The following is a 72,089-nucleotide window of genomic DNA, read 5'->3' on the forward strand; positions in this document are numbered from 1 at the left end:
CTCACTTCTCGTAAGATACACACATACACCTTTCACGAACAGAGCCACAACACACGCACAAACATCTACACTTACTTTTTCTTCGACTAAAATTCGCTTCCTTTCTAACTTTCTCTTCTACTACATCTTCTCATTTCAGTTTACCTCCCACTAAAGATTTTTCCGTTTTTCCACCTTTCTCTACTACTACGCCTCCTACCATTTTCTAAACTTTAGTTGGTGATCCTAACCCCGTTGGTAATCCTAACCTCCGGCGTCAAGCGCTGCCCTCCAAGTTCCCAGTCCAGTCCTCCTAAGCCACGACAACAAATAAGCCCCTAATCGCTCGCAATTCGCCCGGTGGCAATAGCCCTCTTTTATACACTACTATCTTTTCATTTTCTAACAGACATTCTTCCCCTCCCACAAAACCCGATCCCGCGCAAGCGAGGTGGTCTTTCCTTGGAATCCAGAATCCAGAATAGTAGTAGCCACGGCAGCAGCAACAACATCTCGTCCAGTCTTGTAGCAGTCCCATCGAGCCTCGCCGTCATCAGCCGCCACCGCCTCTGACGTTAGGCTCACCGTCCAGCTACGACTGATCAGATCCACTAAGCAGTGGCTATTACTTGTGGTTGTTTTACCAAAGAGATTAGAATAAGAGACCAAAGTGAATTTCATTTTCCCTGGCTTGTTCGAACCAAACCACTACAAATTGGTGACCCCGGTGAAGGACAACCAGGATTATGGAAAACTCACAAGTGAAACTTCCCAGTTTCTCCCGTGACTTGGAGAGCTGGCTACTTCACACAGAAGCCTATTTAGCCACTCAAGGTGACGTTCCGGACCACCAAGCCTTCGGCGCGTACATCGCCGCTCTACCAACGGACGTCATCGCCCTTGTCCGTAACGCCGTCTCTTCTCCTCCGGAAGAAGGCAAGTGTGCCGCCCTCAAGACTGCCTTACGGAAGCTATGCGCCAGGCCTGACGACCAGCTCTACCGAGATATCCAGCAGAGCGAACTCGGCGACACCACCCCCTCACAGCTATACACCCGTATGGCCAACCTCAACACCCGGGCAAAGGTGTCATTGCCCAAGGAACTCCTCCGCTCCATTCACCTCTCCAAGATGCCGGACGCCCTCCACTTACACCTGGAAGCTCTAGCCGGCGATAAGGACGACGAACAATACTGCGAAATAGCAGATAGGTTGTTCCAGCGACATACCTCGGTACACAAACCAGTGCATAGTGTTCGTGCAAAGTGTAGTGACAACCCAGGTGTTACTGACCATAGTGCTGTGAGTGAAAACATTCCCATGTCATATAGTGCCAGTGACCAAAGTATGCAGCAGCTACGGCAGGAAGTCGCCGACATGAAGACCTTGCTCAACCAGTTGCTTGCCGAGAAGGGAACCCCCCCTCAACCACCACCTAGCCCCGCTCCACGACAGGATACTGCCTCATGTTGGTACCATACCCGCTTCGGAGCCAAGGCGCTCAGATGCACACAACCATGCAGCTGGTCGCAGGGAAACGCCAAACGCGCGGGTCGGTAAGCACTCCTACCCCGCTAACCATACTCACACCCTCCTCTCAGTGCGTGATCGCCACTCTGGCCTCTCTTTCCTGGTAGACACGGGCTCAGCCGTCAGCATCATACCCCCGACGGAAGAACCCAACCACGGTACACGGTGGCCATCCTACGACCTGCTTGCAGCCAACGGTACGCCCATTGCAACGTACGGCAGCCACCACAGCGTCCTGGACCTCCACGATGTCAAGTTCCCTTGGACATTCGTCATAGCAGCGGTCCAGCACCCCATTCTTGGCTACGACTTCCTCCAGCATTACAATATGGTAGTTAGCGCCAAGGATAACTGCTTGTACCACGGCACGACAAGCATACCGGGAACCACCACTAACGCCAAATCCCACCAGATATCGTCCCTCCAGTCCGCTGGCGATTATGTACGCATCCTGCAGGAGTTTCCCCAGCTAACATCGCCAGACAAGACCAACACCACCACCACCCCTCACAACATCATGCACCACATCCAGACATCTGGACCGCCAGTATACAGCAAGCCTCGACGACTTTCCCCAGAGAAGTTGGCCGCTGCCAAACAGGAGTTCCAAGAACTCCTAGACCAGGACATCATCCAACCATCGGAGAGTGCTTGGGCATCACCACTCCACATGGTTCCCAAGCCACCCCCACCGCCCAACCAATGGCGGGCTTGCGGTGACTACCGTCAACTTAACTGCATCACGAAGCCCGACCGCTACCCCATCCCTCACGCTCAAGACTTCCACTTTAAGCTTCACGGGAAGCAGGTCTTCTCCAAAATTGACCTGGTCAGGGCGTTTCATCAAATCCCTGTAGCGCCGGAAGACGTCCAGAAGACAGCCATAGCCACTCCGTTCGGCCTCTTTGAGTGGAAGATGATGGCCTTTGGCCTCCGGAATGCCGCCCAGACGTTCCAGAGGTTCATAGACCATGCCCTCAGAGACTTCGACTTCATCACCGTTTACATCGACGACATCCTCGTAGCCTCCGATACCCACGACCAACACCGCCAACACCTCCGCCTCCTCTTCCGCCGCCTCCAAGATTATGGCCTCCGGGTACATCCGTCCAAGTGTCTCCTCGGAGTTTCATCTCTCGACTTCCTCGGACACCGCATCTCAACAGCAGGTCTGTATCCTCTCCCTCAGAAAGTAGACACAATCCAAGATTTCCCACAGCCAACAACCATCAAGATGCTCCGACGATTCCTAGGAATCATCAATTATTACCACAGATTAATCCCCAACGCAGCTGCAAAACTCGCTCCCTTGAACGACCTCACCAAGAACCATTCCAAGCGGTCGCTCAAACCTGTGAGATGGTCTTCCGAAGCGACCCAGGCATTCGGGCAAGCCAAGGCGGCAATCGCTGAAGCCGCCCGCTTGTCCTACCCAGTAGCTCACGCACCCACATTCCTTACCACTGATGCCTCCTCCACAGCAATTGGCGCCGTCCTCCAACAGAAGATCAACGGCCAGCTCCAGCCTATCGCCTTTTTCTCCAAACGTCTGGACCCTCCTCAAATTCGCTACAGCGCCTTTGACAGGGAACTGCTAGCCATAGTCTCGGCTGTCAAGCACTTCCTTTACTTCCTGGAAGGCCGGCCTTTCGTTATCCTTACAGACCACAAGCCACTCGCCCATGCCCTAGACAGAGTCTCCGACCATCACTCCCCAAGAGTCTCCCGGCAGCTGTCCTTCCTCTCCCAATTTGATACTCGCATTGAATACATCAAGGGAGAGGATAACCAGGTAGCCGACGCCTTGTCTAGAATCACCTCCAGCATCCTCCCTAACCACAACATAGACTACGCACGCATCGCCGCATCTCAGAACAACGACGGTGAACTCCGCCTCCTACGTATGCACGACACCTCATCCCTACAGCTAAGACAGCTTCCCAACAACCCCGTACCATTGTGGTGTGACATCTCCACAGGCAAACCCCGTCCGTACATCCCCGCCTGTCACCGTAAGGACGTCTTCTCCTCCTTCCATGACCACAGTCATCCGGGCATCCGCGCGACACAACGCCTCATCACGGATCGAGTCGTCTGGCCAGGCATCAACAAGGATGTCAGACAATGGACCCAGACCTGCCTCCCCTGCCAGACGGCCAAGGTTACGCGCCACGTCCACGCACCACTCCAGCGTTTTCCTGCACCAACGGCACGTTTCCAGTCAGTTCATGTGGACATTGTGGGCCCCTTCCGCGGCATGGGCCCCTTCCGCGGCATGGGCCCCTTCTCGCGGCATGCGTTACCTCCTTACGTGTATCGACAGATACACCAGGTGGCCAGAAGCGATCCCCCTTCCGGATATATCCGCCGAGACGACCGCCCGTGCTTTCCTCTCTGGATGGGTATCCAGATTCGGCGCACCTCACATCATTGTCACCGATAGGGGCCCCCAGTTCGAATCTGACCTATGGTCCAGCCTCCTCAAGTTCCTTGGTACCAAACGTAACCGGACCACCGCTTACCACCCCCAAGCCAATGGACTCGTGGAACGGTTCCACCGCCAACTGAAGGAGTCGCTGAAGGCACAACCCTCATGCGACTGGGTCGACACCCTTCCCCTGGTGCTTCTCACGATCCGCGTCACACCTAAGGTCGACAATGACATTTCCCCATCGCAGCTACTTTACGCTGAGAACCTTCGCCTCCCTGGGGAAATTGCCACGCCTGCCGTCGGCGATCCGGATCGTCACGCCCTCCTCCAACTCATCAAGGACACATTCGCCAACACCTCCTCGTCCACCACAACCACAGCCGGAGCACCTTCCCCCGGCCCTGTCTACAAGTGACTACGTCTTCGTCAGGAAAGACTCCACACGAGCTCCTCTTCAGCGCCCATACGACGGCCCCTTCCGAGTCCTCAGCAGATCACCAAAGTACTTCGTGATCAACCGAGATGCCAAACCGGATAGCGTCTCCATCGACAGGCTCAAGCCGGCCCATCTCCCCATCAATCCCCCTACCAAACCTCCAGGGCCACTACAATACATCTTACAACATGGTCCTAACCCCATCCTCACCACCGAACCAAGTCATTCCTCACCCCCCGAAACACTCTCCCTTCCAAACCAACACTCCCCTCCTGCCCCTGACTCTTCACCATACACAGATCACACGCACACGACAGCGAACCCTTCTCCTTCTCCCACCCCGCAACCACATCTTTCTACAACTGTTCCCGGCACCCCGCAAGATCCTCCCCACCCTACGCCCCCACTCTACTATGCAATGCAACAATTCGCACCCAACCTTATGTCTCCACAGCTCCATACTCAACCGACCCCACCTCGCCAGGCATCTGACTTCGACCACACCACCCTGCATTCGAGCCCCCCTCCATCAAGGCCCTCCTCGCCAGACATGCCCCCTGATGGAATGACCACACGTTTTGGGCGAGTGATACGAAGGCCACACCGATTCAACCACGTCGCGCGCGTCGCTCCCTATCTTCCTCGACGCCCGCTCTCGAAGAGAGGGGGAGTGGTGTAGTGACGCAGCCACAGGCGGTCACACACTTCCCATAGTTGGCAAGAGGTGAATATGAGCTAGCCAATCAGGAGCCAGCAAATGGTTCTCGAGCGGCTAGCGACCTCTCTTGCCAACTACGCTGAGCCGCGAGCGACCCTTAAATAGGGCAGCGGCGGCCAGTCAGGGCAGAATAGTAGTAGCCACGGCAGCAGCAACATCATCTCGTCCAGTCTTGTAGCAGTCCCATCGAGCCTCGCCGTCATCAGCCGCCACCGCCTCTGACGTTAGGCTCACCGTCCAGCTACGACTGATCAGATCCACTAAGCAGTGGCTATTACTTGTGGTTGTTTTACCAAAGAGATTAGAATAAGAGACCAAAGTGAATTTCATTTTCCCTGGCTTGTTCGAACCAAACCACTACAATGATGTACATGAATGATATAAATTGATCTTGGTCATATCATGTGACATTGTTTTATATTGGCTAGTCAACAGTAGAAAAATATTTTATATTGTAATTGTAGTTATACACATTATCTTTAACTACTTGATCTTGGTTATATTATGTGGTATTGTATTATATTGGCTAGTCAACCGTAAAAACTATTTTTTATATTGTAATTGTAGTTATATACATTATTTTTAACTACACATGTAAAACCAAAATACAAAAAAAATCTTAGAAAATGTAATGGTTGGCATTATTGGGGCATGTTTTAAAAACATTTTGGCAGCATTTTGGCAGAATTTGGCATTTTTCCTGGTAGAAAACCTGGCAACCCTGCTGAGCGTGGTTGATGAAGTTGGCCAAAAACATAATACTTGTAGAATTTCTTGTGAGGTTCGAACATGTGGGGCATATTTGCATGCTAACTTGAATAAAGGTAGAGTGAACATTTTTATCTTAAAAACTGTTGTTGTTTATTTCTTTACAATACAAAGATTACATAAATATTGCATACAATTAAATACAACATTTTCATTAAAGTTTATTTAAAATACGCTATACAAAATTTATAAGCTATGAAATATGATATTGCGTACATTGTATTACGCAAAGTAGACTACTTGAAAAAAGAAACTAACGAAGCAGAGCGCTTTCGTATATTACATATTCAATGCAAAAAGTACATAGTTGAATAGAAATACATATTTTATATATACATACAAAAGGAATACAAAAACTCCATTAAATATTGACGTCAACTTCGCCGTGTTCCATCATGCCAACCAAGAAGACCACAGAGTGGACTGGGATAACGCACCAATTATATTCAAATCCCATTGTAGCTTTCAAAGTGGTACCATCGCAAATGCCAAGATATTCCGCAAACTACGTTCCAAGAACTCGGTGAGATGTCCCCACTGATCTAGATATAACTGGATCACGGATCGCTGTCGAGATTATGAGGTCGGCGGCAGCCATGATGTTAGTACCAAAACAAAGTCGCGCCACGCGATCACTGATCTGATACAATTACAGTTCTCGGCAGCTTTCGCTCCCATATACATATTCAACGATCATTTTACAATGCCAACTTGTGCTGCATTCAACTGCACCAACCGGAGAAAAGGTGGATGTGAGCAGTCCTTCCACTCGTAAGTAAATTAAAGTTTTATTACCCAAAACATCCCGATACCCATCAACAAATGATGCGGCCATCAGGAGCCATAAAATCTTGCCCACCAACTGTTTTGTTAAGTGTTGTCATGTTAATGCTTTGTATTCATTATCGTAAGAAATAGAGATCTAGCAGCAACCCATTTGTCACGAATGTAATCGTGGCAATAGCAGGATAGATATTTATCATTTAAAAATATCTGTGTAGGTGTATAGAACCAGTTGTTCTTCCTGATTATATGTGTAGGCTTTTTCTATATTGTGAAGTGTGAGGAATTCATATTAGATGGGCTGAATTACTATTCGGGGCCCGTTCAAAAATTATGTAACGTTTTTTCTGGTGAAATTCGACACCCCCACCTCATGTAACATTGCGTAACACTGGGTGTTACATCTCCCTGTATTACATAACACTGATTGCAACTAATTACAACTCGGCACCCCCATCAAGTGTAGGCCAGATCCGCCAAACACCCCTCCCCCTTGACTTCTCACCAAAACATACTCATTTTTATTTGTCCTGTGTGAAATTGTTTCCGATTGCATCAAAGAATGAAACATGGTATGATGTTTTTAGATTTTTTTGCTCGATATTTATTGCTCGATCTGTTAAGGATATGCTATTTCAGTGCATAATTTATGACATAAATTAATAAATGAATATAAATAACCATTATTAGCGTTGCGTAGCGCTGTTGAAAACACCCCCACATCCTCGTAACGCATCGCATCTACCATGCACCCCCCCCCCAGCGTTACATACTCTTTGAATGGCCCCTTACATGTTCACCACTTTAAATGCGATATTTTACTATTTGAAACAATTTAGATCATAGATATGACAATTTCTCTATCTTTCCACATGTTCGACACAACCCCGGATTCTAACCACATCGTCAATTTGATCAAGTGTATCGTCACGTGCTTCTGCAAAATCAGGCTCCATCATATCTCCAAATTATATTCTCAAAAAGTAACCGGTGTCAAAGTGAGGAAGGAGTTATCAAAACTTGTTTTATTCAAGCACCAATAACGATAAGCAGTACAGTAATCAAATGTTATAGGGATATTTATTCCGTTAAATGCTAGTATAGATCTATTATTATCCCTATAATATTTTGACTATATATCATTATCCCATTTGTTGTCTGTGTAACATTCCCTTGAAGTTATAATATATACTGGAATTATAATTTGTCAGTGCCAACTCATCCATATACATGCACAAGTTTATGTATATAAATGGTTATTTCTGCTAGAGGTAATAAATATCAATATATTGTTTTATTGTGATGATACTATTTTGATATACACCTTGTATATGTATGTACGTACGTATGTATGTATGTATGTATATGGAGGGCCCAGCAGCGACGAATTGTGTGGCCATTATATACCCAATCATGCTTGGATCACAGGCCACGAGAGTAACACGACAGCTCCCATGACACTGATCTAAAAATGGTGTTATAATGACCGGCGGAACGGTTCAGACTAGCTGTTTTGGTACTTCCATTATGGCGGCCATGTCCCGCCTGCCGGCCTCACTCCTGGGGCAGCCCACGGCCCGTATACGCTATCCAGGTGTTATATAGATCAGTGGATGTCCCTAAGGTACTGGTGCAACTCTTGCGTAACGAACGGGTGCTTCGAGGATAAACTGTTGCTTTTTTGTATAACCATAGTAGTTTGTTGCAGGAAGAGCAAAAATTGAACAAATATTTTTGCGTAATACACCAAGTACATCAACACCTATAACCTTAGGCAAGTTTGAAGCTCATCTGGAACCTGATACGAATGCCGTTGCGGTCCTTGACATGTGTGGTGGTGTGAAGAACCGAACGATTCATGTAACCGGGGATGGAATTGCCAGTTCAACTCTTTTTCGGTAGCACTGTGCGGGAATTAGCACCTAGCCACGAATTTACGAGTGCGGACAACAATCTATAAAGGCAAGAACAACGACTCTACGTGGGATGTTCTGTGCCCTCTGTTCCCGAACGCGACGCTCCTTCTGTGCACCCGCCACTTGGAGGAAAATGCAAAACGTCATCTAAATGCTGAGTCCACGGAACAATCAAGGAAAAATGAAACTGTGAATGAGAGGTCTCATATGATGCGCCTAAAATTCGATAAGGATTTACCGAAGTTCACAGAATACTTTAGTGAGAAACTGGTTCCCTCGTTGCGTTCTCATGTGTTTCAACCTCAACGAAATTATAATCTTCCATTCAAATGGACCAATAACAACTGTGAAAGTATGAACCACGCTCTCACCTTCCACCCACTAGGGCACGACAACTCTCCCACTGGGGTGCTGGGGTGTAGGACAGATGCTCATCGGATAATTGCTCACCGGGCAGTTGTTCACCAGAAAAGTGAGAATAGGACATTTGCTCACCAAAGGATGATCTTTTACTTCTCTTGAACTGATTCCTTTGATTAACAATTTCTATATAGAATTGATCATTCCTTTGATCTACCATACTACCATAATCCTGAATGAAAAAGTCCTCTGATGATACTTTCTATGGGATTCTATACTATACATATTGTTTTTGTTTTGTTATCATTTGTCTGTTTGATTTTCATTTATTATTAGTTATATCAATTTATTATTATTTATTATCTACCTGTTTGCTTATTATCTAACTATACCTATGCATTTCAAAAGTCCATCACTTAACAAGCTATATAAATCGTTAGTTCGTCCACATATAGAATATGCTGTTTCTGTATGGAGGTATTACGGGTGGTTTAGGAGGTATTTTGGGTGGAGGTATTTTGTCATGGATCCGTGGACAAGTGGATGTACTTTACAGCCCGCGCCGCCCACCTGAGGGAAAGGGCCCACGCTCTCACCTTCCACCCACTAGGGCACGATAACTCCCCCACTGGCGTGCTGTTACCCGCATTGTATATTAATGTATATATCCGTGTACATAATTTATACAATAAACCTTTATTAATTGATTAACCATTGTCACATTTAGTCTTCGGACATTTAATCTTCGGACATTTAGTCTTCGGACATTTAGTCTTCGGACATTTAGTCTTCGGACATTTAGTCTTCGGACATTTAGTCTTCGGACATTTAGTCTTCGGACATTTAGTCTTCGGACATTTAGTCTTCGGACAATTGGTCTTCCTTTGCAAAATAACTGGTCTTCGGGCATTTAGTCTTCTGGACAATTAGTCCTCATCTTCAAGTTATAATAGGATAATCAGCTTAAAATATCTGTATTAAGAAAAAAAGATAGATTGAAATTCATGTATATACAATTCTTTATTATTTATAGACACATATGATATGCATTATTTTCAATACAATGTAATACAATCATTCAAGAACGATTGAAATTTATGTATAGATAATTCTTTACTATGTATAGACACATATGATATACATTTTTCAATACAATGTAATATAATCATTCACTTTAATAAGTTTACAATTATGTAAGACGAGTAGAATTACCGGTATTTGTCAACGTTCTAGCACAGATATCATCATGAGAAACACAGTTTATTGAAACTTTTAGTTCATGATCGCAGACTTCTTCCAACACGACGAAGGAAATCATTGACATCTGATATGCCATCGCGATGCTGCTCGCAAAGTATTTAGTTTATTCTGAAGCTGGACATGTTTACACTTAACTCGTTTCTTTGTTTACTTAAAATTTAGAACACCAAAATGCCATTATTGTTTTTTGAGCACCAACATAACTACTTTGGTCATTCTTTATTTATACTTTATTTACTTTTATTTATTTATTTATGGATGAATGGATGAATGAACAACATAAAAAAATCCTTTTGGTGCCAAATAAGTCGCTTAACGCACGAAACCTATTTATTATCTAACTATACCTTTGCATTTATTTATGTATTCTATTTGTTATCTACATTATTATAGTTTTTATTTTTATTTTTTTTTATTATTATGATTTTTTCTCGCATCCGACCTAGATATGGGCCAAAAGGTCTCCTGTCGGCATGCTCCGCCTTTGTAATCCTTTGTAATCTCGCAACAATTATCGAACACGAGGCCCGAGTGCGCCTAAACGCGTGAGACCGGGACATAATCCTGCCAGAGCGAGATTCCTCAAGAAGGGGGAAGTCTCGGGTAGCAGTACTTTCGGTAATTGCGGTGTGGTTAGCACGTCAATCAGAGATAGGGACTAGGGTAAATGACAGGGCGTAATCGATGTGATGAGCAATCGAGCGTGAATGTTCTCCATTCAGAATCTATCATATCTCTGCGGATAAAAACGTAACTTCTCTTTGATCATATTATATGGAAATTACACCTTTTAAAGAAAATAATTCAACTGTATGCAGTCTATTACACTAAAAACACAATAGTGTTTCTAAATAGAGTGAAGTTTGATCCATACCACCCAGGCACGGATCCAGGATTGTTATTGGGGGGGGGGGGGGGCGATAAGCGATACTTGAAACACGCCGAGAAACACCCCCAAGAATATAACAAATCTTAAATTCAAACTTGCCCAAGGTTATAGGTGTTGATGTACTTGGTGTATTGTGCAAAAATATTTGTTCCCTTTTTGTGCTTCCTGCAACAAACTACTATGGTTATACAAAAAAGCAACAGTTTATCCTCGAAGCACCCGTTCGTTACGCAAGAGTTGCACCAGTACCCAAGGGACATCTCACCGAGTTCTTGGAACGTAGTTTGCGGAATATCTTGGCATTTGCGATGGTACCACTTTGAAAGCTACAATGGGATTTGAATATAATTGGTGCGTTATCCCAGTCCATTCTGTGGTCTTCTTGGTTGGCATGATGGAACACGGCGAAGTTGACGTCAATATTTAATGGAGTTTTTGTATTCCCTTTTCATGTATATACAAAATATGTATTTCTATTCAACTATGTACTTTTTGCATTGAATATGTAATATACGAAAGCGCTCTGCTTCGTTAGTTTCTTTTTTCAAGTGGTCTACTTTGCATAATACCATGTATGCAATGTCATATTTCATAGCCTATAAATTTTGTATAGCGCATTTCAAATAAAATTTAATGATTTTTTTTATTTAATTGTATGCAATATTTATGCAATCTTTGTATTATAAAGAAATAAACAACAATAGTTAAAAAAAAAATCACTCTACATTTATTCAAGTTAGTATGCAAATATGCCCCACATGTTCGAACGGTCAGGTCTAGATTCCATACTCGCTAGTTGTTGTTGTTGTTCCCTAGACTGTCTGTCCGAGCAGTCCCGTCTCCCCAAGGAAGGCCACAGCCGAAACTGGGTTTTCCCACAAATCCTTTATAGAGTGTATGTTGTGTTGTTTGCGTGCATGATTGTGTACAATGCAGTCTTCCATTATGTGTTGTATGGTATGGGGTGAAGTGTTACATCCTGGGCAGCTGTTCACAACACGGTCGTCCAGCCTCTTCTGGTAGCTTAGAAGTGCTGGGTGGTGACCGCATCGCAGTCTGGCCAAGTGGACTCTGTCCTTTCGTGGGAGAGAGGATTCAGAAGGGTGGATATCAGGGGGTCTGGCATGCAGCAGTGTGTTGTCTTTCAGTGTGTTAATGGAGCGGTGAGTGATATGATTATGAATATGTTTCCGGAGGCTGGTATTTGGTGGTTGTGGAGGAAGAGAAGAGAGTATCTGTGCGTAATAAAGGTCTTTGGGTGTAGTTTTAATGTTTCTTGGTGTGTGTGGGTGTTCTGCTATGTAGTGTAGCGGGTGTGATGTGTTTGTGGTGGCTGCGGCAAGTGTTTGTGTGCCTCTCATGTCGAGGTGGTCCTTGACTTTGAGGACTTTTGTTTCATGGTGTAAATGGTCTGTAGGTGTTGTATTTGTGCAGCCTGTAATTGTTTTTAGGGCTTTGTTTTGTATGATTTGAAGGGTGTTGTGGTGTGTCTCACTGAGATTAGGAGCCCATGCAGGACTCGCATAATTCATCACTGAGCGTATGCATTGTTTGTATATTGTTATATTAGTTTCTTTGTTTTGTCCAAATGTTGTTCCAGTGATTGACTTAAGTGCGTTAAGTCTAGGTGTGCATTTGTTTTTTTATGTTTGTGAGGTGTTGTTTGAAAGACATGGATGTATCGTATGTTACACCAAGAATTTTCGGTGTGTTTGTGTGTGGTATTAGAGTGTTGTTGATGTAGAGATGAGGTATGTATTTGTGTTCTTTTGTCCAGTTGGTGAGAAGTGTTGCTGTAGATTTGGTTGGAGCTATTTTGAGTCTGTTTGTGATGAACCATGTGTTGAGTGTGTCAAGGTAAGGCTGGATTATTTCTGCAGCTTTGTCTGTGTTACGATGTGTGCATGTGATTGTTATGTCATCTGCGTAGGAAGAGATTTGTATTTCTGAGGTGTCTGGTGTGGGTAAGTCATGCATGTATAGATTAAATAATGTGGGGGATTGAACTGAGCCCTGTGGTACTCCGTTCTTAATGTTTCTGATGTGCGATGATTGGCCATTATATGACACATGGGCATTCCTGCCTGCCAGATAATTGGCCAGCCATCTTTTGGTGTTATTGTGCATGTCTGTGTTATATATTTTATTTGTTAGGTTGTGGCGGGGGATAGCATCAAAAGCTTTACTAATGTCCAATGTTATAAGAAGTGTTCTGTGGTGGGGCCTATCTGAATTGATGCCATCTAAAATTCTTTGTGTGAGGTTTGTCAGAAGAGTGTTTGTGGAGTGTAGTGGCCTAAAACCGTGTTGTGAGTCAGCAAGGGGAATATATGGTGTGACAAGTTTAAGTATTAGGCGTTCAATGACTTTAGAGGGGGTGCAGAGAAGTGTGATTGGGCGGTGCGATGTTGGGATTGTTGGGTCTTTATTCGGTTTTGGAATGGTGATTATTTTACCATGCTTCCAGATGTCGGGTATAGTGTTGTGTGAATAGCTGTAGTTTGCAATGTTTGTGAGTGCGTGTATACCTTGTGGTCCAATGTGTTTTAGGTGGATGTTGCTTATGTTATCAGGGCCACAGGCAGATGAGTGCTTGAGATTATGCATTATGAGTTTTGTCTGACTGTCTATGAAGGGTGTATAGTCTGAGTCTGTGGGGAAGTCTTTCTTACGTCGAATGGTGCGTCGGTCGTCAGGGTGAGAAGTAAGATGGCTCGTCTGTGCAAAATGACGTATGAGTGCGTTTGCTTGTTGTCTGTTTGAGGGTAGATTATCTGTTGTTGTGATTATTGCTGCGTGAGAGCGTGTAGTGTTAGTGTTGGATAGTGTGATGCTGTTGAGTGTTTTGTACAATTTGCTGGTGTTTGTTTTGTGATCAAGTGTATTGATAAAGTTTTGGCAATTTTGTGTTTTTTGTTCATGTATTTTATTGGCAATCACAGTGTTTAGTGTTTGTATTTGGTCTGCTATGTTTTGAGGGATAGGTGTGGGGGTATCGTGTTTAAGTGTGTCACGTTGTCTGATGAGGCCTTGGATTTCTGGTGGGAAGTTGGGGTTGTGTGATTTTCTGTTGCCTCTAGGGATGTATCTCTTGTCTGCGTTTTGTATGATTGTATTAAAAGCGTGCACAGCATTGTTTATGTTTGTGATTGGTGTACTGTTAAGTGTTTCAAAATGTTGTTCTGTCTCTTCAGTAAAAGCTTCCCAGTTAGCTCTCTTGTAGTTGGTGTAAGTGTGTCTGTGGCCAGCTGGGGTGCATCTTGTTTTGGTGGTGATGATGATTGGAAGGTGGTCAGAGCCAAGGGCTCCGACCACTCTCCATGATGTTGTTGGGGTTAGGCAGGGGGAGCAAAATGTGATATCAGGAGAGGAGGGAGTGTAGAGGGCTTGGTATGGGATATGTGTATGATTATGCGTGTTGTTCATGATAGTCAATGAGTCGAACTGAGTCTGTATATCAAGCCCTCTGTCTGTGTCAGGGTTGTCGACATACCAGGCAGACGACTTGGCGTTGAAGTCACCACCCATGATCAGGTTGGGGATTGAGGTTAGTTGGCTAAGTTGAGGTCTGAAGGTGTTTGGAACTGTGGGGGATGATTGGGGGGGAATGTATATGTTAACTATTGTCAGTGTTGAATTGTTGCCTGTGCGGATTCGAATGGATTGGGTTTCTGTTGTGTTATCTGTGGTAGGGAGGAGAATTTCGGTTGTGGCACTTATGTCCACAAAACAGATGGAGTGGTGGATCAGGGTGATGAGTCCACCGCCATTGCCGTCAGTCCGGTCTTGTCTGATGGTGGTGTAATTATGAAATGATGGTGTTTTGTGTGAGTGTCTTAGTTTTGTTTCTTGTAAAATCGCAATGTGTATGTTGTGTTGTTTAAGAAAGTGTTCAAGTTCATGTTTTTTAGTGTTAATACCGTCAATGTTGTGTTGTAATATGTTGATGTTGTGTGTTTTGTATGTGTTGTATGTTGCCGTTTGGGGTTGAGGTTGGGGTGGTAGTGGGGAAGGTGTAGGATCTGGGTCAGAGGGGGGGAAAGGAGAGATCGGGGACAAAGGAAGGGGAGTACTAATCGGGGGTAAGGGCAAAGGGAAATTGGGAGTGGGTAAGGGTGTTGGCTGTGGTTGGGGAGGTGGGAGTGGGGTTACTGGAGGGCAGGTAGAACATGTCCAAGTGTTTGTGTATTGGTTTGTGTCAGCAAGTGTTGTACAAGTGAGGTGGGCCCAGTTTTTGCACATATTGCACTGAACTGAGCCCTTTGTCTGTCTGCTCGAAGTAATGGGTTTAGAGCATGTTGGGCATGTGTATTTTGTGGTGGGCCCAGGATTGCTCTCTACATCTCCGGCTAAAAGTAGAAGAAGAGGGGTGATCGCCGGAAAATCACCCCTCAGTGCAGAAAAAACGTAACATTGTATGTTGGAAAAAAGGATTGTGGTACTCCCCCAGGTAGGCGTAGCTCCTCTTTGGGGATCGGTGCCATCTGCGTAGAGCTGATGGCCAGGGGTGGTTGCTGCTGATTGGCCCCCAACTCTTGGGGTTGGGGGTGGTCCCACGACGTAGACGTTGCAGCTCCAGGACCATACTCGCTAGTAGATGACGTCACATACTCGCTAGTAGATGACGTCACGTTTTTGTGTTATCACTTCGGGCAATGTCGGGTATTTTCGGAAGTTTCCGAAGTCCGATGTGACGGAAGACATTCAGAGGCCCAAATAAAACGCAATATTAGACTTCAAGCTTCTTTTATGGAAGAAAATTAAAATATCAAAACTTTATAAAAAAAAATTCACGTGGAATGATGAATTATATAATATATAAATATATTACTATTACTGGGTGGACGTTTTTTACATTAAAAAAGTTTGAACTGCTAGGAAAAGACAAGAGACTTGATTTTTTTTTATATAAAAATTGTCTTATTTTTATTTACAGCAGAACAATATTAAAATACATGTATGTGGAAAATCTCAATATTAAATTACATGTATGTGGAAAATCACTTATTCTTATTTACAGCAGCACAGTTAATGTCACAATTTTTGAAATTGTGACACCCGGCTCGCTGTCTCCCCTTCCCATTTTCTCGTCTGATTTCTCACCGTTACGGCCCTTCATTCCCTATACTCGGGGGAATTACCAGAGTCCTTAAGACTTCTAGTAGCTACATCCTGTCCTTTCTCCTCCTCTTTATCCTCTTCAACTGTCGTGCCATTTTTGACAATCAATTTCAGTGCCTTAACGAAGGGAGAGACTTCTAATTATCTAGACACAACCCCCCTTTTGATTTGTGTTCTCAGAGCCAAGCTCAACGGTTTTCGCGCCCAAACACCCCCCCTCCCCCCCCTGCGCGGTGCCACATATTTGTTTTAAGCTAGGCAATTAGAATAATTAGGATTGTGTCTAACACGCTCGTGAACAGTGTCTACCTCAAGGAACAATTGCAACTGTGTTACCTCCCACATGAACATTATTCGTAGTACCCTTCACAACTAGGGACGGAGACATAGAACTATTGGCACCGTCGGAAGCCGGTTAGCGGGCATCACGACCTCACATGCCGCGAGACATAGGTCAGTCTATCCATTAAGGTCAATCAGGGAGGTTCGGGCCGCTCACGTTCTTGAGAGCCCAATCGCGCCCTATCCTCCCTCATGTGGTTATTAAGGATTTACATCCTTAAGTGAGCGCTTACGCACTGTAGACATTCGAAGAGTAATTGCGGGACAAATCCCCCTCCGAAACTTATCAGGTGGAGTGCTGTGTGTGACATCCCGACCATCATGGGGATGTGAATAGTGACTAGAGGCATCCAGCCTCCAGTGAACAAATCATTCGTGTATCAAGGGGTCACGTACGTAACTGTACCCCTTTCCTCGGGACACTGACCTGCAAGGAACTGGATAGCGAATACAAGAAGCCCCCCTACGTGTTCAAACCCGCTCCCCCTCCACGAGGCTAATCACAAAGGATGACCCGGGTTCCCGCCGTGATCGACAACAACGATATCCTTCAATAGCAAAAGCATCCTGCCAGAACGAGGAACAGTACCCCATGGAAGTCATCCCCTCACCCAGCAGAGACCCTCTAAGGATAATAGCAAGTAACAAAGAGTATTTACTAGATAGGACCCCTAGATAGGCGCGCAGGGAGATAGGATAGATAGGATGTATGTGTGAATCCAACTGTTAAAACCCTTATTTAATGTCAAGTAGCATATTTCTAGTGTTTAATTATTCAATTCATTAAAACTCATAATAGGAATTCTGGGTTTCATTAGCCTAGGACGGTTCACTTAATGAGTTATCCCATCATACCCCTCCCCCTCTTTGATCTACTCTCACGCTTGCCTTGGAGGAAGGCGAGTGGTCCCGAGATGTGATACAAATCGCCTGGACTTCGGTTCCCCAACTGCAGCTATCTTCCCCCTCCCTTCATCAATCACTTAAGGTACGTGTTACCCACACCACCTCATCTACCACCTTCTTCCACTGTCCAGGAATTTGCATCAGTTAAAATACATGTAGGCCTATACATGTAGGTGGAAAATCTCTACTGGTAAAAACACTTTATTCTTATTTGCAGCACAATTCTCAATCATCCTTGCATATGATCCCGTGACGTCATCTATTAGCGAGTATGGAATCTAGACCTGACCATGTTCGAACCTCACAAGAAATTCTAAAAGTATTATGTTTTTGGCCAACTCCATCAACCACGCTCAGCAGGGTTGCCAGGTTTTCTACCAGGAAAAATGCCAACTTCTGACAAAATGCTGCCAAAAACTGCCAAATTGTTTTTAAAACATGTCCCAAAAATGCCAACCATTACATTTTCTAAGATTTTTTTTTGCATTTTGATTTTACATGTGTAGTTAAAAATAATGTGTATAACTACAATTACAACATGAAAACTATTTTTTACGGTTGACTAGCCAATATAAAACAATACCACATGATATAACCAAGATCAAGTAGTTAAAAATAATGTGTATAACTACAATTACAATATAAAAAAAAAATTCTACTGTTGACTAGCCAATATAAAACAATGTCACATGATATGACCAAGATCAATTTATATCACTCATGTACACCATAATTTAATTCTAGTGGTACTGTAATATACCACCATCCTCTGAAATAAATCTACTTTCAAGACTGTGTGTGAAAAGGAAAGAAAGATATGAACTTCCAAAATAAAATATATTATACTCTGTATTATGTGAGAAAGAAAAAAATACTAATAACTAAAATATAATGTATTACTCCATACATTACGTTTAAGTTCCTAAGTAAACTTTTTAGTACCCTCTACAATAAATTAAACCAGTTTATTAAACAACCTCCTAGAGACTCTGACATACATGAATAACAAATACATGTGACTTTTCTATTGTGTCTAAATATAATCAAAAGCATCATCAGATTTAGAAATGTTTGATGCACTACTCCGTTCTTACATATTTTCACTAAAGAAGAGCTGAAACATCCTTTGGCTAGGCACAAAATCTTTGCAACATTTCCCGCATGATATAACCAAGATAAATTTATATCATTCATATACATCATCATTTAATTCTTGATATAAGTAAAAGAATGATCTCTAATCACGACCGGGTATAAAACGCCCCCCAAAAATGCCACCCAACAAATTTTCCTGCCAAACACAGTAAAAACATTCCAAAAATACAAAATTTGGCATTAAAAACGCCAATCTGGCAACTCTGACGCTCAGTGATGATCTGCATTCGCAGAACATAGATGGCAGGCTAGCGGTAACCACGAATCGTAGCTGGGGTCGGTAATTTTGCAGAGTTACGTTACGTTACGTTACGTTACTTCTCTTTGATCAAATTACATGAAAATCACACCTTTTAAAGAAAATAGTTCAAATAATGCAACCATATGCTAATTTGTTACGGTATATGTAGCTGTGGTCGGTCATACTGCAGAGACTAAAATAACTCTTTGGTCAAATTACATGAAAATCACACATTAGAAAAAAGTTTAAATAATTCAACTATATGCAACCATACATGTATAGAAATGTGCATTTGAGCAAAACCCGCCCTTGTTTGGGTTTTGTTGTATTGTTCGGCTTTTCTCTGTTTTCTCGGCAATTAGTGAGACCGCCCAAAACATGTATCATAGATCGATATGCCTTTAAATATAAATGTATCACATGGAATAAATTCCTAACTTATTTGATTCTAATGAACATCAGAAGACTAAATGTCTAATTTTAGAAGACATTGTCAGAAGATGGGTGTATCAGAAGACTATAACATTTTCATTATTTTCTTTTATCACAGTAACCATTCACTATCACATTGTTAATTCATATTTTGTAACCAATTCTTAGAATATATTTTCTTCCACTTGTGATTGTGTCTCTCTCCGTTCTCGACGCCATGTAAACAAACCGAAAATAACGTAGTGGAAAGGAAGTACGTGTAATATGAAACCTTTATAATCGTGAATTTTGTACGAGACGCTTGTTGTTTGTTATATATGTTGCTTACTAGGTTCCATTATTGAGCAGGTTTTTAACTCTAGTTGGAATAAGGACAAGGGATACCCTCTTTTGTAGGTGAACGTGTATAATAGAAAATGTAGTATTCTATCATCGTGGGAATGATGTACACAACAGTTTCATGAGAGACCTAAAGCTACTTACTCTCTCATTTAACACCTTGTACTACCCAGTGGGTGCCATGGAGGCTGAATAGTCTGGTGGTAAGGATAATGGAAATAATAGTACCACTCAGTACAGAAGGGGTTGGAGTGCGAAATTCTATTAAAAAAAAAAAAAAAAAAAGTCCACATCTGTCAATCAGATGATGCAGTTTATGTTGGTTACTAATCTCACTGAATGGTAGTCAGTAGATAGATAGATAGATAGACTTTATTTGGCAATGAATCAATGTACATGAAGTGCAAATAATGACAAGAACACATAGTTCGGAATAATATATGCAAATTGCCAAGGATAACTCAAAAAGCATGTACGCTTATTTCCATTGTGGTCCTCATCAGATTGTTATTCTACACTAAGTCACACAGACAACATACGTAGGGGGTTAAGGGGACCAGTGACAATCATGAGTAAAACCAGTCAGTACATATATGACACATAAACATTGTTATAGTTTTGCTAATATTACTAAAATGTTTGTACACATAGGAATATTGAGACCAAAAATTTGAGCACCAACACAAAAAGGAACATTGCATTAAGCAAAGGAACAGCAAAATAATGTTAAGCTGTAACAAAATAGTATGAGTGAGTACTATATCAGAGTAGTACCATTAATGATATACTGCATAATTCTACAGCTGTATCAACATGTATGAGTGAGTACTATATCAGAGTAGTACCATTAATGATATACTACAATATTCTACATCTGTAACAACATGTAGTTATAGTGAATGCTACACTGCAGCTAGGGTCACCTATTAATTAAATCTAACATTTAACCTGAATCTCAGGACGGATTGGGCAATTAGTATGAGCACTAGGTCTAGGGAGTAGTACATTATAATCTGAAGCACCAGAGGTAGGGTACAGGGGACCAGTACTCGAATGAGTAAAACAACAAGGAGAATGAGGAAAAAAGGTCAGATCATAACTGTTCTCGGACCCTACCTGAGACATATTCCATATTATGACTGGCAAAACAAAGGTGGAAGCCAATTTGTAAACATCAATCATTATTATACTAAACTAAACTTCTGAAGAACAAAAAAAAAGGGGGGGGTCAGAACAGTTATGAGTGAACGCAGATTTGGATGGTATTACTCATGGAATCAGGTATCCTTCACTAAGCTAGTAGTACACAAAATCAAGGCTGTTCTCTGTCCATAGCTGAGACATATAGTAACCCTTGACTTTTTTCTTGAAGGTAACCTTGCTATTTGACTCCTTAATGGACACAGGTAGTGAGTTCCATAGTATGACATACTGTTTTCACTGTATGACTAAATTCTTGGTGTAAAAAAAGGCTAGGTGATGTTTCATTGGTTATAGTAATTTAGTCAAGATATACTGCTAACAATTGGCTGGGATTAAATTGATTTATTTAGTTATTAATTTTATAGTGATATTGGTGTCAGTCCAACATGTCATTAACAATATGGTTAAGGCAGAAAAAAGTTGTTTCTTGCAGATTTTCCACAAGAAATCATAATGATAGGCTATTTTTTTTTAGAAGTGCACACCTACACTATATATATAGTATAAAAAGTATTAGAAAAATAGAAGGAACGTTCCTGGGACAATTTACAGTTTCACCCAAGCATAGAATTTGATATGTGGCTTATGTGTTGCTGGTGAGAAATGTTGTGATATGAACGATGGTGTACATCATTTCCGTCGCAAATGCATACTTTTGAAGTAATTAAATATTGAAATTATGCACTTATGCCTACTGTACATCTCCCGAATGATGTGTGGGAAATCGGGGTTTTTGGGTGGGGAAGACTAATAAATTGAGTAATGTGCATTGCAAAGCAGGTATAAAATGAACAAAAACACTTTAAATATAAAAAAAAAAAAAAAATCACATTTTACGGCCAGAGTCCAGCGGTAGCCATCTTTGTTTTTACCAATGATTCCAAAAAGGTCTCGCTAGCTCTGTTACACTTAGCAAAGTTCACTCCAGCCATGCTAGACTTCCTAACCGTAAACTAATATTACCTCGGTTAGGTTAGTTTAGTTTACGGTCACCAAGTCTTGCGAGAGCATCTTCCCTAAATCTAGCGCTTCTACTCACAAATACTTACAATCGTTAGTAAACAAACATGGCGCCACGTGCGGTATCCGCCAATATATATATATATATATATTTTTTTTTTTCGTTTCTTTAGTCTTCTTCATTTTACACCTGTTTGGCAAAGCGCATGACTCCATTGATTAATCTTCCCCACCCAAAAACCCCCATTTCCCACACGTCCCCCCACATCGTTTGGGAGATGTAGTTTTAAGTGCATAACTTCAATACTTAATTACTTCCAAAGTACGCATTTGTGACGGAAATGATGTACACCATCGTTCATATCACATTTCTCACCAGAAACACATAAGCCACATATCAAATTCTATGGTTGGGTGAAACTATAAATTGACATACTCTCTAAACTGGCTTCATCACATTATCTATGGTTATCAAAATTCACGGGTGAAAGAGAGAACGATCGATATAAGCGGTGACTATTTTTTATGATGTGAGTATTATTTTGCAACATCGTACGTCTGGCAGCTAATGCTGCCCGCGAGATTTTGGCCCGGAGTGAAGTGGTTAAGGGCATGACTTTACCTCCGTGCACCAATAACTTCTCTCCTCCTCCACCCTTTTCTCCAATCAGAAAGGCTGTTATACTGTCTCAAGCAATACTACTTATGCAAGCAATCTTGTTATGAAGCGAAGTGGCATTTTGTTAACAATTTGCAACATCACCTCTATCGATACCCCAGCTTGTGTTTACAAACATTGGGCGGTGAGCAAGAATATGCAACTCTGCAACATCTAAAGTCATAAAATGAATTTCTCAGCACCTACCCCTACCTACTTGTCTACGTCAATCTACCAGCCTCTTACAGGGCTTGGCAGCTACCCTTGGTTGTCCCAACCAATTATTTCAACTACCCTCTTACAGGGCTCGCTAATATATACTTGGAAATTATCACATACACTCAACCCTTGATTTTAGTGGACCTTAAATTTGCGGACTTTAGATTTAGCGGACGAAAAAGTGTGTGCTGTAGTAACAGTGAAATTTTAGACAAAGTCCATAAAATGAAAATTTGTCCGATAGGTGCCCGGTAGTAACAGTCAAATACTGGACAAAGTCCGTAAAATGAAAATTTGCCCGATAGGTGTCTGGTAGTAATGGTCAAATAGTACCAGACAAAGTCCGTAAAATGAAAATTTGTCCGATAGGGGTCCGGTAGGAACGGTCAAATAGTACCGAACAAAATCTGTAAAATGAACATTTGTCCGATACCACTAATCCAATGGAGATCCTGTACTGTACATATGTAAATAACAGTAACTAGATTTAAGGTAAGAAATGGTTCAATTTATACTTTATATGTAATGTATATCATTATACATATGTACTGTAGCTTTTTATTACATATCTAATACGTATGTGAACGCCGAAACCTAATGGACAATTCTCTACGTAACAGACTTATATCCGGTATCCAGTATTGGTAATGGACAGACCTGATTTTCAAATAACGGACTTTTACAAATAACGGACAAGGGTCTGCATGCATTTGTCCATTAAATCAAAGGTTAAGGGTACAAGAAGCTAAATATTTAAACTACCCTTGCATAAACTGGTTAAATGGTATCAGTAAAACATGTCAAACATATATATTTCAAAGAAACAAGCAACCCCTGCAAAGTGCATGTCATTAACCACTTCCATACGGTGACACCTATGTAGGCAGCATGAGGAGCATGTGGGTACTAGATGATGCCGACATCGGCATCTTGATTATATTTATTGCAGTCATACCTACATAATTTCCATTCTCTCTAAACTGGCTTCATCAATTTTCTATGGTTATCAAAATACACGGGTGAAAGAGAACGAACGATTGAGCACTGACTTGATTTTTTATAATGCGATTATTATGACGCAACATCGCACGTCGGGCAGCTAATGCTGCCAGACATGCGATGTGCCCCGGAGTGAAGAGGTTAACAATTCAAGCAGAAAAATTGTGAATAACATACTTGTCAGAAACAACAAAGCATAAACCAAATAATTTGCAACACATATAATGTAATGTTAGATAAAGAAAAGAGAAGAAAAGAAGAAAAGGTAAAAGGTGCAGATGGAGAGATGGTAATGGAAGAGAAGGCAGTAAAGGGAAGATGGGCAGAATATTTTAGGGAGTTGCTAAATGTGAAGGAGGATAGGGAGAGTAAGATAGCTGCAGTGGGAAATGCTAAGAAAATGACTGTGATGAGTGAGGAAAAGGGAGGGGAAATAAGGAAGGATGAAGTGAAGGCAGTTGTTAAGATGATGAAAGCAGGTAAGGCACCTGGTCTGGATGAATGCCATGCAGAATGTCTAGAAAAAAGATTCAGTGATGGTGGACTGGCTGGTGAGGTTATTTAATGTTTGCTGGAGAGAGGGTAGAGTGCCGGAGGACTGGAGAAGTGCCTGTATAGTTCCACTTTACAAGGGAAAAGGGGACAAGTGTGAATGTACCGTATTTTCCGGCGTATAGTGCGCGACTTTTTTCCGTTGGAAGGGCCTAAAAATTGGGGGTGCGCGTTATCCGGTGGTGCGCATTATCTACGGCCTACGATGAAAATTCTGCGGCTGTGTGTGTACCGGTGATTTTTTTCACAACAATGTGACGATGTTGGCCATCACAAAGTCGGGACGGCACACTTCTCCATGACGTTCCGTGAGAACAAGAAGAACAGCCATGGTGACATGAAAGAATATGCCAGCATGGGCTTTATAAATATTTGGTATAGGCAGGTATCTATCAAATCTTATTTTTCATGTTTAGGCCTAAACACCACGAAACATGATCAATATTCGTGATATTTGCCCATGTTCACAGCATCCTAGTTTGAATCTTTATGTTGGCTTTGTTGCTTCACTTTAGGTATGGTAGAAATTCCGTTGCGCCTGTTCATAAACTCATGTCAAACACCTGACTACAACACTCTCTTCCGGGAGTTATATTAACTAAACGTCACCTCGATGAGAGACTGTCCTATTTCACCACTGTCATTGCAGGTTCAAAGCTAAAATGAAACAGTCTGTAGTTTGTTTCAGTATTAAATAAAAAATGGTAAAGACGAATTATTTCCTCAAGATATAAAATGAAAATTTTCTGTAAAAATCCCGAAATTTTTCTGTATATTTTACTTTCAATAAACTTTTTTTAGATCATATTTCCTACAAACTATTTAAGCTACAAGGTAATAAAGGACCAACGCACAACATGAGTCATATACCGGTACATGTAGTTCCGACTTTTTCTTACGATCGGGCATGCGCGTTATACGTCGGTGCGCGCTATATGTGTACTGAGATAACGAAGTGCATGGGTGCGCATTATAACCCGATGCTCATTTTAAGCCGGAAAATACGGTAGTAGTTTCAGAAGGATTAGCTTGTTAATTGTAGTTGGGAAGGCTTATGGGAGGATATTTATTGAGAGGATTAGGAGAGGAACAGAGGGAGTAATTGGTGAGGAACAGTGTGGATTTAGGATGGGTAGAGGTTGTGTAGATCAGATCTTTGTGGTAAGACAAATATGTGAGAAAGCTATAGGAAAGGGGAAGGATGTATTTTGGGCTTTTATTGATCTGGAAAAGGCTTATGATAGGGTAGACAGAAAGGCACTGTGGGAGGTTTTGCGGATTTAAGGGATAGGAGGAAAGCTTCTAGGAGCTGTCAAGAGTTTTTATGAGAGTAGTAGAGCTTGTGTCAGGATTAGAAATGGAGAGAGTGAGTGGTTCGAGGTAAAGGTGGGACTTCATCAAGGATGCGTTATGTCGCCCTGGCTGTTCAACTTATACATGGATGGGGTAGTGTGAGAGGTAAATGCAAGGGTAGTGGGCCAGGGATTGGAGATGGTTAAAGAAAATGGAGAAAAGTGAGATGTGGGCCAGCTGTTGTTTGTGGACGACACTGCACTTGTGGCAGGGTCGGAGGAGGGATTGAGGAAGTTGGTGACAGAGTTTGGGAGAGTGTGTGATAGAAGAAAGCTGAAGATAAATGTGGATAAAAGTAAGGTGATGAGATGTACAAGAGGTGAAAGTGGCAGTAGACTGGAAGTGAGCATTAAGGGAGAGCGACTGGAGGAAGTGGATAGTTTTAGATACTTGGGTGCAAATGTGGCAGGAAAAGGTGGAGTGAAGGTGGAGGTAGAATGTAGATTGAGAGAAGCGAGTAAATGCCTTGGTGGATTAAAAAGTGTAATGAGGAATAGACATCTGGGAATGGATGCTAAGAGGAGACTGTATGAAGGAGTGACTGTGCCAACAGCACTGTATGGGGCAGAAACATGGAACATAAGAGAGGAAGAGAGAAGGAGTTTGAATGTGTTTGAGATGAGGTGTCTGAGAAGTATGATGGGGGTTACTAGGCTAGATAGAGTGAGAAATGAGGAGGTGAGGAGGAGAAGAGGGGTGGTAAGGGAGTTGGGAGATAGGGTTGATGAAAAAGTATTAGGATGGTGTGGACACACGGAAAGAATGAGTGAAGAAAGACTAGTAAAAGAGGTATGGAAGGCAGATGTGGAGGTAGAATGTAGATTGAGAGAAGCGAGTAAATGCCTTGGTGGATTCAAAAGTGTAATGAGGAATAGACATTTGGGAATGGATGCTAAGAGGAGATAGTATGAAGGAGTGATTGTGCCATCAGCACTATATGGGGCAGAAACATGGAGCATAAGATGAGGTGTCTGAGAAGTATGATAGGGGTTACTAGGCTGGATAGAGTGAGAAATGAGGAGGTGAGGGGGAGAAGAGGGGTGGTAAGGAAGTTGGGAGATAGGGTGGATGAAAAAGTATTGGGATGGTTTGGACACATGGAAAGCATGAGTGAAGAAAGACTAGTAAAAGAGGTATGGAAGGCAGATGTGGAGGGAGTGAACATGAGGGGGCAACCTAGGATGAGATGGATGGATGGCGTGAAAGGGGCTTTGGGGGAAGAGGGGAATGTCAGTTGAGGAAGGACGAGTGAGGACAGAAGACGGGTGAATGGAGAATGGTTGTATATGGATGATGTTGTGATGCATGAGGTGGAATGGGTGGGGGGATGGGGGGTGAGGTAGTATGTGTGAGAAAAATTTGACGGAGCCTGAAGGGATTTCTCCCCGTCTTCTCCTTTTCTGCATGAGGGGACGGAGAGGAGACGTCGCCGATTTAATGAAGCGGCCTTGCTGTGAATGTGCTGTGTCTTGCAACTGCCTCTGACCCAAGGAAGTGGACAAGATGCAGGGATGACCCGTCATCCGGGAGGTGCCAAGATAAGAGGGAGGGTGGAGGGGAGTGGAATGTATTCAGGGATGGAATGGGTGGGAATGGTTTTTATGCCTTTTTCTTTTTGGCTACCTCCCTTGTGAGGGGGAAAAAGCTTTGGTATATGTATGTGCTATTTTGTTTTGTTGCTTTTTCCTCCCATGTGAATACTTCTGCATATGTTTTCTAACTCTTTGATGAATACTTTGAAAAGTATTTATCCTATTTGAGATATAATCATCTATATTATACACAGGTTTCTGCTCTGCTATCAAGATTTTATATGGAAGAGTTTTGTCTTCCCCAAAAATAAAATGAGGTGTTTCATCTGTTGTTATGTTAATTTGATATTTCAGAGTACATTTAACACAAGGAATCCAAGTATCCCAAGTTGTACTATGAGGACTTATCATACTTCTAAGACATGTAATAATTTTCTTACTTAACCTCTCTACAACTCCATTACTTTGTGGATGATTCACTAAAATATTTACTTTCTTGATCTTAGATAAACTACATAAATTTTCCAAGAATTTGTTATTAAATTCAGTTCCATTATCTGAAACTAAGATCTTAGGTGAAGTGAAATTACTTTTTATCTGTTCATAGAGTACTGAAGCAATAGTTTCAGCATTCTTATTTCGAATGGGTTGTAAAATGCAAAATCTTGAAAAATAATCAATGGCAACAAATACATATATCCACTCTCAGACATAGGTAACTCCAATGTATCTATGTGAACTCTTTCCCAAGGTTTCTGTGGAATGGGATATGTTAACATAGGAGCAGGTTTTGGTGTATTTCCTTTCACCTTAACACATTTCAAACAATTTTCTATATAATCATATATATCTTTCTTCATACCTGGCCAAAAGTATTTAAGTTGTGCTTGTCTATAAGTTTTATCCTTCCCTGGATGTGAACTACAATCACTATCATGAAGTAACTTCAATATCTCTTTTACAAGAGTTTGTGGTATTACCAACTGATTTACTGGGCCTCTAGAAATATCTTTCCCACTTACAACTGTTTTTCTATACAAAAGTCCATTAGTCAAATGAAATTCCTCTATCTTATACCCTTTTGGTAGTTTTGGAGGATTTCCTCTTGGGCTCATCAAATACTTGGCTAATGAGTCTCATTGTCTTATCATCCCTCTGTTCTCTTATTAGCATTTCCTCATCTAAAGTTACTAATTCATCTATACTATAAACAAAATTAATCAACCCTGTCGTTGGTTGGCTAATGTTTCTAGAAAGTGCATCTGCTGCAACATTCTTTCTACCCGGAATATATTCAAACTTAACTTCATAGCACTGAAGTACTGCAAACCATCTAGCTAGTCTGCCCCTAAGATTCTTATGTTTAAATAAATTATGAATAGCTGTATGATCAGTCCACACTCTGACTGGATATCCCAATATCATATCTCTAAGATTTTCTAATGAATATATCACTGTTAACGTTTCTCTTTCTGTTATAGAGTAGTTTCTCTGTGCTATTTCAAAGTCTAGATGTGTAAGCTATTGGTTTCAAAGTTCCATTTCTCTCTTGCATAAGTATGCCTCCTAACCCTATGTCAGATGCATCAGTACAAAGAATGAATTCTTTATCATAGTCTGGAAATATTAAAACTGGAGAACTCATAAGTTTATCCTTCAACTTGTCAAAAGCTTGCTGTTGTGCAGGTCCCCACATGAACTTTGAGTCCTTCCTCAACAAAAAACTTTATTGATTAGCAATGTCAGCATATTGCTGAATAAATTTTCTATAATATCCTGTCAATCCCAAGAAACTTCTTTTTCTACATTGTTTGGAACTGGAAAATTCTTTATTGCTTCAACCTTTGAATTCACTGTACCAAGTCCATGCCTGTCTATCTTATGTCCCAAATAAATAACACTATCCTTCAAGAATTTACATTTTTCAAGTTTCACTTTCAATCCTACTTCAACTAGTCTTGAGAATACCAAATCTAATTTCTTAAAGTGCTCAGCCGCTATCTGGGAAACCATTAAAATATCTAGAAATACACGACAGTGTTTCCTAACAAACCATCTAGAATTGTATGCATTAAATTTATGTAAGTTAATGGACTATAACATAACTCAAATGTCATTCTTTTGAACTTATAATGTCCCGTTGGAGTAGAAAATGCTGTGAACTCTTGTGAGTCTTCATGCAACTCTATTTGACAAAAAGTAGATTTGATATCTATAGTGCTATCTATTCTCATTTCCCAAACTTCTAAAAATGTCCCCTATAACTGATAATGGTAACCGGTCACGTATGGTATGCTTATTCAATTTCCTATAATCAATAACTGGGCACATAGTACCATCTAATTTTGGCACCAGAATCAAAGGGAAGTTCCACTCACTTTCAGTGATCAGTTTATCTACAATGGCTAGTTTAGAATGAGGAACTCTGTAGGCAGGAATATAAATGGGTTGAGTCCCTGGTTTAATCTAATCTGATGTTTTAAAGCAATTGTTTTGCCTGAGGCGTCCCCTGGCAAAGCAATTGTTTTATTGTGCTTCACGAGTAAAGCAACTAAACTTATATCCAACTCAGGGTAACTAGTAGGTTCTAGTTGATTCTTGTATTTCTTTCCCAACTCTGTTTCTTCCTGAACTGAACAGATTGATGAAATTGGTAATTCCACCTCAGTACAAATGATTAAAGGCGGAGCATGCCGACAGGAGACCTTTTGGTCCATATCTAGGTCAGATGCGAAAAAATCATAATAATAATAAAATAATAAATAAAAACTATAATAATGTGAATAACAAAGATAAATAATAAACAAACAGGTAAATAGTAATAAATTGACATATAACTAATAATAAATGAAAATCAAACAGACAAATGATAAAACAAAAACAAATAATATAAAATAAATTATAATCATTACAGCATCTTGCTTAGGTGTTTATCTAAATGATTCTTAAAGCTTCGAGCTGAACTACATTGTACTACCTGTGCAGGAAGTTTATTCCATTCATTAACTACACGGTTGGCAAAGTTGTTTCTACCTACTTCCAAATTGAATCTATTTCTGGACAGTTTGAGACCATTGTTTCTTGTCGGATTCTCATTCAGGGTGAAAATTTTGTCACTTTTGATGTCAATTCCCTTTAGAATCTTAAAAACCTGTATCAAGTCACCTCTGAGTCTACGCTTTTTTAGGGAAAACAGATTCATATGTTTTAGTCGATTTTCGTATGATTTATTTTTTATATTTTGAATCAGTTGTGTGGCTCGCCGTTGTACTTTTTCCAGTCTGTCAATGTCTTTAATGAGATTCGGTGACCATACAGAAACAGCATATTCCAAATGTGGACGAACTAACAATTTATATAGCTTATTAATGAGTGATGGACCTTTGAAATCAAAAGATCGTGCAATCAGTCCTAGAATCTTATTTGCTTTCTCAGAGGCTGAAATACACTGCTTGGATGATTTGAGGTCATTACTGTTAATTATGCCGAGATCTTTTTCACTATCCACTTTTGTTAATGAATTTCCAAATAACTTGTAATCGTACTTACTGTTATTTTTACCTATGTGCATTACCTTGCATTTACTTGTGTTAAATTTCATTAGCCACTTTTCAGACCATTGCTGTAATTTATCTAAATCTTCTTGAATAATTGGTTTAAGTGATCATTTGCCATTCCGCACAGTTTTGTATCATCAGCAAATTTGGAAACAGTAGATTTTAGTCCATGGTCTATATCATTTATATATACTATGAATAGAAGTGGCCCAAGAATGGAACCCTGAGGAACTCCACTTGTAACATTTTTCCATCTAGAAGTTTTTCCATTTAAAACAACTCTCTGTTTTTGACCATTCAACCAATTACTAGTCCAACCTAATAGGCTACCACTTATTCCATGTAAAGCTGATTTAGTAAGTAGTCTTTCATGTAGGACGGTATCAAAAGCTTTTGCAAAGTCTAGATGTATTAAATCTATATTGTTTCTTTTGTCATAATTCGAGATAACTGTGTTGTAGAATTCGAGTAAGTCACGCAAGAACGTTTCCGTCTGAAACCATGCTGGCTATCATTTATCAAATGGTTACTTTCTAAATGATGTTTGATAGCATCTCTGATGATAGTTTCCATTATTTTTCCTACGATGTTTTGTACACACCTGAAAACATCTTATTTGTGTACCTTTCCTTAAGACTATATCTTTATTCAAAGTATTAATCATTAATATTTCTACCATGTTCTTATTTGACTTATAAACATCTGAGTCCAATTTCAAACCTTTTAATCTAATTGATTCTGGGATGGTTAAAATTTCAGTCTACAGTGACTCCTTTCAACTGCACTGCTACCCTGTTAATTGCTCTGGAGTGTAATAATGTCTACTTTATTATGCCACCATCCACAATTTGCAAGGCTTCATTTGTAGTTGATGAATTAATAATTTCTTGGATTTGTTGAACATCTGAGTTGGGTTTACTATATGTGGCTTTACTTTCTGTTGGTCTGGACTGCTCAGCCTCATTATCTAAAATAAAAATGTTATCTTTCCTATCTATTTCTAGGGATTCTTTGATTCCTGTCACTGGTCTTAAGTCTGGTTGATTTAAAAATGGGATTAACTGTGATTTCACTAAGATCCCTAAATCAGCAGGACATATGACCATGTTCTCTTTTCTCATAGTTGCAAATCCTATCAATAAATCTAGAAAAACAGATTCTTCTACAACTATCACTGGAATGTGCAAATGTTCATTTGTATATAAGATGACTTCTAGTTCAACCTTACCTAATGTTTTTAACTGATTTCCAGTTACTCCTTGCAATGAATAATGGATTGGTTCCAAGATTTTCACTCCTGGTTTCAACTGGTTTAAAACTCTACTAGTTATAACATTAACTACAGATCCTGTATCAATAAATATTTGAATAGGTTTATTGAACACTCTACCAATAATGAGATATCCTACAGAAGTCCTTCCAATTGTAATTGTCAGTTTATAACTATCTTTGATGTTGGGAGTTTTCTTTCACCCTTCTATCACTCTTATTCTTAACACAATACTGTCTATTTGTATATATATGGGAAATTCTGTAGTATTGGTTTATTCTGTGTCTTGGGGTTTTCCTCTTGTTTCGAGATGCATACGGAAATTTCTCCATTCATGTGTTCTGTGTCCTATCATTTGATGATACAGAAAAGTGGGTTTCTACAACTGTTTTCATTATGACCCTCATATATTTGCAATTCCTACATATAGTTCCATAATAACAGTCTTGTGCTTTATGCCTCCAAGTATCACAATTGTAACATACAATTCTAGTATCCTTTGATGGGCTTCTAACTCTGTTCAAATTCTTTTTTCATCTGTTATATTTTTGCTTACAATTAAGGTATCTATCATGTTAAGAAACTTATTAACTCCTAAGGTGTTTTCATCACTGGTGAATTTGAGTATGTTTATATTTGAGGCATGAACCTCATGACACAAGACAGTGTTATTCATACCTTCAGTTTTCCTTACATATGTCAACCTCGTCGTTCCTCGTCAGTCGTTGTTCACTGCTGCTTTGTAGTGACTCATTCCCTGCTTTGTAGATTGTCTTGTAGATGATCCCCTTGTAGATTGCCTTGAAGATCACCTCATTCCACTCTTAGTATGAAGACTCCTTGTCCTTGAATTTAAAATATGCATGGTTGTAGTTGTACACTGCGGGGTTGTGGTGCAAGCACTGTTTTGAAAGTCAATTGGTGTACCCATTCACTTTTACCTCAGTCTTGTATAATCACTTTGGAGGAGGTTCCCCTCGCACCACCACTGTTAACTCTTTTGTTACTAACACCTTCAGTTCCCTTCTGTCCTTAATTACTGGATTTAATTCTGTTAACTGTTCCTTCTGTGGTATATATCTTCATTCACTCTACTTTCTTTTTATCATTTTATGATTGTAAGTCGCTCATCTGTAGGCCCCATACCTCTTTCGTCCTATTTAGTCAAGTACTTAGTATCAGTATGGGGTGAATTAAACGTAATTTTCTTCTTCCAAATTATATTACACTTCTACAACTTATTTGTATTAATTACAGCAGAGGAATCCCACCTGGGATCCTTTTACACCCACCAAGCCAAGTCTGCTTTGACAGCACTATTTAATTCATCCAATAATTTTGAATGTTACAAATAGGTGCCACCCTGGGCATGACTTTACCTCCGTGCACCAACAATTTCTCTCCTCCTCCATCCTTTTCTCCAATCAGAAAGGCAGTTATACTGTCTCAAGCAATACTGCTTACGCAAGCAATCTTGTTACCGAGCAAAGTGGCATAGCGTTAACAATTCACAACATCAGCACCTCTATCGATACCCTAGCTTGTGTTTACAAACATTGGGTGGTGAGCGACAATATGCAACTCTGCAACTCCGTAGTGGCCATTGTTTTCAAAACATCTTGTGTCGTAAAATGAATTTCTCGCCACCTACCCCTCTATCTACCTACTTGTCTACCTCAATCTACCAGCCTCTTACAAAGCCCCTCAACTTGTAATCACCTCAGTGTGTGTGTGTGTGGGGGGGGGGGTCCATGCTGTTTCTATGGAGAGAATATTGGCTTTTGAGTGAAGAGGTTTTATAGGGGTTATTCATCCATTTATTCTTAAAATTTTATTTTGGATTGTTCTTTGGTAGTGTGATGGAAGTGTACTGGTCTTGCACCACTTGATTGTGGGTTTCAATCCTGCACTCCTTTCCGATTTCCAGCAATGTTACTTGCCCCAATAGTCTAAGTACATAGGGCAAAGGCAAAAGGTTCAGCTGCAGTAACAATGTACTTTCTGATGCAAGCTCTTATAAGTTATTTTTATATTGCTCTGTTATTAGTGTTTCCTTCTTCTTGCCAAAACCGATGATTGCTACTGTTTTTAATATATCTAGTTTCTTGTTTATTTTCACTGTCAAATAATTTATGCTTGGGATGAAGGATATAGGTGTATCCGAAGTGAGGTCTAGTGTTTTAAGGTTTTTGTCTATTCACAAATGACCTCTTACCATCCATCGATATTGGACAAGGACTATATAATTACTGGATGAAAAACAGGGACAAGAAACAGGGAGGAGGAGTCATGTTCTTGGCCAAGAAAGACTTAAACGTGACAAAAATTGTGGAGGGCAAAGGTAATGTTGAACTGATCATGATAAAAGTTGAAGGCAAGAATATGAAAAGTAGAAAGTTTGTGGTGACCTATGTGCCCCCAAAAACGAACGCTTGGAAAGAGAACGAACATACAAAAATGCTAGAAGAAAATTACTAAATGAGATACTAATGGGCATTGGTAATCTGGTAATTATGGGGGACTTCATTTGCAAAGAAATTTGTTGGCATAACATGACAGTGCAAGGAGGAGACGACTTGTGGGGTAATGTACTGCTGGACATGACCATGGAATACACAATGACCCAATGGGTCAGCGAAAACACCAGATACAGAAGCAATGAAGAACCGTCGAAACTAGATATAATATTTACAACAGAACCTGAAATTGTGGACAAAATCCATTACAAGATACCAATTGGAAAGAGTGACCATATACTCATCGAAACTGTACTTAAGGAAGAAATAGACATGGAGAGAAATGAAAAGCATAGGAAAGGAAGATTGATGTACAACAAAACGGACTTTGTAAAACTAAAGATATTCTTCCGGAATGCAAACTGGGAAAAATTCTATATGGAAGAGACAAAAGTGGATGAGAAATGGAATTTCTTGATGGAAAATTACAATGACAAAAGCGAGAGAGTACATCAAATGTTGGTTCAACAAAAGATGCAGTGAGGCAAAAGACAGAAGGGACAAAGCTTGGAAAAGGTGGAGAAAAGATAAAAAATCTAGGAAATGGCAAATTTATATAAACTATAGAAATGAGTATGTTAATGTGAGAAGAGAGGAGAAAAGGAACCATGAAAAGGGTATTATAGATAAATGCAAAGATCAACCCAAACTATTCTATCGATATGTGAATGGTAAACTTAAAAACAAACAGGAAATGGTGAAACTATGCCAAGGAAATACAGAATACACAGAAGAATTAGAAATGGCCGAAGTCATGAACAATCACTTTAAATCTGTCTTCACCAGAGAGAAAACACAAAATTGGGACGAAGATAATAACAAGCAATCTCCCCACATGAGTGAGTTTACAACACAAAAAGAAATATCAAAACACCTATCAAAACTTGACGTCAGAAAATCACGTGGCCTGGATGGTATTGGAAATTGGATTCTAAAGGAATGCAAAGAAGAACTAACGGACAAAATACACAACATGATAAATAGCTCACTCAAAGAAGGAAAGATACCTAAAGACTGGAAAAATGCTAACATTGTAACAATATATAAAGGTTCCTCCTTTATATATTGGTACAATGTTAGCATTTTTCCAGTAAGGAAGAACCCACCAACTATAGGCCAGTATCACTAACAAGCACTATAGCCAAAATTTGTGAGAAAATCATCAAGAATAGATGGGTAAAACATCTGGAAGACAACAACATAATAAACCCAAGACAATTTGGGTGCAGACAAGGAAGATCATGCACCACAAACTTAATATGCTTCTACACAAGACTAATAGACATAGTGCAAGAAAGAAATGGATGGGCTGATTGTGCCTTCCTAGACTTGCAAAAAGCTTTTGACAAAGTACCACACAGAAAATTACTAAAAAAAACTGGAATACATAGGAATACAAGGGAACCTACTAAAATGGATGGAGGACTTCCTGACAGGTAGAAAGAGGAGAGTAGTGCTCAGAGAAAAATATTCAGATTGGAAAGAAGTGATCAGTGGAGTACTGCAAAGATCTGTATTGGCACCAATAATGTATGCTATTTATGTGAATAACATGGACGAGGATGTGAAATGTTACATGAGCTTCTTTGCCGATGACGCCAAACTGTTAAGGAAAGTAGAAACTGATAAGGACTGTGAAGCCTGCAGGAAGACCTGAATAAGGTATGGAACTGGAGTCAGAAATGGGAAGTGGACTTTAATACTAAGAAGTGTAGCATAATGGAGTTTGGAAAAAGCAAAAACAGAATATCAGGAAAATATACAATTGGAACCAATGAGATAAAGAAGGCAGGATCCAAAAATGATTTGGGGGTAATTATCACAAACGACTTGTCCTATGATAAACAGATTAACAAAATTGTTGGGGAGGCTTACAACTTGCTAAGATCAATAAAAGTGGTATTTGCATACTTGGACGAAGACATGATAAAAAAAAATATTGGTTACACTGTTAAGGCCTAGACTAGAGTATGCGGCAACATTGTGGTCACACAGTACCAAAAAGAATATAAAGAAAATAGAAAGAATCCAGAGAGCAGCAACAAAAATGGCACCTTCACTTGCAAACCTATCATATGAGGAGAGATTGGCTAAACTGGAGTTACCGACGGTGGAGCAAAGAAGAGAGAGAGGTGACCTACTGACCATCTACAGAATCATGAAAGGCACAGAGATACTCGATAGAGAGGACTTACGAAACTGGGACAAGAGAACCACTAGAGGACATGGAAAGAAAATAAAAAAACATAGCTACAGAAGAGAACTGAAGAAAAACAGTTTTCCACATAGAGTAGTGGACACTTGGAACAAACTGGATAATGAAATAGTATGTGCAAAAACCATTCATGAGTTTAAAAGCAAACTAGACACTACGAGATACAAAGGCGGGACACCACGAGCATAGCTCCCCTTCCCGCAAAATACAACTAGGTAAATACATCATACCCAAACATAATGTCTGAGCTCACACGTACGTGGATGACCCAACAATTGTAGTCTAGTACAGCAACTACAAAATAGCTACCAAAACCAAACAAATGTACCTTGATATATGAACTATGGCAGACAATTCAATTCAGAAATATTGACATTACATCCCTGACAGCCATGAATCAGAGAAATTAAAATTGAATGGCTAACCTCTACTATTGGGCAAAAACACCCAAATTTTATTTTAAAATCATTAAGGGGAGGTCAGTTAGTATATATGTCCAACCATATTTGTGTCATGTTGCCAAATAGATGCACCATATTTTATGTTGATCACAGTACATTTTTTTTGGGGATATTGCATTCGTTTGTGGATCTACACTGAGAGATACCTATGTTATAATTCTTTTTGTATCTTTTCAGGCATTGATAAAGTATAACAATTAAAGAGCCATGTCTGAGGGTGAGCACACAGCAGCAGCCACAGATAACTCACATGGATCTGGTGGTGGTGGTGAAAGTGAGACTGAAATAGGTCATGAAGAGGAACGCCTTAGTGATTTTGGTTCTCCAAAACGAGGACCAACACTTTCAACCAGTACTAGCAGCTTTGAAGCTCTTGATCCTCATGACCCAAATTTAAGTCATTTAGCTACTCTTATGTTTTCTCATACATCAAATTACTTGCAGGTATGATATAATACGTGGGTACTTACTGATGGAATGATTTCATTATAACATAGTCTATATATCTATATACCAAGAGCTTTTTCCCCCTTAACAGGGAGGTAGCCAACTCAAATTCATGCACCCACTTCTATCCATTGCACTCTCCTCCAACACGGCCTTCTCCCTCTCATCTTAGCTCCTCATGGATGACAGGTCATCTCTGTACCCTCCCCACTGCCCTGGGTCAGAAGCAATGTAGCAAGACACAGTACAATCACAGCAAGGCCACTTTACATTGGCAACCCCCCCCCTCCCTCTCCCCTCATGCAGAACAAGAGAAGACAGTGAGAAATCCCTTCAGGTTGTATCAGAATATCATTCATGCATGACTACTCCAAACTCCTCCATCCCCCCACCCCTCCCTTCCTTGCATAAAGGTATCATCTATACACAGCCACTCTCCACTCATCCCTGTCTCCTGCCTTCTTCCTTCCTTGCTTAACATTTCCCTCTTTCTCACTGCTCCCTTTACCCCATCCATCCATCTCATCCTCAGTCATCACCTCAGATTCATTCCCCCAACCCCTGCCTTCCACACCTCTTTCAGTAATCTTTCTTCACTCACTCTTTCCATGTGTCCAAACCATCCTAATACTCTTTCATCAGCCCCATCTGTCATCTCTTTTTCCACTCCCACTCTCTTCACCACCTTGTTTCTCACTCTATCCAACTTAGTAACCCCTACGTTACTTCTTAGACATTTCATCTCAAACACGTTAAAACTTTTCCTCTCTGCCTCTCTTAAATTCCAAGCCTCTGCCCTATACAAAGCTGTGGGCACAATCACCCCTTCATACAATCTCCACTTTGCATCCATTCCCAAATGCCTATTTCTCTTGACACTAATCCCTCAAGGTTACTTGCATCTCTCATTCTATAATTTACCTCTACCTCCACTCCTCCCTTTTCTGCCATATGTGACTCCAAATACCTAAAGTTATCCACTTCCTCCAAGGTCTCTCCTTTAAGACTTCCATCTTACTCCCATCCTCTCTCCTTGTACATCTCATCACTTTACTTTTACTTACATTTACCTTCAACTTTCTCCAAATGTATACCTTCCCAAATTCCATCACCAACTCCCTAAACCCCTCTGACCCTGCCACAAGTGCCATGTCATCAGCAAACAACTGGCTTATCTCCCACTTTCCTCCATTTTCTTTAACCATCTCCAGTCCCCTACCCATTACCTTTGCATTTACCTCCCACACCACTCCATCCATGTACAGATTGAACAGTTATGGCAATATGTCCCATCCCTGATGCAGTCCCACCTTTACCTTAAACTGCTCAGTCTCTCCATTTCCTAGTCTAACACAGGCTCTACTCTCATATAAATTCATGACTACCCTTAACAGCTTTTCCCCAATCTCTTATATCTGCAAAACCTTCCACAGTACCTTCCTGTCTACCCTATCATAAACCTTTCCCAAATCCAGAAAGCCCCCCCCCAAAAATCCTTACATTTTCCTAAAGCTTTCTTACATATCTGCCTTACCACAAAAATCTGATCCATGCAACCTCTGCCTTTTTATACCCACACTGTTCCTCACCAATAAAAACCTTCCCATAAGCCTTCCCAACTACACTCAACAAATTGATCCCTCTGAAACTACTACATTCACATTTGTCCCTTTTTCCTTTATAAATCAGAACTATACAGGCACTCCTCCAGCACTCTGCCCTTTCTGAGACACACACTAAACAACCTCACTAGCCAGTCCTCTATTATGGTACCTCCCTTCTTCAGACACTCTGCATGACACCCATCTAACCCAAGTGTTGTACCTGCTCTCATAATTTTCAGAGCTATATGCACCTCATCTTTTGTTTCTTCTCCATTTTCCTCTCCCATCAACTTTGTTTTCTTTGCATCTTCCAGTGCTACCACCAATCCCTCCCTATCCTCCACACTCAATAGCTTTCTAAAATATTCTGTGCCTTTTACCTTTTCTTCTCTACTTGACTCACCTTTCCTGTCTTAATTTCCTTCCAAAACATCTTTTTATTGCTTTCAAAAATTTATGTCATACTCCTCCCCATTTTATATCTGTTCTACTATTTGCCTCTGTTATCTTTTTTGCTTCTCTTCTTTTTTCTTTATACCTCTCATATTTTTCTCTTGTCTTTGCAACCAGTCCATGAATGTTCACTTCTTCTCTACTTCCTTCACTTCATCATCCCACCACTTCCTACTCTTCCTTCTATTCCCTACCATCGTTCTTGTTCCACATACCATCTTTGCACACCATGTCACTTCCTCTTTGAAACACCCCCATTCCTCTTCCACTCAGACTTCTAATTTATCTTTCACCACCTCCTACACTTCTCTAAGTTTCTCCTTTTACTCCTGCTCCTTTTCCTTCTCATTTAAACAATTTGTTCTAAGCATCTCTCAACCTTCCTTTTCCTCTTTCTCCACTCTCAGCTTACCTTCCATCAAAAAAATTATCCGATATTCTCCCACTCTCTCCCCTAAGAACGTGGACATCCAGAACTCTTCCTACTCTTTTCCTGGATACCACTACATAGTCCATTAACCCCTTCCATACGGTGCCACACACGTAGGCGTCATGAGGAGTGGATTCGCGACGCTGCCATATCGGCGTCTTGATTATATTTATTGTAGTCGCCCCTGTGTTTTTACATTCTCCCTAATCTGCTCTTAATCCCATTCTCTGTGGTTTTCAAAATTCACGGGTGAAAGAGAGAACGATCGATATAAGCCGTGACTATATTTTATGATGCGAGTATTATTACGACACGTCGTACGGCTGGCATTGGCTGCTGCCCGCGAGATTTAAGTCCCGTAGTGAAGTGGTTAATGCCTTATCAACCACCCTTCCATCCACCACCCTTCCATCTACCACCCTTCCATCCACCATCCTCTCCCATGTGTACTTATGCTTGACTTTCTTTCTAACCACTGTGTTTATCATCATACATAATGAATAATTGTAGATTAATTTCTAAGGTGCAAATATTAATAGATTTTTATACGGATTGTTTGATTTCTTAAGATTCATGATTTACTAGGTGTTTATATTTTAGGGTGAACTGTCTGCAGTACTGGAAGATTACACCCTCTTGGAACAAATGAACAAAGCAACAATTGCAAAATATTCTGATATGCAACAAATTGCAGGTAGTGTTGGAAGGGCTTTAAAGGAACTTAATGAAAAGTATGAAGCCTTGAGACCTTACCTTGATCAGATTGACCAAATTGAAGATAGTGTCAACAAATTGGAAACTGCAGCATATAAGTTAGATGCCTATTCCAAACGACTTGAAGCTAAATTTAAGAGTTTAGAGAAAAAATAAGATTGGAAGCATGAAGCCAGAGCTTTGGCCAAAATTGTTGTGTATGCTGTACTAGTATGTATTCTAACAGCCAAGATAAGTGGCAGTCACTAGTGGTTGTTGGGAAGACAAGTAAATTGGCAATCACCAGTAGCCATTTAAGGGCAAACCAGGTATTGTATTGTGTTACCAACTATTCACCAGTACTTCTTTCCTTATGTACAATATTAAGTATCAAACCAGGTGTCACATAGTTGAGGAGAGTGCAAAGCTCAGTGTGCAAAGGTTACACACATTGTTAACATGATTCCAATTTATATAAGGTCAGATTGAGGTCGGTGTTCTCTAGTCATGATCATTTCACTGAATTGTTAAATTTCCAATATTTTTTGTACATAACAGGGTATATGAGAGGAGGAAGCTGAAGGTAGGCATGGGCAGTTGGGTTGTAATGTGAACAAGAGGGGAGGGTGGCACTGAGTTGGAGATAAGGTGGAGGCTGATTGTAGAGTAAGGAAAGCAAGTAAATGTTCTGGGGGGATGAGTGTTTTAAGTGTCATGAGAGGTGTTTATCTGGGGATGAATGCAGAGAGAGTAATGAGGGGTTGGTTGCACCTGCAACACTGTATGGGGCAGACTTGGGATTTGAGGAAATGAGAAAGGAGAACCCTAAATATGTTGGAGATAAGAGCTTGTTTAAGAACTATAGTTGGGGTTGTGAGGATGAATAGAGTAAGAAATTAAGAGAAGGCAGAGTTAGGGTGGAAACAGAGCTGGCAGATAGGATTGATCAAAGAATTCTGGGATAGTTTGGTTATATGGAAAGAATGAATGAAGAAAGACTAGCAAAAAGTGTGGAAGGCAGAGGTGGATAGTGAACATAGGGGAGGAATGAGAATGGGATGGATGGGGTGAAGGGGCTCTTGGGTACAAGGAGAATATCTGTCAAGCAGAGGACAAGAGGTAGGTGTGAGAGGTTGTGAATAAACAAGAAACTGATGCAGCATGAAGGAATTTTGTGTTTGCTCCAATTTCTCAAGTGGGTGAGGTGAAAGGGTCGCCATGTAATGATGCAATGGAAGTTAACCAGCTGTGGTTGTCGATACTGTGGAGGTACTTTGTCTTGCTGGATTGCTTTTGTCTTTAGCAATGGGCAAGAGACAGGAATGACCCTTCATCCATAAGGAGGTAAGATCAAAGTGATGACAAATGGTGTTGTATAGGTGAAACATGGGCCTATGCTTTAGCTAGGCAACCCCCCCCCCCCTACACGGGGGGGGGGTGCCTCTTTGGTATATTTATATATATATATATATATATATATATATATATATATATAATATATACACATATATATATACACACATATACCAAAGAAACCACTCCCACCCATTCCATTCCCTACATATTCCACTCCCCTCCACCCTCCTCCCTCCCTCTTATCTTGGCACCTCCTGGATGATGGGTCATACCTGCATCCTGTCCACTGCCCTGGGTCGGAAGCAGTGCCGCAAAACACAGCACAGCCACAGCAAGGCTGCTTCATTAATTAGGCGACCCCCCTCTCCATCTCCTCCTGCAGAAAAGAAGAAAATGGGGTCAATTTTTTTTTCATACAAACACTTCCTCAACAGACATTCCTCTCTTTTGTAATGCCCCTTTCACCCCATCCATCCATCTCATCCTCGGTCGCCCTCTCATTTCACTCCTTCCATCTCTGCCTTCCACATCTCTTTTACTAATCTTTCTTCACTCATTCTTTCCATGTGTCCAAACCATCCTTATACTTTTTCATCAACCCTATCTCCCAGCTCCCTTTCCACCCCTGTTCTTCTTCTCACCTCATTTCTCACTCTATCTAGCCCAGTACCCCCTATCATACTTCTCAGAAATTTCATCTCAAACACATTCAAACTCCTTCTCTCTTTCTCTCTCATGTTTCATGTTTCTACCCCGTACAATGCTGTTGGCACAATCACTCCTTCCATCAAGGAAGAATGTCCCAAAATACGCTCTGAACCATTGTTTAGCGAGTTACTGATGACGATTTTGGAACCAACCAAGCGCTGCCTGGTTGTTTAGATTCGGGAAGGGAGTGTTATAGTTAATGTGACCCAAAATGTAGTCTTTATCTTCATTCAGCTATTCTATTCGCAAGATCAGTGCCAACAATGGATGAAATAAACAAAAGATTCAGGGAAAAGGAAACTACAAAGAGATGCCTGGACGTAAGTACCATTGAATCCCCACTTGGTGTAATTAGGAAAAAAAAACGTGTCTAAATGAAACCCCAAAGACATATCAAAGGTTTGAAAGAAACGTCTTTTTGGGATTCAACAGAGACAATAGCAATATGTATAGAGGGATAGACACGGATAGAGAACCCAGGTATAAAAATACAATAAGAAATAGAAAAATAAATGAGCTGTTAGATGAAATAATTGAATTGAAAAGTGATTGCAAAAATATATACAAAGGAGTAGCCATGTTAAGAAAAGCCAACGAAGAAAACGATAGGGAAATAGACGAATTGAAAATGGAATTGAATAGGATAAAGGGAGAAAATATAAGATTGAAAAATGAAGATATGAATAGAAATGAGGCATTAAAGAAAGAGATGAAGGATCAAATACAGGCAGTGACCAAGAAGGTGGAAGAAAAGATTAAAGAAAATAACTTCCAAGAAATAATGAAACAGTGGAAGGTGGAGCAGGAAAGTAAAAAATCATCAAGTTAAGAAGAATGCGAAGGAAACTGTAATCCAAGTGATTAAAGAGAAAGGAAATTTGGATAGGGATACAGTGGACAAGAAAAGATGCATTGTGATCTATGGTATTAACCCCTTCCATACGGTGCCGCATACGTAGGCGGCATGAAGAGCAAGTGGATACGCGAGGCTGCCATATCGGCGTCTTGATTTTATTTATTGTAGTTGCCCCTGCATAATGACATACTCTCTAAACTGTCTTCATCACATGTTCTATGGTTATCAAAATTCACGGGTGAAAGAGAGGACGATCGATATAAGCGGTGACTATATTTTATGATGCGAGTATTATTACGACACATCGTACGTCTGATAGCTAATGCTGCCTGCGAGATTTTGGCCCGTACTGAAGAGGTTAAAGAAAAGCACAATGTTCCTAGGTATCAGAGAGAAAGAGAGGAAAAGGAAATCGCTAAAGAGATCCTGAAGGAGATTCTAGAGGAGAATCAAATCTTGGATAAAGAAATGGAGGAAACATATAGGATGGGTAGATACTCAAAATAAAAGCAATTTAGGCCACTAAAAGTTAATAGCAGAGGAAGTACTCTCCAGAACAGCAAAACTAGCAAACAGTGAAAATCATAATATATGGATAAAGAAAGAAATGAGTGATGAAGAAAAAGAAAAGGAACTTAGAAATGAAGCGAAGGAAAAAAAAAAAAAAAACTGAGGCTGAAAAGTTTTTTTTTTTGTCTGAGGCTGAGAAAATGGTATATCATGAAAAAGAAAACAAAACATACAAAAAAAGATGAGAAGGAAAAAAATTAAAACTTGCCTATACCAACATAGATGGAATGATCTCAGGACAGAATGAACTGTGGGACAAAGACTATACAACTGCTGGATGAAGAATAGAAAGGAAAAACAAGGATGGGGAGTACTAATTCTGACCAGGAAAGACTTGAATGTGACGAAGTTAACAGAAGGAAAAAACAATATAGAATCAATTATGAAAAATGTAGAAAACAAGCACATGAAAAGTAGAAAATTTGTAGTAGTGTATGTGCCCCCTAAAACACAGTCCTGGACAGAACATAATCATTCCAAATTGTTGGAGGATACTAAACATGAACTAACTGATATAATAAAAGGAGAAAATACAGTAATTATGGGTGATTTTAACTCAAAAGAAATAAGTTGGGAAGAAATGACAGTGAGGGGTGGAGAAGATGTATGGGGCAGCATACTACTCGATATGACCATTGAATACACATTGACTTAGTGGATAAAGGAAAATACCAGATACAGAAACAATGAACCTTCGAGATTGGATTTAATACTTACGTTGGAACCTGAAATTGTAGAATAGATTACAAAATACCAATAGGAAAGAGTGACCATGTACTTATAGAATTTGAACTAAAAGAGCATAAAGACCTAAGAAGAAAGGAGAAACATAGAATAGGAAGACCAATGTACAACAAAACGAATTTTGAGAAACTTAAAAAATTCTTTCGTAATGCAAACTGGAAAAAATTCCTAAATGATGAAACAAGGATGGAAGAGAAATGGAATATACTAAAAGAAATTTATAATGAGGATGTGATCAAATATGTACCATAACAACAAAGAACATACATAAAGAACTTGTACAACAAAAAATGTGAAGCTAAGGATTAAAGAGAAGAAGCATGGAAAAAAGACAAAACCTTCAACCTATTAAGGTCAATGAAAGTGGCATTTGATTATTTGGATGAAACGATTAAAAAAATATTAGTTACATTGATTAGACCAAAACTGGAATGCGCAGCGACACTGTGGTCACCCAGTACTAAAAAGAATATAAGGTAACTAGAAAGAACATAGAGAGCAACAACAAAGTTGGCACCAGCTCTTTCCAAATTAACATATGAACAAAGATTATCAAAATTGGGACTACCAACACTGGAGCAGAGAAGAGAAAGGTGATCTACTGACTATATTTAGAATCATGAAAGGAATGGAAATCCTTGATAGGAATGACTTACTAAAAAATGACAATGGAAAAACAAGAGGTCATGAAAAGAAACTCAAAAAGAATAACTATAGAAGAGATCAGAAAAAGAATAGCTTTCCACACAGAGTGCTGGATACCTGGAATAACTTAAAGAAACAGTGTGTGCAAATACTATTCAAGATTTTAAGAAAAAAATTGATGCTGAAAGATACAAAGAAGGGACACCACGAGCATAGCTCCCTTCCTGTATAATACAACTAGGTAAATATAACCTGCTCTTAGCATCTATTCCCAAATGTCTATTTCTCATTACACTTTTTAATCCACCAAGGCATTTACTCGCTTCTCTCAATCTACATTCTACCTCCACCCCCACTCTTCCCTTTCCTGCCACATTCACACCCAAGTATCTAAAACTATCCACATCCTCCAGTCTCTCACCTTAATGCTCACTTGCAGCCTGCTATCACTCTCTCCCCTTGTACATTTCATCACTTTACTTTTGCCCACATTTATCTTCAGCTTCCTTCTTTCACACACACCTTCTCAAACTCTGTCACTAACTTCCTCAATCCCTCCTCTGATCCTGCTACAAGCACAGTGTCGTCAGCAAACAATAACTAGCTTATTTCTCACTTTTCTCCATTTTCTTTAACCATCTCCAACCTCTGACCCACTACCCTTGCATTCACCATTCGTACCACCCCATCCATGTATAGATTGAACAGCCAGGGTGACATAACACATCCCTGACAAAGTCCCACCTTTACCTCAAACCACTCTCATCCTCCATTTCTAATCCTAACACATGCTCTACTATCATAAAAACTCTTGACTGCTCTTAACAGCTTTCCTCCTATCCCATATATCTGCAGTACCTCCCACAGTGCCTTCCTGTCTACCCTGTCATAAGCCTTTTCCAGATCCATAAAAGCCCAATAAACATCCTTACCTTTTACTATAGCTTTCTCACATATCCATCTTACCACAAAAATCTTATTTACACAACCCCTACCTGTCCTAAAACCACACTGTTCCCCACCAATTACTCCCTCTGTTCCTCTCCTAATCCTCTCAATCAAGACCTTCCCATATAAGCCTTCCCAACTACACTCAACAAGCTGATCCCTCTGAAACTACTACACTCACACTTGTCCCCCTTTCCCGTGTAAAGCGGAACTATACATGCACTCCTCCGGCACTCTACCCTCTCTTAAACAAACATTAAATAACCTCACCAGCCAGTCCACCATAACTGTACCTCCTTTCTTCAGACATTCAGAGCATCTAGAATCCATTTATTGCCTCTCTCATCTTAGCACTTTTTGGATGGAAGGGTCAACCCAGTCCCCTGCTATACTACTCAGGCCAAAAGGATACTTACATACATATACCAAAGGCTTTCTTCCCCCTTACACAGGCCAAAAACAATGTAGTAAAACATATACCTTCATACCCAAGCCCAACAGCCATAGCTAGTTTACCCATCACACTCATCCACTCGAAAAATTATTGGAGCAGACCAAAACATCCTGTTGGGTTACCCACCTCACACCTATTCAGTACCCCACGCATCTTAGCACATGAATGAAGCACACTACTCAAGTCAAAAGCAATGCATCAAGACACAGCAACTCTACAATAGAAATACCAAAGCTGGTTTACCCCCAACCCACCCCTCCATGAAAGAATTTATGGAGCAGACAAAAAGAACATAATTTTGGTCCACAATCTTTTATCCATTTACACTAACTCTCCATTTGCTCCTATCTTTTGTGTTCTCTTGCTTGTTCAACATAACATTCCTCTTACCTTTAATGCCCCTTAAAAACTATCCATCCACCTCACCACACTCTTTGATCTACCCTATCAGACAGCTCTTTTTAACTCTGCTCTATGCCTTACCTCCATATTTCTCATATTCCACTTTATCCTTCCTCATAACACCCACCACTCTTCTTATAACAATCTGAAAACAAACAAGTTCTTCTTTTCTGTCCCTTGAATTTAAAATATCTGCTCCATGTAGTGGCAACCTTCTCTTTTGAATTAAACCTCAGAAACCTAATTTTCATTACTCTTTTTTTCATTCCCACCAAGACATTCACTTGTTTCTTATATAGTTCATCTCCACTTCCAAGCCCACTGCCACATGAATCCCCCAAAACAATCTACACTTCCTCCAGCCTCACAGTTCAAAATCTCATCCAGTCCTCTATCCTCATTATTCCTTATATATTTGCCTGCAAATATTTTCAATTTTCTCCTCTCATACACCCTGCAGCTTCAGTCTTTCCTCAAACTCGGCTATAAATGCAGTGTCACTCACAAAAACTAACTGGCTTACCTCCAACTTTTCTGGTACTGTTTAATTTATAAACTTACTTTATTGGGTCTTCAGTGTAAGATTATATGTTTATTTGAATACGAATCCAAATATAGCACACAAAATGACTCGTTTTTGTATTGCAACTAAGTCTGTGATTTCTACATTCCCAGAATATCTCATTACCAGGAGATATGGAATCATTTTTAATGCATTGAATAAAGTTTAATGGAGAGAATGGAACTTCTTATTTAACCAAGAAAATGGATTGGGCTACAGTTTTACCAAGTGTGTTATTGAAGAGCACAATTCATTGTACACAGTTTAAGGTTTCAAGGTATGGAAATGCAAATTATTATAGGTATAGTAGACTAGCTAGTGAGGTTTAATGCATGTCTAACAGAGGGGAGTGTGCTGGAGGAGTACATGTATAGATCTGCTTTACAAAAGAAAAGAGGATAAACATTAACCCCTTCCATACGGTGCCGCACACGTAGGCGTCATGGACTTAGATCTCGGTGGCAGCAGCCAATGCCAGCCGTACGACGTGTCGTAATAATACTCGCATCATAAAATATAGTCACCGCTTATATCGATCGTTCTCTCTTCACCCGTGAATTTTGATAACCATAGAAAATGCGATTACAAAAGAATTAGAAAGAATGTCATTATGGAGGGGCGACTACAATAAATATAATCAACACGCCGATATGGCAGCCTCGCGAATACACTCGCTCCCCATGACGCCTACGTGTGCGGCACCGTATGGAAGGGGTTAATGCAGTAGTTTTAAAAGGGTAAGTTTGTTGAGCATAGTTGGAAAGGCATATGGAGGGGTTAATTGCTAGGAATGGGAGAGGAGCAGAGGAAATAACTGGTGAGGAACAGTGTGGGTTTAAGATAGGTAGAGGGTGTGTTCATAAAAACGTATGGTAATTTTTTTTTTTTTTTTTTTTTTTTTTTTTTTTTTTTTTTTTTTTTTTTTTTGTATTTTTTTTTTTTTTTTTTTTTTTTTTTTTTAAGCAAAAAATACAGAGGTTTCATGAACTTTTATGGACCTAGAGAAGGACTATGATGAAGTAGATAAAGTATTGTGGAAAATATTGCAGATATATGGGCTTGGGTTAAAGGTGTTACGGGGAAGTCAAAAGATTTTACATGAGTAACAGAGCTTGTAATGGGAATGGTGAGTGGTCTGAGATAAGGGCTGCATTAAGGCTGTTATATCACCATGGCTGTTCAATGTATACATGGATGGGAGGTTGATGGGTAGAGGATTGCAGATGGTCAGTGTGTGGAGGAAAGTGGGAGATGAGCCAGTTGTTGTTTGCAGATAACACTATACTCATGGCAGGATGAGAGGAGGGTCTAAGGCAGTTAGTAACAGAATTAATGCAATGTGACAAAATGTACGAGGGAAGAGGGTGGCAGGAGGTTGGAGGTGTCTTAAGTGGCCCATACACGATCAATTATATTGCACAATTTCATTGTCGATACTCTGAATTGACAATTAAATTGACCGTGTATGGGCGATATATCGCCTATACACGGTCAATTTAATTATCAATTCAGAGTATTGACAATGAAATTGTGCAATATAATTGATCGTGTATGGGCCACTTTAGAGGAAATGGATACTACAAGTATTTAAGGGCCACATACAGCAGAGGGTGGAGGTAAACTAGAGAGAAGGAAGCAAGTAAATGTCTTGGGGGGGGGAAATAAAAAGTATCTTGAGAAATAGGTAATTTATGATAGGAAACAAGAAAAAATGTTCAAGTCTGAGAAATATGGTGGGGGTTACAAGGGTAAGTGAGAAATGAGAACAGGGTTAGAAAGGGAGCTGGCAGGTGGGGCTGACGAGAAACTATTGGGATATATTGGGCACATGGAATGAGTGAGGAAAGATTAATAAAGTGTGGAAAGTGAAGGTGGATAGAATGAACATGAAGTGAAGACCAAGAGTGAGATGGATGGATATGGTGAAAGGGGCTTTATATAAAATTGGAAGGGAAGGGGATAAGTGTGAGTGGAGAATGGATGATAATTTGATACATCCCAAAGGGATTTCACTTTGTCTTTCCCATTTTTCACACAAGGGAATGAGGGAGGGTTGCCATATAAACAAAGCAGCTGTCCCTGCTGTGAATGTGCTCTGTCTAAGGAGCTAAGATGAAAGGAAAACAAGTGGGTGCTTGCCTTGGCTTGCTACTTCCCCTTATAAATGAGAATACTTTGGTATAGGAGTATATCTCAATATACCTCGTATAGGTATATATTTTCAAATATTACACAATTTCAAACTAGGTTGCTGGTATGTATGTGTGTATATATATATATATATATACACTCATGCCTCGATTTAATGGACTAAAAGGGGGGAACACCGGTCCGATATACCCGATTGTCCGAAGTTTCCGATACTACTGTATTTCAACGATTATGTTACGAAAAAATGAGGAATGAATACAGTACGGTACTTTTACTTAAGCACACTATCCAATCTGTTAGTGTAAATACCTGGGATCTGGCCCAAAATTTTCACCCCAAGAGTACCAAGTCCAAAATTTTCATCAACCGAATACTTCAGCGAATATTGGGTAAGTTGTTCCTTTTGTTTACGAATATCAGACACAGTTTGTTTCTTTACTCCATATTCATCACACACCTGCTTCACCGACACTCCACTTTCCAACTTTTTAATCAACTCAAGCTTCTGTGATACTGTTAAATTGACTCTTTTCCTCTTTTCTACAGGATGTACAGGTGCCATTGTTAAAAAAACTGTTGAATTATTTCACAAACAACACACAAAACAGGGCCAAAAAGGTGAAAAAAAACACAGATCAAACAGCTCCATGTGTTCCGGCACAGTTGTAAACAAAGCGACCATAGGTCATATGGCGGTCAACTGCAGAAACATCGGACCGTGTCCGGTCGCTCTGGACGATCCGGAAGCTACAGATTTTGTCCGTTGCATCCGAAATCCGTTAAAGTGAGGTCCGTTAAATCGAGGTATGAGTGTATATGCAAAGTAGACCACATGGAAAAAGAAACTAACGAAGCAGAGCACTTTCGTATATTACGTCTTCAGTGCAAAAAGACGTAATATACGAAAGCGCTCTGCTTCGTTAGTTTCTTTTTCCAAGTGGTCTACTTTGCATAAGTGAACACACGTACCCATGTTCTTATTAGCATATATATATATATATATACATATACTCCAGCAGCAGTTGAAGGAAGACATTTGAAAAAGAAGCTCTGAAGTATTAAGCAGTGCTTCGCTGACAAATTGGGAACTGGCCCTAGTTGTGTTTACAAAAACAGGAAGGGAGGAGTGTACTACGAGTGACCAAAAATGTAACTTTGTGTCTCGACTTTTTTTTTTTTTTTTTTTCCCTTGGTCAGTTACTCAAAAAATGGAAGAAAAAACAGAAATTCAAGGGATAAAGAACCAACGAAGAGATGCCTATATGTAAGTAGGATGGAATTGCCTCTGGGGGTAATCCCCAAAAGGACGTGCCTAAACAAAACACCGAAGATGTACCAAAGGTTTGGGGGGGGGAGAAATATATCTAGTTTTGACAGAGTGGAATTATGCAAAGAGGGATAGAAATTGAAAGAGAACTCAGGTTTAAAAATATGAGAAATAGGGAAATCAGCAACTTGTTAGATGAAATAATTGAACTCAAAAGTGAGAATAAAATGATGTACAAAGAGGTAGCCCTGCTAAGGAGGGCCAATGAAGAGAATAACAGGGAGATAGAGGATTTGAAAAAGGAACCAAATAGAATAAAGGGAGAGAATGAAAGATTGAAAAATGAAGATATGAATAGAAATGAGGCATTAAAGAAAGAGATGGAGGATCAAATGCAGGCAGTGACTGAGAAAGTGGAAGAGATCAAAGAAAATGATTTCCAAGAAATAAACAGTGGAAAGTAGAACAGGAAAGTCAAAAATTATCTTTTAAAGAAATAGTGGAGCAACAGGTCAAGGAAAGTACTAAAGAAAATACCAGATACAGAAACAATGAGGAACCATCGAGACTGGATTTAATACTTATGTCAGAACCTGAAATTGTGGATAGAATTGATTACAAAAATCCAATAGGAAAGAGTGACCATGTACTAATAGAATTCAAACTAAAAGAGCAAATGGACTTAAATAGAAATGAGAAACAGAAAAGGAAGAAATGTACAACAAAACAAATTTTGAGAAACTCAAAAAAATTCTTTCAATACACAAACTGGGATAAATTCCTAAATGAAGAAACAAAGATGGAAGAAAAATTGAATATAAATATACTAAAAGAAATTTATAATGAGGGAGTGAACAAATATGTACCACAAAAGAAGCAAGAAAGTATATATAAAAAGCTGGTACAACAAAAAATGTAGTGAGGCTAAGGATAGAAGAGACAAAGCTTGGAAAGGATGGGAAAAAAAAAGAGAGTAAATGGCAAACATACATCAAACTAAGAAATGATTATGTAAAAATATGCAGAGATGAAAAGAGAAACTATGAAAGAGATATAATAGAAAAGTGCAAGGAACAACCTAAACTATTTTATAGGTATATAAATGGTAAACTAAATAAGAAACGGAAAAGCTGCACCAGGGAAATTATGAATATATAGAAGAACTAGAAATGGCTGAAATTATGAGCAATCTTTTTAAATCGGTATATCACAATTGAAAGTTCACAGAACTGCGAGGGAATAGAGAGAGCCCCTAATGAAGGAAATAACTGTAACACAGAAAGAAATCAAGAGACCAAATAAAAAACCTTGATGTCAGAAAATCACATGGTCCAGATGGAATTGCAAATTGGATACTGAAAGAATGCATAAAGGAGTTGACAGACAAAATATACAATATAATTACTCACTCAAAGAAAGAAAGGTACCACAGGACTGGAAAAATGCAAATATTGTACTAGTATATAAAGGAGGAAACAAGGAAAATCCAACCAACAACAGACTGGTCTCCCTAACAAGCACAGTAGCAAAAATATGTGAGTTATCAAAAGTAGATGGGTTAAACATCTGGAAGAAAAAATTATACTGAATCCAAGTCAATTTGGATTTAGACAAGGAAGATCATGTACAACAAATCTGACCTGCTTCTATTCGAGACTAATAGAAATAATACAAGAAAGGGATGGATGGGCAGACTGCCATTCTAGACCTACAAAAAGCATTTTATAAGGTACCACACAAGAAAACAATAAGATAAAAATAGAATCAATAGGTGGCATCAGAGCAAAATTATTGGAATGGTTGGAAGACTTCCTGACTGGGAGAAAAATGAGGGTAGTAATTAGAGACAAATACTCGAATTGGGAAGAAATGATAATTGGTGTCCTGCAAGGTTCAGTATCGGCTCCAATCATGTTTGCAATATATATAAATGACATGGATGAAGGAGTGGAGTGTTATGTGAATTTCTTCGCAGATGACGCAAAAATACTAAAGAAAGTAAGATCAGAGGAATGTAAATCATTACAGTTAGACCTGGACAAAATCTGGAAATGGGCTCAAAAGTGGGAAATGAACTTCAATATCAAGAAGTGTAGTATAATGGAGTTTGGAAAAAATTAAAAATAGAATAGCAAGAAATTATAAAATTGGTGTAGAAGTAAAAAAAGTGAACTCTGAAAGAGACCTTGGAGTAATACTCAGTAAAGACATGACACCAGACAAAAATATCAATAAAATAGTCTGAGAAACTTTCAACCTACAAAGTCAATGAAAGTGGCATTTGACTACTTGGATGAGGAAATGATTGAAAAAATATTACATACATATACCAAGGCTTTTTTCTTATCTTAGCACCTCCTGGATGACGGGCCATCCCTGCACCTTGTCCACTACCCTGGGTCAGAAGTAGTGTCACAAGGCACAGCACATCCACAGCAAGGCCACTTCATTTAATCGGCAACCCCCCTTCTCCATCCCCCCACTGCATAAAAGGAAAAGACAGGGAGAAATCCCTTTGGGCTGCGTCAAATTTTGCTCACACATACTACCTCATCCCCCCGCCCATTCCACCTCATGCATCACAACATCATCCATATACAACCATTCTCCATTCACCCCTGTCTTCTGTCCTCTCCCGTCCTTCCTCAACAGACATTCCCCTCTTCCCCAAAGCCCCCTTCACCCCATCCATCCATCTCATCCTAGAATGTCCCCTCATGTTCACTCCCTCAACATCTGCCTTCCATACCTCTTTTACTAGTCTTTCTTCACTCTTTCCATGTGTCCAAACCATCCTAATACTCTTTCATCAACCCTATCTCCCAACTACCTTTCCACCCCTGTTCTCCTCCGCACCTCCTCATTTCTCACTCTATCTAGCCTAGTAACCCCCATCATACTTCTAAGACACCTCATCTCAAACACATTCAAACTCCTTCTCTCTTCCTCTCTTATGTTCCATGTTTCTGCCCCATACAGTGCTGTTGGCACAATCTCTCCTTCATATAGTCTCCTCTTACCATCCATTCACAAATGTCTATTCCTCATTACACTCTTCAATCCACCAAGGCATTTACTTGCTTATCTCAATCTACATTGTACCTCCACCTTCACTCCACCTTTTCCTGCCACATTTGCACCCAAGTATCTAAAACTATCCACTTCCTCCAGTCGCTCTCCCTTTATGCTCACTTCCAGTCTTCTGCCACTTTCACCCCTTGTACATCTCATCACCTTACTTTTACCCACATTTATCTTTAGCTTTCTTCTATCACATACTCTCCCAAACTGTCACCAACTTCCTCAATCCCTCCTTTGATCCTGCCACAAGCGCAGTGTCGTCCGCAAACAACAGCTGGCTCACCTCCCACTTTTCTCCATTTTCTTTAACCATCTCCAATCCCTGGCCCACTACCCTTGCATTTACCTCTCGCACTACCCCATCCATGTATAAGTTGAACAGCCAGGGCGACATAACGCATCCTAGACGAAGTCCCACCTTTACCTCAAACCACTCACTCTCTCCATTTCTAATCCTGACACAAGCTCTACTACTCGCATTAAAACTCTTGACAGCTCCTAGAAGCTTTCCTCCTATCCCGTATATCTGCATAACCTCCCACAGTGCCTTTCTGTCTACCCTATCATAAGCCTTTTCCAGATCCATGAAAGCCCAAAAAACATCCTTCCCCTTTCCTATAGCTTTCTCACATAACTGTCTTACCACAAAGATAAGATCTACACAACCTCTACCCATCCTAAATCCACACTGTTCCTCACCAATTACTCCCTCTGTTCCTCTCCTAATCCTCTCAATCAAGATCCTCCCATAAGCCTTCCCAACTACACTTAACAAGCTAATCCCTCTGAAACTACTACATTCACACTTGTCCCTTTTTCCCTTGTAAAGTGGAACTATACATGCACTCCTCCAGTCCTCCGGCACTCTACCCTCTCTCCAGCAAACATTAAATAACCTCACCAGCCAGTCCACCACTGTACTTCCTTTTTCTAGACATTCTGCATGGCATCCATCCAGACCAGGTGCCTTACCTGCTTTCATCATCTTAACAACTGCCTTCACTTCATCCTTCCTTATTTCTCCTCCATTTTCTCACTCATCACGGTCATTTTCTTAGCATTTCCCACTACAGCTATCTTTCCCTCCCTATCCTCCTTCACATTTAGCAACTCCCTAAAATATTCTGCCCATCTTCCCCTTACTGCCTTCTCTTCCATTATCATCTCTCCATCTGCACCTTTTACCTTTCTTCTCTACTTGATTTGCATCCTCTTCCTCTCTTAATTTCTTTCCAAAACATATTTTTATTACTTTCAAAATTTTCTGCTCTCCTCTTTGCCTCCTTTACTTTATTGCTTTACTTCTCTTTTCCTTTCCTTGTACCTCCCATATGACTCCCTCGTCCTATTTTGTAACCAAACTGTGAAAGGTTGCTTCTCCTCTACAACCTTCTTTGTTTGTCTCATCCCACCATTCACTACCCTTCCTTCTATTTCCTACTGTCCTTCTTGTTCCACACACCATTCTTGCACACTTTGTGACTCCCTCCTTGAACCATCCCCAATTCCTCCTCCACACGTAGCTCTACTCTATCCTTCACTCCCTCCCACTCCTTCAGCTTCTTCTTGTACTCCTTTTCCTTTTCATTTAAAGTGTTTACTCTAAGCACCTCCCTACCTTTTGTCCCTTTCCTCTTTCTCCATCTATCCTCCACTCTCAACTTACCTTCCACCAAAAAATGATCTCATATTCCCCTACCCTCTCCCCTTAGCACATGTGCATCCTTAACTCTTCCTATCATAGTCCTATTTACCACTACATAATCCATCAACGCTCTATCTACCACCCTTCCATCCACCACCCTCTCCCATGTGTATTTATGCTTGACTTTCTTCCAAAACACTGTATTTGCTATCATCAACTCTCTAGACACATTTCCACCATCAATTCTCTACTACGATTCTTTCCTGGAACTCCACATCTCCCAACCACTCCATCAATTGGATCATTTCTTACCCTAGCATTAAGGTCTCCCAGTACTATTACATTGACATTTCTCCCTAAATTCTCTATGCACTCATTTAAATCTATCCAAAAGGCCTCCCTTTCTTCTACACTCTTCTCACTGCCAGGCCCATATGCACTTATAAAGACCCACATCTCCTTTCCTAGTTTCACCTTCATCCACATTATCCTTGAGGAAACCTCCTTCCACTCCACTACACGTTTACCTATCTCTTCACTTACTAGAATAACCATCCCTTCCCTCTCTCGCCCTCTCTTCACTCCTGATAACCTCCCACTTACACTCACCCTTCCCTTTCAACTTAGTTTCACTCAAAGCCAACACATCCATCTTTCTTCTCACAAACATACGACCTATCTCTTCCCTTTTACTCTCATCTGTACCACATCCACGCACATTAAGACCCAAACCTTAGGGTGCTGGTCGGAAAACTCCCAGACCCTCTTATGCCTAGTAACCCCCATCATACTTCTCAGACACCTCATCTCAAACACATTGAAACTCCTCTCTTATGTTCCATGTTTCTGCCCCATACAGTGCTGTTGGCACAATCGCTCCTTCATACAGTCTCCTCTTAGCATCCATTCCCAAATGTCTATTCCTCATTACTCTCTTTAATCCACCAAGGCATTTACTCGCTTCTCTCAATCTACATTCTACCTCCACCTTTTCCTGCCACATTTGCACCCAAGTATCTAAAACTATCCACTTCCTCCAGTCCTCTCCCTTAATGCTCACTTCCAGTCTACTGCCGCTTTCGCCCCTTGTACATCACATCACCTTACTTTAACCCACATTTATCTTTATCTTTCTTCTATCACATACTCTCCCAAACTCTGTCACCAACTTCCTCAATCCCTCCTCTGATCCTGGCACAAGCGCAGTGTCGTCCGCAAACAACAGCTAGATCAAAATTGGAGTATGCAGCAAACACTATGGCCACCCAGTACTAAAAAGAATATAAAGAAATTAGAAAGAATACAAAGAGCGACGACAAAGTTGGCACCAAATCTCTCCAAATTAACATACGAACAAAGATTGTCCAAATTGGAATTACCAACTCTGGAACAAAGAAGAGAGGAGATCTGCTGACTATAGAATCATGAAAGGAATGGAAATCCTAGATAGGAATGATTTATTAAAATGGGACAATGGAAAAACAAGAGGACACAAAAAGAAACTGAAAAAGGATATAGAAGAGATCTTAAAAAAATGTAATTTTCGCAGGAAAATTAATTTTTCCCTGATACAAACCTGAGGTACTCCTTACCCAAGGATACGCGGCGCGTTTCTACCGCTAACACTGTGAGTCATTGTCATCACATCACTCCGAGGGTCTGGGCAACCATTATCCTCAGTAAGGGGCCCTCCTGGGGCAAGGGGGCCCCCCTCCCCCCACAAGGGTAGGAGGGTAGAAGCTCCATTGTCTGAGCCAGGTATGAAATTAGTCACGAGGGTTGACAGGCCAGGGAGAAGGAACTACTAGCGGGGTGGATGAGGAGGGCCATTAGAGGTAAGGAGTACCTCAGGTTTGTATCAGGGAAAAATTAATTTTCCTGCGAAAATTACATTTGTTCCGAAGAATACAAACTCTTCGGTACTCCTTACCCAAGGAGACTTGGACTTAGGGGGGAAGGAAGTATTTGTCTAGCCTGGGAAACCCTCGTAAGGAGAAAATGTAGAGTGCTAAGATCTACGTTGACCAGACCCTTATACATTCCCCGAAACTGTGAAGGGCACCTGGATCTGTTCCCAGAGTGGAGACAGACAGGGCATACTCACTTTGTACCCCTTGTAGGGCTCGAACTGATTCCCTTGGAATGCTTGAGAGCCCTCGGTGAGGTAAGGGAATGTAGGAGTATGAGAAGGACTTGAGATAGGTATCCCCGTGGTTGCCGATCCAGAACTTGGATGAGGCTTCAGGGTTGGCTGTGTGCCATTGGTACGGGGTATGTTATCTCAGGACTTCTTGGGCGGCCACTATGGGGCCTAGAGAGGTCCCTAAGGATTCCCACATGACATCTTTGAGGTAAAAGGAAGTGAACGTAGTCTGGGACTTCCATATACCTGCTTGAAGGACCTGGTTGACTGACCGATTCTTTCGGAAGACTAGGGAGGGCCCTATTGCCCTGAGGTCATGAGCTTTTGCTCCAGGGTAATCCGTCGGGCTCGAGGCGTAGGCCCTGCGGATGACTTCCTTGATCCAGTAAGAAATGGAAGTCTTAGTGACGGGCTTGGGTGTACCCCTGGTAGAGACGAACAGTCTTGGCAAGTCTGGTCTAAGATGCTTCGTCCTCTTGAGGTAGGTCCGGATAGCACGTACCGGGCATAGGACCATTTCTGCATGTTCGCCCCCTACAAAGTCGTCCAAGGAAGGAATACTAAAGGACCAGAATCTAGGGTCGGCTTTGGCCGGATCCTGGTTTTTGGCAACGAATTGGGGCAGAAAAGTGAAGGAGACCTCTTGCCATCCTTTCGAGTGGGCGACTCGATAAGAGATGGCATGCAACTCCCCGACCCTCTTGGAAGACGCCAGGGCCAAGAGAAAAATTGTCTTCAAGGTGAGGTCCTTGAAATTAGCATCTCGGAGGGGTTCGTAAGGGGGGCCCCGCAGAGCGTTGAGGACTAATGCCACATCCCATGGAGGAGAAGTGATCTCCCTGGGGGGGCATGATTTTCTGAAATGTCTGAAGAGCATGGAAATTTCTGGAGACAGGGCTAGATCCATGCCCTTCAGAGAAAACACCTGATTAAGAGCTGCCCTATAGCCCTGCACTGCCGAGAGGGAGATCTTGGACTTCCGGAGGAAGTGGAAGAAGGAGGCAATCAGAGGAATGGTGGCTTGCTCTGGGGCTATTGCTCGGGAGTGGCACCATTCTGCAAAAGCATTCCACTTCCCTTGATAAAGGGCAGCTGAGGAAGAGCGAATAGGGGAGGACATGTCTTCTGCCACTTCTTTGGGGAAACCCTTCTCTAGGAGGATCCGGACCATAGTCTGAACGCGTGAAGCGCCAGGGCTGACGGGTTCTTGTGCCAGGCCCCGTTGACTGGTTGATGTAGAAGGTCGGGTCTTCCCTGAAGGGCCAGGGGCTCCTCCGCTGCTAGCTCGAGGGCGTCTGGAAACCATGGGGCTTCCGGCCACCAGGGAGCGATCAAAGTCATCCGAAGGTTGGATGCGGTTCGTACTCTCTGGAGCACCTTCTGGAGCAAGGGAAACGGTGGGAAAGCGTAGGTGTCGAGGTTGTCCCAGCTTTGCAGAAGAGCATCCTCTCCCGCTGCCAGCGGATCCGGGAGAGGGCTGAAATACACCGGGAGCTGGTGGTTCCATCTGGTGGCGAAAAGGTCCACCAGAGGGGAGCCCCATTTGTTGATGAGGAAGGTCGCCACTTCCGGATGGAGGGACCACTCCGTGCTGATTACCTGACTCCTTCTGCTGAGGTGGTCCGCCCAGACATTCTTCTTCCCTGGGATGTAGCGAGCTCTGAGTGCCACTTGGAGGTTCTCGGCTAATAGGAGGATCTCCATAGTGAGATGGCAGAGGTCCTGGGAGACTGTGCCCCCCTGCTTGTTCAGGTAGGCTACTACCGAGGAATTGTCCGACATGATGCCCACAACTTTCCCCGAGATTTGACCCGAGAAGTGACGGAGAGCCAGCAGTACCGCTTTCAATTCTAGCCAGTTGATATGGGCTGTCCGCTCGACCGTGGACCAGGAACCGCTGACGTGATCGTCGTTGAGGTGGGCCCCCCAGCCCTCCTTGGAGGCATCGGAGAAGAGGAGGACTTCGGGGGGAGATGGGCCGAGGGGCATCCCCACGAGCAGGTTGCACGGGTCCTTCCACCAGAGAAGAGAATGCTTGACCTCTCCGGTAAGGGTGATGTGTTGACGGGTGTTTCCCCTTAGCGGGGACCACTGGGACTTGAGGAGCCACTGTAGGGGTCGCATTCTCAGTCTGCTCCTGGGTATTAACCTCTCGACGGAGGCCATGTGGCCCAGGAGGACTTGGCACTGTTTGGCCGTGAGGAACCCGGTCGATAGTGCCTGCACGACGAGAGAAGAGAGATTCTGGATTCGCTTCTCTTCTCTACTGGGAATGCCTGCATGAGGGAAGAGTCCAGAACCATACCCAGGTACGTGACTCTCTGTCTTGGAATGAAATCTGACTTCGTCTGGTTGACCATGGAGCCCAATTTGCGGATGAAAGCTAGGACCGTCCCCAGGTGGTCGCGGCATAGCTGGGCGGAGTGTGCCAGGATCAGCCAATCGTCCAGGTAACGGAGTAGGCGAATCCCTCTGGAGTGGGACCACGCTGAGACGAGTTTGAACACTCTGGTGAAGACTTGGGGTGCTGTGGAGAGGCCGAAGCATAGGCAGGTGAATTGAAAGGTGGTGCCCTTGTGGACGAAGCGGAGGAATTTTCGGGATGAGGGATGCACAGGTATTTGGAAATAGGCGTCCTGGAGGTCCAGGGACACCATGAAGTCCCCTTCCCTGATAGACGCCCTCACGGCCTCTGGGGTGTCCATCCGGAACTTCGTCAGGGAAAGGAACTTGTTGAGAGGAGACAGATCGATGACAGGTCTCCACCCCCCTGTAGCCTTTGGTACTAGGAATAGCCTCGAGTAGAACCCCGGGTCCGGAGTTGAGACTTCCTCGAGTGCTCCTTTCTGGAGCAGAGTGGAGATTTCCTCCACTAGGGCCCGCCCGCGATCCGAGTCCGGATGGTAGTTGCTGACTTGGATGGGATAGGGGGAGAGGCTGGGGATGGTGTGAAAAGGAAGACGATAGCCTGCCTTGATAACCTGGATGGTCCAGTCCTCCGCCCCGGCAGCCTCCCATTCTCTCCAGTAGAGAGGCAACCTCCTATCCTGTGCGGGAGGGCAGGCGAGTTCCTAGAATTTCCTGCGTTGGGGTCCAGAGCCTCTATGATGTTTGCGCCCCTGTTCTCTATTGGGGAAGGGGCGGGGCTTTCCTGTCTGGGCTTTGGACTTCGAATGGGGAGGGGGCCCGTCTTCCCGCTTAGGGAGACGAAAAGGCTGCCTCTGCGTCTGAAAGGACCGAGGGGTCGATGGGGGGGGTGGTCCTTGGCCTCGAGCTAGAGACGGCTGTTCTCTCGATGGCTCTGTTGTGTAGCAACTGGTTGGTGCTAGTGATTGCCGAGTCCACCACATCCGGGGGAATCAGCGTGTGGGTGAGCAGGGGGGCCCTCCTCAAAGGAGCATAAATCTCCCTGAGGAGGGGGTCACTGGGGTCCCCGAGGATGGTGTCTCTCCTGCGGGACTCGAAGTTGGCCCAGGACGTTGAGAGACAGGAAGCCTGATGCTTCAGGGCTCTGCTCGCGCTTGCCAAAAAAGCCTGGAGGTCGCATTCTTCCTGGGGTTGTAGTTCGGGTAAGAACTCCCTCGCCGAGGCAAGGAGGCGTTCTAGCCAGGAGTTCACCGCCAGGGACAGAGCCAGTGAATGAATGTGGTCGCTGACTTCCCTGCCGGAGAGGAGGACGTTTCGTCTGCGCAGCGACTCGGCGTCCGCCTTAACCAGCTCTGGTAACCTCGCCGGGATCGAGGCTGCTCTGAGGGTTGACCCCGATGGGGTGTAGAAGCGCTTCTGGTGTTCCAATGGGACCGGAAGCCAACGCGCCTTCTCGGTCGTCCTTGTTGCGAGAGCGTCGGAGGCCTGGGCCATGGCTCTCGCCGTCTGCGTACTCCATGGAAGGTGGAGGGGAGTAGGCTGGGCTTTCTGAGAGTTGGCCGTCATGAAGATGTCAGACTCGAATGTGGCTTCCTCTTCTTTCGGGGGGCCCAGTCGATTCGCCCTCCGAACCCTCGCGAGGACGTCCGAGAAGGAAGGTGGGACCACCATCGAGGATTCCGACTGGGAAACGGGAGGGGAAAGGGAGCGTGCCCCCCCCCCCCACGGCGCTGTGGACATCGTCGTCGGCGTAGGAGGGGTCGGCACGGGCAGAGAGGAACCGCACGCTACCATCCTCGTCACTGATGGGTTCAGGGGGGGGGGGCTGAGCAAGTGGAAGCTGGTCGAGGGGGGCCCTTGGGGGCGGAGACTCCTCACGAGCTTCCGTGCGGTGCACGAACCGCGCTTGAGAAACGCGGACAAATTCCCGTTGGGCCTCCATCTGTTCCTTCAACGTAGTGACGAGTGAACAGAGAGTGGGGAGGAGGTCCGGGGAATGTCCTCTTGGAGAGTCCCGCCTGGGTGCGGATGGTCCGGGAGACGCCAAGGGGAGACTGCCTCCTCTGGACGAAGCTGAGTCACCTACGACGAACGCGCGTGTGGGTACACCTCGGGCTTCCTGCCCACCGGGCATAGAAAGGGTTCCGGTGATGACCCGGCTCGTCTGACCATAGGTGGAAGGGGGACTGGGGGTCACCCGAGAAGGAGAAGAGGCTGACGCGCTCCGAATCTCCGAACTCGGTTCCTTTGTCCGTGGGGGGGTGGAGCTGCCGGGTAGCATCGCGGGGCCGGCGGACGCATCCGGGAAAAAACCTCGTACCCGGGGGGTAGTTCGCGGGGGCCAGAGGCGCGTGCCCGTCGAAGCTAACCACCCTGTGGGCAGGAACAGGAGACAATTTAGCCTGAGACTGACTCGGGGCGGCTATTGTACAACCTTTCCGTCTACTACGCTTAGGAGGGGGGAGACAACTGCCCGCGTCCTCCGCCGACGTAGCATGCCTTCTCTTTTTGTCGGGTGAGGGGGGAAGCCATCTTCCTTGCCCGCGTACTTTGACCCGTGGCTGCACCTTCCGGTGAGCATGAAAATACGCGGACCACTGCTTATCACCCCATTGAGCGCACGTAGTACACGGGGATGAAGGGGAACATTCCAGATTCCGACAATGGATACACCAAGAGTGTGGGTCCACAGTTGTCGGTGGGAGAATAGCCCGGCAGCGAAATTCACCGCGGGCGAAGGCACACATGCTATCACGAACAACAACACTAGGACCAGATTCCATACTTACAGAGAAGCGGAGATAAGAGAGGGATAAAGGGAGGGAACAGGGGTCTCAAGCGCTTCCAAGCAGGGGGAAGGCGGCGATGCAGGACGTTCCACACAAAGGACGCCGTTGGAAGGGTGTAGAAGGCCGATGCAGAGTGCGTGCCTTTCGTTCGAGACAATCGAACGATGTCGGGTTTGGCGCAGGAAATTAATTTTTCCTGATACAAGCACGGGAGCGGGGAATACGGTCCCCGAACTGAACTTCAGTGTTAGCCGGACTGTGAGAGATGTTGACTCGATCGCTACCGCTTAGACAATGGAGCTTCTACCCTCCTACCCTTGTGGGGGGCCCCCTTGCCCCAGGAGGGCCCCTTACTGAGGATAATGGTTGCCCAGACCCTCGGAGTGAGGTGTTTTCAAGCACACACAGTGTTAGCGGTAGAAACGCGCCGCGTATCCTTGGGTAAGGAGTACCGAAGAGTTTGTATTCTTCGGAACAAATTAGCTTTTCACATAGAGTACTGGATACCTGGAATAATTTAGATAAAGTGTGTGCAAACATTATTGAAGATTTTAAGAAAAAACTTGATGCTGAAAGATACAAAGATGGGTCACCATGAGCATAGCTCCCTTCCTGTATAATACAACTAGGTATCCGGAGAACAAGTGTCTGTACCTCCTCATGGAGGTAAGGGGGTTGACAGGTTTTGCAATTTGGAGAGCTTTGCTTTCCATCATTCGGTTACCTGTCACTGGTCCTAAATTAATAAATTAAAAAATGAGAAGTTCATAGTTATATACAATATATATATATATTTTTAGCAAGGTTAAAAATACTAGATAATTGTTGTTAAATCTATATAATCAAACTGCATTCAAGTAATTTGTGGATAATACTCTCAAAATTACATAATCCATTTCAACAAATTGTTACAAGTACTAATCAGAAATACTGAAAATAAATAACTATATTGCACAGTCACAAAATATATTACATGAATTTTTTACTTAAACTATTCCTTCACAAAAACATATCAATGGTATTTTCCTAATAACAATGGTCTCCATTATCACCATCCAAATTAAATTTTTCATTTAACTGGGGCATCAAAATTAATGGTTATCATATACTAGGTACTATACTTCAATTTGACAGAAGAAAGATGGATAATCAATTGTCATAACCTAAGACATCCAGGATTTACTTAAAATAATTATGTTAAGGTCCATGAACACAAATGTAAGTTATATAATTAACTAAAATACTCAACACAGTTTGTCATCCAGTTCACCATCTAAAACCTTCAGTAAAACATTTCCTTCTTAAGATGAACCTTAATGGATATTTGGTATATGACTACTTTTGTTTTGCTTCATTATTTGCTCCATTTTTTACTGTAACAGACATCAACTTTACACTTTTGCTATTGTGACCAGAATTTGTTTTATTCCTTCTTAATGCTAGTTCATGTTGTTGACATCAATATATTATATCAAGGACCCACTCCAAAGAATCACACAATTGGACAGAAATTTATTGTGGTTTATGAACCCGAGATACCTCAAAAGTGAATAGTATAATATAACTTCCATAAATAGTAGCTGAAAGTGCATGGTGGCATAGTAATTTTTACATTACAGAACCAGTATCCTGTTTGACTGGATAGTTGATATTAAACTGCAGATGCATGATGAAATAGTGGATGTTAATTTGAGGAGATTATTGACTTTGGATGAATGACAAAACATCATCTTATAAACTGAAATAGTAAACCATTACTTATCCAGACTACAGCACAAAGACAGGACTATCATAATCAAATTAATTTGAACCAATTAGGCACACAAATGGAGCCTATGTAATGTATATGCAAGCAATCACATCACCGTGATACGAGAATGCAAAACAACCACAGAAGAGAAACTTGTAGACAGTAAGTACTTTCGTATATTACATCTTCAGACCGAGTCTGAAGATGTAATATACAAAAGTGCTTACTGTCTACAAGTTTCTCTTGTGTTAATTTTGCATATATATATATATATATATATAATACATATATATATTATCTGTTTAGGAGTTTTATTACATTGGAAGCACCAACATCCACTTTCTCCAGAATTTAGTGTAATCACAAAGATACAAGTCTTATGATTTGTTTAGAATCCATTCTCTGAATCCCAGTTTTTTTTTTTTTTACCAAAGGTAATTCCAATATCCTAGAAAACCTTATAAATGAGTCAATAACATTTTGCAATACAGGGTATAAAGCAGTAGGTGAGTTAACTCCATGTCTAGTGAAAGTGGTGTCAATGAAAATGGATAAATAAATGGAGAGACTGGTAAAAAGAAAAATACAAGTTTTACTAATTTCCTTCATTGGTATATAATTTTTTTCAGCTTAAAGTCTGGTTGAACAAGTTTCCTGTTTGTATTGCAATTTTTAGTAAGATACAATTTACTATGTACCGGTTATTACATTAGTTTGTTGTTTTAAGCAAGCTAGATTCATTTTATGAATATTGCATGAACAATGAGCTTTTTTTCTGAAAAAGGATTCATTACAATGGAACAATTCCAGTCATATCTATGAAAGTTTCTTTTACATGGTTATCTTCATCAGTACATCTACTTCATGAAATGAATGTACTTTTAAAACTACCTTAATTTCTAATTCATACTGGTTCTAGCTTTTGAAGTACAGTAAAGCCTGGATTTAACAAACCACGGGGGGTTCAAAAGTTCAATATATTCAAAGGTATTGCTGTCCCATGAGTTCAAACATACATATGTTGTTCTGGATGATCGAGAACATAAACACAGGGGAAGGCTCGGAACCCTAAACACTCTTAAAGTTTCATTCGCGTAGAACTTCTTCAGAGAGTGTACGGAAAACTGTTTTCCATACACTATGAAGTTCTACGTGAACGAAATGTTAGAGTGTTTAGGGTTCCGAGCCTTCCCCTGTGCTTATGTTCTCCATCATCCAAATCATTTGTCTAAAATACTAATCAATATGTTGTTCTACACAAATACAATAATAAGAACAAAGTATAATGCACTACATTCTGTGATGAATATTTTTTTTATCATTTTGGTTATTTAGGAGTGTCAAAATTGATTTAGGGGCTTTCAGATTATTTCTTTAAGTATCCTTTGAAAATTATTCATAGAAATTCCATATTCACATTAACCCATGAATGTTGGAAGCCATGTACACATATGCACATGCATGCACACTCACACACACATACATCAGAACCTGAAATTGTAGACAGAATAGATTACAAAACACCAATAGGAAAGTGACCATGTACTAATAGAATTCAAACTAAAAAAAAACAAATAGACCCAAGAAGAAATGAGAAACATAGAATAGGAAGACCAATGTACAACAAAACGAATTTTGAGAAACTTAAAAAATTCTTTCGTAATGCAAACTGGGAAAAATTCCTAAATGAAGAAACAAGGATGGAAGAGAAATGGAATATACTGAAATAAATCTATATTGTGGGTGTGATCAAATATGTTCCACAACAAAAACAAGAAATATACATAAAGAACTGGTACAACTAAAAATGTAGTGAAGCCAAGGATAAAAGAGACAAAGCCTGGAAAAAATGGAAAAAGACAAAAAAGAGCAAATGGCAAATATGCATCAAACTAAGAAAGGATTATGTAAAAATACACAGATAAGAAAATAGAAATTATGAAAAGGAAATAATAGAAAAATGCAAGGAACAACCGAAACTATTTTATAGATATGTGAATGGTAAACTAAAAAAACACAGGAAATAGAAAAGCTGCACCAAGGAAGTCATGAATACACTGAAGAACAAGAAATGGCAGAAGTTATGAGCAACTACTTCAAATTGGTATTCACAATTGAGAACAAACCTAACTGTGAGGGAACACAGACAGAAATCCCCCCCAATGAAGGAAATCAGTGACCAAATAAGGAACCTTGATGTTAGAAAATTGCAAATTGGATAGTGAAGGAATGCGTAGAGGAATTAACCGACAAAATACACACTATAATCAAATGCTTACTCAAAGAAGGAAAGGTACCACAAGACTGGAAAAATGCAAACATTGTACCAATATATAAAGGAGGAAACAAGGAAAATCCAACTAACTACAGACCGGTCTCCCTAACAAGCACAGTAGCTAAAATATGTGAAAAAGGGATCAAAAGTAGATGGGTTAAACACCTGGAAGAAAAATCTATACAAAGAATAGAGAGAGTAACAACAAAGTTGGCACCAGCTCTTTCCAAATTAACATGTGAACAAAGATTATTGAAATTGGAACTACATGTACCAACACTAGAGCAGAGAAGAGAAAGAGGAATGGAAATCCTTGACAGGAATGATTTACTAAAAAATGACAATGGAAAAACAAGAGATCATGAAAAGAAACTAAAAAAGGATAACTATAGAAGAGATCGGAAAAAGAATAGCTTCCCACACAGAGTAATGGATATATGGAATAACTTGGATAAAGAAACAGGGTGTGCAAATACTATTCAAGATTTTAAGAGAAAAAAAAAAAAAAAAAAAAAAACAATGCTGAAAGATACAAAGACTCACCATGAACATAGCTCCCTTCCCGTGTAATACAACTTGGTAAATACACACACAGGGCCTCCTTGGAGTCACAGACAGCATCACTGTTTGTGAACTTCCATCTTATATATTGAACTATGTCATATCAATGGGTAGTTTGGAAGGAACATAGCATTTGTTATATCCAACATTCACTATAATGGGATTCATTATATTGAGGGGTTACTATATGTACACAATTTATTATTTTTTCATACCACCATTACTGGAATGACATACACAAGAGTGAGAACATTACAATTCCACCTAATATTCTACTACAGGGAAATTACTTGATAAAATTTAATGCCATGTTTTACGAAATCAACATCTCATGAATTACATGTATGCCTCTCAAAACAAATTAACTAGAAAATGCCAATTGGTTAAAAAAAATTAGCATTTATGATTTTTAGTGGTATTATTAAATCTTATGCAGATGAATTTTCAATGTAACATACATCAACAGTAGCATAATGAGGCAAAAGTGTAGTTTCACCATCCCAACCCACCTATTGATAATGACCAGAAAAGTAATGAAAACGGGAAAGCTTATATCTGTTTATATATGACGAAGATCATTCTTATACATACTTTTTGGATGCTGCCAGATTTTATTCAACTTTGGAAAATCCTCTGGCATTTAAGTTGGTCTTCATGAATAAAAGATGGGTAACACTAAATAAAAATATATACATCTTCAAAATCCCAAACAATAATCTAGTTGAGTTCAAGGTGATTTGGACAAAATATCAATTACTGCTAATTAAAAGCTACCAAGCTGATCAGTAAATAACAATAATGAATTCTGAACATGTTGATAAAATCAAACTTTTGCTTTAATGATGCAGTTGAATTTAGAATGCTGCACTGCTGCATAGCAGTGCCTATGATAGTAAAAATACAAATAAAAGCTGGAAGCTACTCTTTGTAGACAAAACATTACAATTGGAAGCAAAATATATAGTGTTCAGTATTTGACTTGTAAACTTAGTGGTTTAGTCCTGCCCAAGAATATAAGGAGGATTTCACCTTGTGATATTGCAAATATTACTATATATTTACCGTGCAGTGCAATGCTGTCCAGTCTTCCAATTTACAGATCTGATTTTTGTCCATAATCCTTCCCAGTCTTTCAAGTTTAAATATCTGATTTTTCAAGATGTTACCATTTTATAAAATTATCATCAGGGTCTTCAATAACTGATTTATTTGCACAAAGGATAAACATGATTAAAATTATTTTCATGACATAGTGGTTTATTACTGGGGCCTTGATAATTTGTCCCAAGCTAGTATTGGATCACATCTCGAAAAAAAAAAAAAAAAGGTCTTGGGATGATGTGATAGGGTGGTCAGTATCTTTCTACCCCAATTTGACTCCTAAGCAGATGTCAGTACTCATTCACTGCTGAATTAACTAGGAGGGGATAGACCCTCAACCCTGCAATGAAAGCTTTCTCTACAACTAAGCCAAACCTTAAAGCCTGTTTGATCATCCCTTGCAGTTAAGTGCAACCTACAGTGGGTGATATATGAAAAACTTTGCAATAAAGCTATCACTGGTAGCCACAATTCTTGAGATTAACTATTCTCGTCCCTCTAACTAGATATATCATAAAAGTCTTCTTTAATGCATTATCTTCTACCTTTCCATTACAACTTCTTTTTCTTTCTTAAAACTTATATGATCCATTTTAAGAGAAGTCCCTGTTGGTGAGCATGAGTGGGGCTACCAGAGTCCAGGTGTACAGAAGCAAACAGATCCAACTGGATACAATCTTAACCCAGACAGCAGACATGTTATTGGAGAGGGTAGTCAGATCCGAATTTGGAGTCAGCCAATTGGTCAAAGTCATCATGACATACAGAGTGGCCAAGCCAAACATTACATGGAAAAAGCTCCATGAATATGCAACACCTTCTTCTTCATTGTCCCACACATGGTGTCCTTCTCCAGTTTCAGGGTCACTTGTAGTACCTGACAAGAAACAAAATTGATTTTTAAACTTTATCATTTCTTCAGATGTAAAAGATTTAGTCAAAGAGAATTAATGTATTCTGTAATATAAAATCCAAATAATTCTTATGATCAATTCATACTAAAATAATAAATGGTAGCTGGCATTTTTCATAGTTACAACACTGGGGAAGAGATCTTTTTGATATATGTACAACATTGCTTTTTTACAACTATATAAAAAAATCTGACAACAATATGTGAGGAAATCATGAAATATGGTGTAATCCCCATGTTATTCTATTTATGCGTATTGAAAGACAAGATACATTAAATGAGTTAGTTTTAGTGTTGTGAATGGCTCAAAGTAGGGTGCATGAACTGGGTGGATGCATGCACAGTAGGGACTGATGATGGGTACCTGGTTGTGGTGGTCCAACCAATATATTTCGCAGAGAGAATAATTTCTCTGCTGCCCATTTTCAAAACCTATCAACCCCTTCACCTCCATCTGGAGATAAAAGCCCCAAGGGACTGCCATTCAGTCTGGACTAGGGCTGAGACCTTCCTTTCTCAACTTCAACTACATTTCACAAAGGAGAGCTGACAACCGGCGAGTTCTCTCCTCCTACTACTTTCAGTTGGTGAGAGAGAAACAATCCCACACTAATATAACAGACAATAACCCAAATATTCTTCCTAGAAAGACCCATGAGAGGGCCCTAAGGACCACTGCCAGCCTATGTGAAGTGAAGAGATAGGTCAAGTGGAAGAAGGATTCTCCAAGATTAATGTGGATGAGGGTGAAACTGGGAAGTGAGATGTGGGTTTTTGTAAGTGCATGTGGGCCTGGTGAGAAGTGTGTAGAAGAAAGGGAGGGTTTTTGGATGGACTTAAATGAGTGTATAGAGGGATTAGGGAGAAATGTCAATGTAGTGGTATTAGGAGACCTTAATGCTAGGGTAGGAAATGAACCAAGAGATGGAGTGGTTAGGAAGTGTGGAGTTCCAGGAAAGAATCGTAGTGGAGAGTTGATGGTGGAGAAATGTCTTGAAGATGGATGGAAGTGTGGCAGTGTTAATGGATCATGTAGTGGTAAATAGGAGTATAGTTGGAAGAGTTAAGGATATACATGTTCTAAGGGGAGAGAGTGGGGGAACATCAGATCATTTTCTGGAAGGTAAGTTGAGAGTGGAGGATAGGTGGAGAAAGAGGAAAAGGACAAAAGGTAGGGAGGTGCTTAGAGTGAACTGCTTAAATGAAAAAGAAAAGGAGGAGTACAAGAAGAAACTGAGACAGGAGTGGGAGGAGGTGAAGGATAGAGTAGAACTAGGAGTGAAGGAAGAATGGGGATGGTTCAAGGAGGGAGTCTCAAGGTGTGTGGAACAAGGAAGATGTGAGGAAATAGAAGGAAGGGTAGTGAGTGGTGGGATGAGGAAACAAAGAAGGTTGTAGAAGAGAAAAAATGAGCTTTTGCAGATTGGTTACAAAATAGGATGGGAGAACCATTGGAGAGGTACAAAGAAAAGAGAAGAGAAGTGAAGCATAAGATAAAGGAAGTAAAGAGGAGAGCAGATGTGAAATGGGGTAAGAGTATGACAGAAAATTTTGAAAATAATAAAAAGATGTTTTGGAAAGAAATTAAGAGAGGAAGAGGGGACGAATCAAGTAAAGAAGAAAAGGTAAAATGTGTAGATGGAGAGATGATAATGGAAGAGAAGGCAGTGAGAGGAAGATGAACAGTGTATTTTATGAAGTTGCTAAATGTGAAGGAGGATAGGGAGGGAAAGGTAGTTGCAGTGGGAAGTGCTAAGAAAATGAATATGATGAGTGAGGAAAATGGAGGAGAAATAAGGAAAGATGAAGGTGTAGGCAGTTGTTAAGATAATGAGAGCAGGTAAGGCACCTGGGTTGGATGGTTGTCATGCAGAATGTCTGAAAAAAAGGAGGTACAGTGATGGTAGACTGGAGGAGTGCCTGTATAGTTCCATTTTACAAGGGAAAAGGGGACAAGTGTGAGTGTAGCAGTTCCTGAGTGATCAGTTTGAGTGAAGTTGGGAATGCTCATAGGAGGGTTTTGATTGAAGGGATTAGGAGGGAAACAGCGGGAGTAATTGGGGAGGAACAGTGT

At 41.1% G+C, this 72,089-nt stretch overlaps 2 protein-coding genes across 4 annotated transcripts in view; one reads left to right on the plus strand and one right to left on the minus strand.

The window, feature by feature from the left end:
* The first annotated feature begins 19,473 nt into the window (after positions 1-19,473).
* On the plus strand, positions 19,474-42,165 carry LOC143038017 (biogenesis of lysosome-related organelles complex 1 subunit 2-like). Of its 2 annotated transcripts, none has more exons than XM_076206863.1 (3): positions 19,474-19,519; positions 37,278-37,544; positions 40,635-42,165. In XM_076206863.1, the coding sequence occupies exons 2-3, from the start codon at positions 37,308-37,310 to the stop codon at positions 40,902-40,904; spliced, it is 507 nt and encodes a 168-aa protein (XP_076062978.1). In that variant the 5' UTR covers positions 19,474-19,519; positions 37,278-37,307; the 3' UTR covers positions 40,905-42,165. The 2 variants fall into 2 exon arrangements, with proteins under 2 accessions (XP_076062978.1, XP_076062979.1); XM_076206864.1 differs by lacking the exon at positions 19,474-19,519 and adding an exon at positions 19,656-19,808.
* Positions 42,166-64,237: 22,072 nt separating this feature from the next.
* Positions 64,238-72,089, minus strand: part of LOC143038018 (serine incorporator 1-like) — a 78,764-nt gene continuing 70,912 nt past the window's right edge. For both annotated transcript variants that reach the window (XM_076206866.1, XM_076206865.1), the window contains one exon: positions 64,238-69,979. In XM_076206866.1, the coding sequence (XP_076062981.1) occupies positions 69,696-69,979 (284 nt within the window). In that variant the 3' untranslated portion in view covers positions 64,238-69,695. The remainder of the gene's footprint in view (positions 69,980-72,089) is intronic.

This window comes from Oratosquilla oratoria, chromosome 23 (assembly GCF_046742065.1).
Source record: "Oratosquilla oratoria isolate Oo_2021 chromosome 23, ASM4674206v1, whole genome shotgun sequence".
Lineage (NCBI taxonomy): Eukaryota > Metazoa > Arthropoda > Malacostraca > Stomatopoda > Squillidae > Oratosquilla > Oratosquilla oratoria.

What these genes read in the sequence shown, in the direction of transcription:
- LOC143038017 (XM_076206863.1), top strand. Translation starts at nt 37,308, where the DNA reads ATGTCTGAGGGTGAGCACACAGCAGCAGCCACAGATAACTCACATGGA. An exon ending in ATACATCAAATTACTTGCAG is followed by an intron (nt 37,545 to 40,634) that starts GTATGATATAAT and finishes TTTATATTTTAG; the next exon opens with GGTGAACTGTCTGCAGTACT.